This window comes from Berghia stephanieae, chromosome 12 (genome assembly GCF_034508935.2).
Source record: "Berghia stephanieae isolate SIO BIC M18660-M18661 chromosome 12, UCSD_Bste_1.3, whole genome shotgun sequence".
Classification (NCBI taxonomy): Eukaryota; Metazoa; Mollusca; class Gastropoda; order Nudibranchia; family Aeolidiidae; genus Berghia; species Berghia stephanieae.
Genome location: NC_088371.1, coordinates 6,728,966 through 6,801,054, shown reverse-complemented (window position 1 = coordinate 6,801,054; position 72,089 = coordinate 6,728,966). Strand labels below are relative to the sequence as shown.

Genomic DNA, 72,089 nt, shown 5'->3' with positions numbered 1-72,089 from the left:
AGCCTTTGGCTAGAACGCTGCTTGACATTCGAGCACGTAACGGTTTACTCACTAAGGAGGATGTGATAGATAAGATCAGTAATGGTGACATGTTAGAACTTTTTGATTTTTCGGTTCCCGAATCGTGCATTTTTGAGAAACCAGGTGAACATGCCCCTGGTACCTCTCACGACAGTTCCCCAAATAAAATGGATTCGAATGATAATGCGTCTGGTGCTAGAGACAGACGAAGGGAACTGTCTGCGCAGCAGACCCCAACTAAAGCTGCAGGTTCGTATCCTGAACATGACGCTACTAGCAATCCTCAAGAAGGTGCTAGTAGTGTTGCGAACCCGACATTTTGTAACAATGCGAAACGCACCATTCGTAATGCGTGGCACGATCAGCCTACCTAAGACCATTACCCAACATCCTTTTTGGCATCCGACCGGGAGCGGGTTCCTTTCGTTCATGAAGCTAAATTTTGTCAAAATTACATGGACAAGGTGCCTTACTCTGAATGTCCTGAATCTATAACTCACACATTGGACCCACCCTCTCAAGATTTCTCAAACAAGGGTCTCACATCAATGGGCCCGCAAAGAGAGGATTGTGGATATGCAAGAGACAAAGTAAGGCAAACCCGCCGGCTACCACGAAGAAAACCATCTATGAGAAGAACCTTAGAACAGGAGGATGCTCTAATTGAGGCAAGCATGCACAGGGAAAGTCGAGGATGGAGGGATGAGACTAGTTACATGCATTCCTACGAGGCCCCACCTGCGGATCGCAATTCCACAGATCATTATGGAGATATGAGCAGTGGAGGCCCACTTATGCCACCCCCGTCCAAGGTACAGCTGCCTAAATCTATCTCTTTCAATGGGACAAAAAGATGGGATACGTTTGAATATAATTTTCAGAACTTTCTGAATTATCATAATATTCAACATCTCCATGACCAACTATTGTTCCTGGGCCTAGCCCTGGAAGGAAAAGCAGCGGATTATCTCTCACGGATCCATCAGTCGATAGTCTTTACAGACATACGAGATGCATATGACACCCTGAGAAATCGATTTGGTGATCAGCAGCTACAACATGCAACTCTGATACAATTCAACAGCACTACGCAGGCTGAAAAAGAAGATGTCTTAGACTATGTTGACAAGCTATGGGAGTTGGCACTGCAGGCATTTCCTGGACAGTCCCCCCGCAATTTAGAGTCCCAAGTGGTAGCCCATTTTATAACAGGATTATAAGACGATGGCAGCAGTAAGAAGCTTTAACCACTCGAAACCCAACACCTGGGATGAATATGTGCCACTAATTGCTTCTGCTATCCGCAGTTCAGTCAATCGACACACAGGCTACACACCAAACAGATTGATGCTAGGAAGGGAGCTGACAACTCCAAGTGATCTGGTGACACCTGGACCCGCAAGAGAACATGAACTCACTGAGGAGCATGTCATAAAATTACAAGAGAGCCTAGAGCTGGCTCATGAGACTGCTAGAAAAACCCTAAGGACAGAGCTTAAAAGGATGAAACGTGACTATGACCTGAATATCCACGTTCACACCTTCAAAAGAGGTGATGCTGTGTACCTCTTGAATAGGAAAGGTGGAAAAACAGTGTCAAAGAAATTGAAGCCAGTTTGGATTGGCCCCGCTATCATCATGACGGTTTTTTCCCCCTTTGTTTATCGAATTAAGCTAAAAAATAATGAACTGAAAGTAGTCAACCATGACAACCTAAAGCTGTGCACCGACTCCTCATTACCGAAATGGATAAACAAAGAACAGCAGTCCATAATAACGGGTAATGCCCTTACCTATTGCCTTTGCAATCAACCCGATGATGGTGATACCATGATCCAATGTGATAACTGTTTTGAATGGTATCACGGGCGATGTATAAATTTAACGAACCGACAAATGGCTCAAATAGGTCAATATCACTGTCCCCAATGCTCAATGTGAATGAAGTAAAATAACTAATCTTCTTTTTATGCACAGCACCATGAACCGCCAGACTGAGTTCAAAGTCATCCAGCTGATGGCGGAATTTCAGGCCTTTCGGGACGCCCAAGACGCCCAGAAAGGAGGGGACAGACACAATGGCAGGCAAGGCAGAGGAAAGGGTAGAGGCCATACCTCCCCATCGGCCCGGGGTAGAGGCCACGCCTCCCAATCAGTCCGGGGTAGAAGGTATGGATCCCCATCAGAACGGAGGAGAGGAAGGGGTAGAGGGTACACCTCCCCCAGGTACAACTCCCCAACAAAATTCAACTCCCTGCCAGAAGTAGAGTGAGGAAGCCGGTACAGGCCCTACCAAACCCATACCAGACCAGAGGGTTCTAGGGACCACCGGAGAGGCCCAAAGCCTGCCTCACACAACGAGCCTGATCATACCAGGGGTCACCCCTCGGAACCACAGGCTAGACGACAGGCCCCTCGACCTCGAATGCCAGATGATACAAGGGAGAATCCCTGTGAATCAATGGCGAAGAGGGAGAGCCACTCAGACAGCAGTGGAAACGGCAAGACAGCCAGGAGGAATGGGGCCAGGCAAAAGTAATTCCGGCTGCTCAAAGAGGAGAATGCAGCACTCAAGGAGAGCCTAGCCCACATTCGAAATGACCTGAAGGAAACCCAGGCAGAACTGGCCCGCCTGAAGGGAGAGTTTAGGAGCTTTCAGCCTGACAAGTCAGCAGACTTAGATCTGCTCATGGACTTGTCTGAGCAAGAAGGTAAGTGTGTGGGACTTATTGATGCCCATTTCCATTTGGATCGATGGCACAAAGGGAAAAAGGGTCAAATTGACATGTTAGAGCAGTTACTAAAGTTCCATGTCAACCCCGCCCCCTCAGTTGATTTACCTATCCTGGGAGGGATGATAGTCTACTGTGACCCCATAAACTTTCCCCCCGAAAGTGAGCTAAGAGCGCTGAAAGGCAAATTTCCTAACTTTGGCATTGCCATAGGTATCCACCCTTCCCACGCCACTATGAACCGTAAAGCATTGTCTTATGCTATGAAGGAAGTCAGACGGTTGAGTCAAAATGACATTATCCAGGGGTTGGAAGAAATTGGCTTTGATTGGACGAAAAGGGGAACCCAAGAAGATCAGGAACATGTAGTGGGAACACTCATAACAGGTGCAAATCCCCTAAAACCAATAATCTTACATGTCAGAGGGGAAAGTTCTGATAATTTTGGAACCCGAGCATATATGCATTGTCTAGATTTTCTATCTAAGAGGTTAAGTAAAGAACAATTCCTCCAATTGCACTCCTTCTCAGGTAATGGTGTAGTTCTGGACAAGTGGCTCGGTAGGTTTCCAAATACCTTTTTCAGTTATTCAGGCTTAATAAAAGCATTTAAAAGAGAGCAGCTAGAAGCAGTGAGGAAAACCCCAATTAACAGACTCCTGCTTGAAACAGACTCCCCATATTTACCTTTCAATCCCCTGGTAAAGCGAAATCACCCACACTACTTAGGGGAATCTGCTAAGGCCATCGCAGATTTAAAAGGTTTAAGCTTAACTGACATCCTTGAATCCAATTTCAAAAATTTTGAGCATGCATTCAAGATACAAACAGATAAGGGAAGTGCAGCATTCCACTCTGTCATTAAATACTAGCCTAAATATTAAGCTGCACAGAACAGGAATAATCCCTTTACTATTTTGCAGGCTCCTACGGATACCTCTCCCTTCGTGTATATATATTGTACAGCCATACCCAGATGTGGACCCCTCCCCCCTTTGTATATAAGACCGTTCAGGAGGAAGAGTTCGCCCCTGAGGATTTATTTTTTTTTCTTGTGTTTAGTGTAAATATTCCAAACTACAAATTTTTATTGATTTTACTCAACATAATCTTCGGATTCTCATAAGGTAAGAATTTTCCTTTTTCCCCTTATGACTTTAACTATTGAGGTGATGCATGAATTAGAAGGGGGAGGAATGTGGGGAAGATTATTGTGATAGGTTGTTGTTGTTGTTGTTGTTGTTGTTGTGTTTGTCATGTCATGACTGTCAGTGTCTCGATCGAGCTGTTGTGAGTAATCTTCATGTTGTGTTCGTTCACTGTCTCCCGCGTAAACGTGACGTCATTTCTACCCTTTAAATAGGCACTTAAATGAAAATTCAGTTTTCAAATGACAGTATAAAATTTGGTTTACTATGATGCAGTATACCATCCCGATGATAAAACCGTTCGAATTTTGTCTCTAGGTTATATAGAAGCAGAGTTATTCAATTTTTTATGCCTTAAAAACACCCAAAAATTACTATAGGAATCAGCCTGAAATTGGGCACCAGCTGACTGAAAAAAACGAAAGGGGATTCCCCTGAAACACTGTGACGTCACAAGGCTAGGAGCCAATGACCGACGCTGACCACGGCAGTCCAAGCTGAAATGGCGTTACTTTGGTAATTTGAAATGAGTGTGATTTATGGAATGCTCAACTCAAAGGTATCCTGAAGCATTTTGAAAGTTGAATGGTTCATTGGAAAGGAAATGATGAATTTTATGATTATTTATGTTAGGAATTTTTCATGATGATGATAACGGCTTGATTTCTTGCCACTAAAATTAAGCTATCTTTCCATTACATATCTAGGCACTTTGATAAAATTTTCAAACTCAAAATATCTTGATTTGACTCAGTCAGGGGATGGGACTTGAAAAAACATAAAATTTGATACTTTATTTGTTTCTCTACGACCTACGGTTCCAGAGTTATTTATATTTTTCTATGAAATTTTTTGTCAATTTTACAGAGAGAATCTGTGATCTCACTGCTGCCTCAAAACCAGCATCTCGCGGCGATCGGGAAATTTTGAGTTTTACAGTCAACATGGCCCACTTATTGTTTTCAGTAATTTTGTTCAATTAAAAAATAATTGGCAAGTGTTAGGTATCATTTTAATGGATCAGAAAATAAGCTTTATTTTCATATAAATCATTTTATGGATGGAAAGTAGGGAAAAAATTAAGGAAATGAAAAGGGGAAAATATGAGGTTTTTGTCCTAAAAAGTGGGGTTGATGGCGGAAAAAATAAAATAATGAGCGAGTGTATCAATTTTGATGAAATTTGGCAGAGATGTTATTCAATTAATTGTCTATCGATGTATGAAGTATAATTAAAATGTATCCATAATTTAAAAACTTATAATTCAAAAATTTATAAATTTTTATTACATAAGCTTTCTGAGAAATACAATCAGGAATTAAGAATTAAATACACCGTTAGAAAGCTTGTTTTGTGCCCTTTATAATGATACCAAAGTTAGTCACATGGTTCACAAATAACGCCATGGTGACCAAAACAGTAAAGGGTCAAAAATAAAGTTCCAAAAAACGAGTTTCACCTTACAGTAGCTATCGGCGGCATGGATGGAGTTATCAAAGTGCCTACAATATCTTCTAAATGAATTTAAGGAGGGAAACGGTAATTGTACCAAATGATAGGGCGTTCAATGCCCTTTATTTTGGTATTTAATTTATCCAATTCTGTAAATAAATACCAGAGATATCTCAATTTAACCAAGCCATGGTTTTAGCCTGCAGCTCACAAACGATAACTAGCGGTCACACAGGTGAATGGGAGAACTGTGACACAGATTTAGCCCTTCATTTAAGTGCCTACTTTAAAAGCTCGCGACACCTTTCATTCTTCCTCTTGAACACAGCCTTATTCAAAACAGACATACTATTCGCCTTTCGTTGAATCTTCGCCAGATCCGATCCGCCATACTTTTGGTATGTTATAAGAATCAGGCTATACCGGGACGATTCCCGAAGTGCTCTAGAGCATTTTTTAACCGCCCATATATGTCCTCTACATATATGGAGAACGCCCACTTCGGTGGAGACTTTTTCTGAACTTTTTCCTTATTTTTTACATCGTGAACGAGATTGGGAAATCCGTTCACGACACAACAGTACAGTACAGTCAGGAGGCCAACCAATGCCAATTCAATAGTAATAGGCCTCTTACTTCTTGTTGCAATAGAAATGCTCTCTCTCAAACCAACACAAAATATCACAATATTAAATCATACCCATAACTGCATTCGGCTATCTACTTCGGTCCGAGTGAGAGGATATGCACGCAAGTGACAAAATGGCGTGTTGAGTGGAAGATGAGCCGGCATCGGCATTGAACATCATTAGAATTACAGTTACAGGGTAACGAGAGAAAAAACCCATAATTCTGCCCAAATAAAAATCCCAAAAAGGCAGTACCACTTTTGCAAATATTAAAACAAATTACATTTCGACATACCGGCATTCTTATTGTTCAAATTGTAGTTGGTAAAGACAAACGTGCGCTATGGTTGCTCCACGCGAGGAAAGGAAGAGGAAGAGAAAGAACGGAATTGAGCTAAAAATGGGGTCAAAACGCGTCGATTAATGACAGGTTAATGAAAGCTGGGAGATAACCATACAAATAAATATACTTGTAAAGTTAAATATATCATTCAAACGCACGGCCTGCTTGTTGATAAAGGGGAAATCCGGAACGTCCACCCCATTCGTCAGTGTTAATGAACTGGTGCTAAATTTTAAATATCTATTGTTTTTCACTTTTTAAAGCTTTTAGGCAATTTTACTTACATTTCACCCTTCCTTGTGAAAACACATTTAATTTGTAGTCGAATACAGAGTGAAAGAAAAAGAACCCATTCCACGTCACGTGACCAGTGCTGCTCGTTGCAAAAATTACAAAAATAGAATTTCTGGAAGGACTGTAACGAAACTATTAGTAGTAGTAGGCTACCTATTACTATTACTTTGCGCTGGTGTCTCCCTTGAAAAGGCTCCCAACCAGCGTGAACTATAGTCCGTTTCAGGTCCCGTGCGCGCGGAATATCGCAAAGAATTAATATGGTGACGTGATTTTTTACATGCGGGCTTATAATTTAAGTGACGTTACGATTTTTAAATGGTGATATACCAAACAGTTTATCACAATACCGAATTCCTTTGATATATGCAATAAACTATGACTCAAACTTTAAAATGTTTACAGTAATAATGGTGTGTTTATTCTCTTTCTCGTGCAAAAACATAATCATAACGAAGTTGCATTCACTGGCGGAGCTTAGCAATAATTAGCAACTATTTTTTGGTTGTTTCGAGTAATAATAGAAAGCATTTATATTGTACTTCACAGCATTGAAAAGACTCACAGCGCTTTATGGTTTATCTCTTCCCTGGTAGACAACGCACATATATTGGACGACAAAGCAGCCCGTTACGCACTTATACATTTTTCGGACAAAGATAATGATGCCAAATCCAAGGGTATCCTCCGAATGTTTACGCCCGTCTTCGATAGGACGAGGAAAATGCCTTTCACAAAGACATAATCCCCGACTGTTGAGCAAGACGACTCATAAAAGTCGAACAAGCTACGAAAATCCACTGGTCACCTAACGAATACGGTCATTTGCGATTCTTGAATTATGTTCACTTTGGGGAGGGGGGGGGGAAGCTTAGTATGTAATAATGTGAAATATCACTGGATCTAAACTTCTTTAACAGTATGTAGATTCCATGTATGTTTTGTACAGAAGAAGCTTTCAACGGAACCGCAGTTTTTAAATACACCAAATGCATAATTAAAATGACATATTTATTATTAATTTGACCTCTCCACTCTGAGTTCCTGGTTGTGTGTCCTCTATTAATAGTATTGCTATTCGCTGCATGTCATGACAAAGAATTCCACGCATCGCCTCTGGAGAAATTTGTGTAAATTTTCCGTGCTATACTCCTCATTTTGACAATTGTTGTATGTTTAATCCATATTGTTATCAGTTTTCATGGATGTAGAAATCACATCAGGAAACTACGCCTCTAGCTTTTAGCTAGGTATTAATTGTAACAATTGGTTTTGTCAAGTGTGTACAAATATGTACAATTTGCTGTGTCATTTTGAATCCAGGGTGAGTAGTGTACATGAATCTCGTGAAAAGTAAACCCCTGACCAAGACTGAAGATACAGTCAGATTCAGAAAAAAAGCGTTATCAATCACTTTTGCGCTGAGTACATCCATTTAATATTTTGGCTCCGGGCGCAGCAGGCGACTCTGGACGGCTCCAGAGGCCTCCGGATGGCTCCAGAAGGCTTTTGTGTGGCTACATACGGCTTCAATGGCCTCCGAGCGGTACCGGGGGTTTCTGGATGACTCCGGACGGCCCTGGAGGCTTCTTGATAGCTTCCAGGCGGCTTCATAACGGTTCTGAGGGACTCGGGATGGGTTCAGAATGCATTAGATGATTGCCGGACGGGACTAGATGGCTCTGGGTGGCCTCAGGTTGCTGCAATGGCCTCCTCGCAGTTCCTAATGCATCTGAATGGCTCCAGACGGCTTCTGGATGGGTCAGGACTGCTCAAGTCGGCTCTGAGGGTCTCTTCGGGATGCTTTAGATGACGGTCTCCGGATGGCTACAGACTGCTTCTGGGTGGTTACATACGGCTTCAATGGCCTCCAGACGGCCCCAGAGAATTCTAGATGGCCCCGGAGACTCTGGGCGACCTGCGGATGGCTACAGACAGCCATAGAGTTCTGGATGGCTCAGGACGGCTCTATAGTCCTCCGGAAGTTCAAATTGCATCAGATGACCTCCGGACGGTAGGCGGCTCTGGACGGCCTCTGAACGCGATAAAAGACGCCCTCCAGACTCCATATGGCCTTCGAGCGGCCACAGACGGCTTCCGGATGGCTTCAGACAGCTCTGTACGGCTCCGGACGGCAATTAGTAGGACCGGTATAATTAGTTTGTCAACAGACTTTCATCTATGTCGTCTACTAAATATAATTTGACATAGTATTCGATTGGACAAGTTTGTGTAATAGAATGACCATTCTATCTAATGTTATTTGATTTTGTACTCTATTGCTCTTTACTACTTGTCGCTACCATCACTATTTAAATGTATGCAAGACTGTGTGCCTCTGTGGTTGATATCAACATTCCTTTACTCGTGTGTGTTACTATGACCTATGGTACACTGTGTGTTGTGTGTTAAGCCCTTACACAGGTAGTCTCTCGATGTAGTGTGACTTCTGGCCTGATACTATATTTTTGTGTGCTTTCTTTCATCTCTTCACATCGTTATAACTTCATTTTAACAACTATGATCATTTACAAATTTATATCACTTATTCTGGCAAATCATAGCTTTCTAGCCACCTACCTTGAGTCATCTAAATCTACTTTGTTCTTCTGTATACTTAATAATTGCTACTTAAATATTTCATACAGCCTTTGATTACTAATTACGAGCTAACATTTACTCTTATACTCTGCAATTCACTATGATTGATTTTGTAGCATAACTCTTTAGTTTAGACTTATCGTTCCTTCATACATGTCCCATGTTATTTGCATTAATTTGTTTAAATCATGAAGATGCACACAACTCGATCGAGTTTACTCATTCAGTCTACGCATCACTTTACCTGGACCATGACGTAGGTGCTTTCCCTGACGTCCGCGCTAAATCTATTTTAACTGCTATAGCTAATTTATGGTTGATTCTTCTGCCATTCTTTTCATTCATTCATTGCTACTACGCCTATAGATACGATAAAAAGAATGATCTTTCCATTGTTCCTGAATAAAGACTTCATCATTATACATACTGGCCTTTGTTGTTTGATCGCCTCCACTACCCTGGAGTGGATGTGGCTAGGACTCGGTAGACTATGGTGTCTCGACTTGACTGTGTGGTGCTCTTCGCTATGAAATCAACTCCCTACTTCTATTCTGACACATGAAGTCATGCTACTATCACTAACAGTAGTACTAAACTGTCACACTTCATTTTCGATCTATCTCCTCACTTGAGCACCACCGCCGCAGTTACAGTCTGGAACTCTTAAGTCGACCCCGGGACCGAATCCATCCACTCCCACGGCCTCTACACTCGCCGCATACTACCCGTTGTCTCTACTATCGCACTCGCCGCATCAGCTACCCGTTTGTCTGACTCTATTACAAATTTGGCGCTGCGAGCAGGATCTCAATTTCAGAAGCCACAGCCTTTTGGAGACCTGCTTATTTATTCATCAGTCAGACATCCACTTGGAATTGGAACGAATCTACACTCTCGCTGCCGTCCCTGTACACCAACCTCGATGTTTTATTGCGACACGACTAAATCGACGTCAACTTACCACCGGGCCCCTTTACAGCCGATTTTAACAAGACTGCCGCTGACCGGCTACCATACACGTCGAGTATCCTGTCCTAAGCCCGAGATGACCAGTGACTGCCAAACCCGAGAGGACCCATGTTCTGAGCCCGAGATGCCCCGTGTACCTGTGCCCGTGATGACCCGTGTCTCAGTGCCCGAGATGACCCATGTGTCTGTGCCCGAGATGACAGTGTGCCTGTGCCCGTGATGACCCATTGTCTGTGCCAGAGATGACCGTGTGCCTGTGCCCGTGATGATCGTGTGCCTGTGCCCGTGATGACCTGTGTGTCTGTGCCCGAGATGACAATGTGCCTGTGCCCGTGATGACCCGTGTCTCAGTGCCCTAGATGACCTGATGTGTCGTGCCCGTGATGACCGTGTGCCTGTGCCCGTGATGACCTGTGTGTCTTTGCCCGTGATGACCTATGTGTCTTGTGCCCGTGATGACCTATGTGTCTTGCCCGTGATGACCCATGTCTGTGCCCGTGATGACCCGTGTGTCTGTGCCCGTGATGACCCGTGTGCCTGTGTCCTGTGCCCGTGATGACCTGTGTGTCTTTTGCCCGTGATGACCCGTGTGCCTGTGCCGTGATGATCGTGTGCGTCCCGTGATGACCTGTGTGTCTGTGCCCGAGATGACCCTGGGTCTTACCAACGTGAATTAACCAACCAGTGGAGCCTCGTCCCTATACTGCCATGCAACTATCAAAGGCATCGTCGTCAAGTGGTGGCCGGTGTTCTAAAAGTCGTCTTGAAAGTGAAACCACGTCACAGTATCCCCTGCACACATGCCCAGACACGTCACGCCAAATGCAAGGATCTGCCTGAGTTTGACCACTACGTAGTGAGATAATCCATGTTTTGTAGGATTCTCATGTATATTGATCAATATCTCCGTTAGTTCCCATTATTTTGCAATATATGCTCGTGATTCATAATGAACTACAAGTATTATGGAATGTTAAACTATTGCTTATGATATAGTATGTGTTCTTTCTACCTTTACCGCTAACAGGCGATGTCCACTTAATATTTCATGTCTATATTCGACATGAGCTCCTCATATTTGAGACTTGATTCAATTACGTTCTATTCTTTACGCAGCTGAAGGACAATTCTATGCATTTCTTCAGTGAGTTCGACATTGATCCTCTCGCATGACTGTAATTAAATATTGTCTATGGGACATAGAACTCGAGTGGGTATGATAGAAGCATCATCATGTTATTTGATTGATCTATGCCTTTATACTGTCGCACATCCTATTTAAATGTATGCAAGACTGTGTGCCTCTGTGGTTGATATCAACATTCCTTTACTCGTGTGTGTTACTATGACCTATGGTACACTGTGTGTTGTGTGTTAAGCCCTTACACAGGTAGTCTCTCGATGTAGTGTGACTTCTGGCCTGATACTATATTTTTGTGTGCTTTCTTTCATCTCTTCACATCGTTATAACTTCATTTTAACAACTATGATCATTTACAAATTTATATCACTTATTCTGGCAAATCATAGCTTTCTAGCCACCTACCTTGAGTCATCTAAATCTACTTTGTTCTTCTGTATACTTAATAATTGCTACTTAAATATTTCATACAGCCTTTGATTACTAATTACGAGCTAAACATTTACTCTTTAACTCTGCAATTCACTATGATTGATTTTGTAGCATAACTCTTTAGTTTAGACTTATTCGTTCCTTCATACATGTCCCATGTTATTTGCATTAATTTGTTTAAATCATGAAGATGCACACAACTCGATCGAGTTTACTCACTTCAGTCTACGCATCACTTTACCTGGACCAGTGACGTAGGTGCTTTCCCTGACGTCCGCGCTAAATCTATTTTTAACTGCTATAGCTAATATTATGGGTTGATTCTTCTGCCATTCTTTTCATTCATTCATTGCTACACGCCTATAGAATACGATACAAAAGAATGATCTGTTCCATTGTTCCTGAATAAAGACTTCATCATTATACATACTGGCCTTTGTTGTTTGATCGCCTCCACTACCCTGGAGTGGATGGGCTAGGACTCGGGTAGACTATGGTGTCTCCGGACTTGACTGTGGTGTGTGCTCTTCGCTCATGAAATCAACTCCCTACTTCTACTTCTGACACATGAAGTCATGCTACTATCACTAACAGTAGTACTAAACTGTCACTTCATTGTCTCGATCTATCTTCCTCACTTGAGCACCACCGCCGCAGTTACAGTCTGGAACTCTTAAGTCGACCCCGGGACCGAATCCATCCACTCGCATCAACTACCCGGTTGTCTCTACTATCGCACTCGCCGGCATCAGCTACCCGTTTGTCTGACTCTTTTACATTTGTGTAATTGTATTTCATCTACATTCATGCTTTTTCCTCTCGATTCGATAGAATGATATTGTATGAATGTAATACAAGATTACACGACAGTTCTGAGGGCCCATTGACTATCTATCTGTCACTCACTTAACCCGTGATGTTCAGCTCATTTTCGTTTCGGAAATGCATTTTTGCTTTTCACTTTTCCCCACATTTTTAAAGACTCAAGTATTGTCAAAACCAATGGCTTGACCCATAAACTGGCCGGCATGGACAAGCCTGGCTCATTTGCGCGCACCTACACGAATTTATGATCGATTTTGATTGTTGGTGGCTCGCAAGATTGGTCTCGATCTATGTTAATTTCCACAACAAAATAGTATCATAATTAGAGTAGATGGAGTGCCTGTTTGTAATAGCCTTAATTTCCCCGCAAATAATAAATGCAGGTTCTCCACTAGTTGCATAGAATTAAACGAATAAATTCCTTGACTAGTTGTTAATTATTTATTTGTGTAAATGTATTTTTAAAATCCGGCTCAGAAACAGGAAAAAATGGATCTTACTCAGAATCAGAACAATTAATCAGAGGTAGCAAAAAAGGAAAAAAACTAAATAATTAATAAATTAATATAGATAAATAAATAAATAAATAAATACTCACTTAGAAGGAAGTCAAAATTTAAATGAAATATAAAAGTCAATTTAAAATGTGAAATATGCGACAGGAATGAGAATGACAAGGAATGATAAACTGCTCAAACTACCGCACTACACACAAAACATCTCGTCATCCAAAGTGCCTTCATTACAATCACATTTTGGGAGATAATATTTCAGTATCTATCAGGTTTTTTTTTATATCCCTGACGTGATATTCATGAATGTAAACTGTAGTCTGAATCTTTTATTTAAGAGGCCACCATAATGACCACAAAGAAGAAGATGTATTTTATATATACATATATTAGATATTGTTTGTAAAAGAAGAGAGGTGAGCCGGTGTTACCAATACTTAGCTTCTATACCAGGACAAATCATTCGTTTGGACAGAAAAATAAATAAAAAACTTACCGCTAATCGTCAAAAGCAGTTTAGATTTGAAGATGCATTTGTTTTCTATAAAAAAACATTCGGTACTAGACAATCCTTGATGAATTTCAAAAGTTGTGTTTGAAATTATATCCTAAATATTTTCATGATTCATTCCTCGCGAAATCGTGTGGGTTTCCGTCTGTCCAATGGTTGGTGCCTGCCGCTAGCCGCGCAAAACCTACGCAAAACAAAGGTTTTTAAAAAAGTTTATTGAGAAAAAAGATACGGAAAAAAGTGTCCCTAGATAGGTATGCAATTTGGTGCATTAGTGCAGTAAAAATTGGTGCGCAAAATTAGTTCGTAGCGGATGCGAGACTCTGTGTGTGTGTGTGTTGTGTGTGTGTGTGTGTGAGTGTGTGTGTGTGTGTCTTTCTTTTTTTTTTTGGGAGTGCCTCAGGATCTATGTACACGTAAATTGGTTTACCGTTGCAACATTCTGTCAGTGATGGTCCTCGCTGTCGTGACCGCGCGCGCTCGTGTGTGTGTGTGTGTGTGTGTGTGTGTGTGTGTGTGTGTGTGTGTGTGTGTGTGAGTTTTTTTTAAAATCAAAACAATTTTAACCATTAATGGCGAGATTCCATCTTACAGTCCCCAAACTCCAGATCTTAGTCTTAATGTTATCATTAAAAGACAAGCTTTGCGATTTATAGTTTAATTGAAGCCCGAGTCGAAATATACTCTTACTACTGTTCTCTTGGTGGAAACGATTTATTCTGCATAAGCAATCTGGAGAAAAAAAATCAGTGTCACTGTAAAAGGTTAAAATTTCACGAAGTACGCACCGTGAACACCGCTGTAACAATCCTTTGATCTACGTCATCAGGCAACCCATTGTTTCTTTCATCTTTTCCCATTCCCCTTACTATCCCCCCATCCCCCCGCCACCTCTCTCTCTCTCTCTCTCTCTCTCTCTCTCTCTCTCTCTCTCTCTCTCTCTCTCTCTCTCTCTCTCCCCTTCCCATCTCAATGTAAAATGAAAACGTTCTGCTGTTTGCAGATACATGTATGATTGTTTTGTTTTCTCTCTCTCACTAGGCTAGGATTAAAAACCAAGACATCAGGTAATGGGTGTCTAATGCCAAAGTATAGATTCTCTCTTTGGCCAATTTAGTCACGTATGGGAGCGTTCACATATTACGTCATCAGCTAGGGGGGGAGGGGGGGTCTACCAAATGTTGACATGTGTTGACATGGGGGGGGGGGGGTCAGACCCAAGATGATGTCATCAAAACATAGGCAAATTAAGCCTATTTCAAAGTTTGTTCCTTTCAAAACAGCTAAAGATAAATTTCTATGATGAGTATTGCCCATCTCTCAAGAAACAAGATGGGAAAGGGGTATCACTTCTCAAAAGGCGAACTTTCCCTAAATGTTCATTGTATCACTCCTCGATCGCAGCAATGAAAGACCATTCACGAAAATGTGGCATACAAGAAGAACAGCAAATGGGAGAAAGTGATGACTGATGATGACGATGAAGATGAAATTGATGATACTATTTATAGTACATTGCCAGAGGTCCAAGGCAGAAACATTTTTGAATCAATTAATTTTATGTTTGGAAATTGAAACAGAAATTCATTCCACTAAAAGACTAATATGCTATAAAATAATTTGCCTCCTATACTATTTTAAATTACACTTTCTGAAATTTTTTTAATAGCACCTGCACCAAGTAGCCTAATTTAAATAATGTTTGTTAGATTTTATCTTTGCAAATTTAAATTTTATGTCCCCATTGTATCGTAAAACATAAATTATCAACAGTTTCTGAAATTAATAAAATGTCTGAATGTGTTTTATCAAACGTTGATAATCAATGTTTATGGTTTGAAAAATGAATAATAAATATTGTGAAATTAAAGTTATCTTTTAGTTTTTATTAAATTAGATGACGTCATCATTTGTTGGGGGAGGGGGGGGGGGGTCAGGTACAATGATGACAAGTGATGACTTGGGGGGGGGGGGGGGGGTCTAAAAAGGGCAAATTTTTGATGACGTAATATGTGAACGCTCCCTATGTGGCAGCCCAGCTATTTATTATGTTCTGCCTATAACACACAATAAATGGGATTTTGGGGGTGGGTACGAAAGAAATCAAGGCCATAAGTAACCGTGCACAAGAGCTGTATAGGGAATTGGTTTCTGGGGGTCTTGCAAATACCAAATATTTATGGAAAGCTCTTTCGAACTCCAAGACGTCTGGTTTGTTTTGCTATCTTGGAACAAACGAAACAGAGATGTCTTGATGTGTGGCCTAGTTGTCTGGTTTTGTGACCTCGATGTAAGGTTTTGTGACTAGATGTATCCTTTTGTGTGTGCAAGCCATGCGGGTAAGTACAGCGATAGCTTGCCAGTTGAGGAAAAAAAGGAAGAAGCAACGTATCCGCATTCGAAAAACAAAACAAAAAAAACTGAAAAAAACAAAACAACTTAACCTTTTAAAGGCCAATATCAATCTTACTTGGACCAAAAATAAAATCTTACCGTTTTCATCAAAAGACAAAAAACAAATTACAATTTAAAAATTTGAGCTGTTATATAGGGCAATATCCACCCAACGTGCTCAAAGCGCTTTTTATCAATATTCTTACTGCTCTTATGGTGTAAACGTTTTTTTTTTTTTTTCTGCGTTAAAAAATAATATAAATGAAGATTATTATTTGAAAACAAAAAAAATCAGTGTCACTGGCAAAGGGTTAATTTGCAGTACTCCTGCATCCTGTGAGATTCCTACGGCACTTGCTAATCATGAAAAAGGAAATAGCAATCAACAATACTAAGTTGAAAAAAAAAAGAAGAAAAAAGGAGGGGGGGGGGGGGGGGAGCACACCCAGTAGCAATGCAACCTTTAGTGGCGAAATTCGATCTTTGACCTAACACCAAATCTTCTTTCATCAAAAGACAAGTAACGGCAAAACGATTATAGACAATTGAGGTCCGAGTTGCGATAGTCTGACTGCTCTCTTGGTGGAAACGCTGTATTCCTTGTTAACAATGATAAAGATAAAAGCAAACTATTATCTGATAGCAAAAAAATTGCTTCGCTGTTAAGGGGTTAAGAGCACCTGCCAGCATCTCTACGTCACCAAGGTCACCAAGCGACACGTCTCCCTTTCGTCTTCATGCAACCCCCCCCCCCTCACCCCCCCCTCACCCCCCCCCCCTCACCCTCCACTCTCACGGTGGTGGTGGCGGCGGATAAAAAAGGCCTTTTTTTCTTTCATTCAATCAACTTGACTGCTGGTGGACCCTAGGCCTCTCTACAAGTACAAGAAATAATACTCACTTTTTCTCTGCTCGAACGAAAATATCTACCCCTACCGGTCTAATTATTTGTAGTGTAGCAGACAACAAATTTCTCAAAACGGTCACGTGACACTGTAAAAACAACACAGGAAGTCCATGAAAGCTTATTTACGGCATTTCCTTTGAACCGTGTAAACAACAAAATTTCGTTTTCATTCGACTCAACGGGTCAGATTGGCCGGTATTTTTTAACGAACTAAAGTTCTGAAAAATCAAAATGTTTCTTTGAAAGTTGAAAGATGCTAGTTTTTGAAACAGTGGTAGGTTTTAGTTCGTAGCGGATGCGAGACTGTGTGTGTGTGTGTGTGTGTGTGTGTGTGTGCGTGTGTATGTTTGAGTGTGTGTGTGTGTGTGTCTCTTTCTTTTTTTTTTTTGGGAGTGCCTACGTACACGGTAACGGGGCATCTAGCCTCAGGATCTACGTACACATAAACTGGTTTACCGTTGCAACACAAGCAATAGATGGTCCTCGCTGTCATGACCGCGCGCGCCGTGTGTGTGTGTGTGTGTGTGTGTGTGTGTGTGTGTTTTTAAAAATCAAAACAATTTTAACCATTACTGGCGAGATTCATCTTACACTCCCCAAACTCAAGATATTAGTCTTAATGTTATCATTAAAAGACAAGCTTTGCGATTTATAGTTTAATTGAAGCCCTAGTCGGAATATACTCTTACTATTGCTCTCTTGGTGGAAACGATTTATTCTGCATAAGCAATCTGGAGAAAAAAATCAGTGTCACTGGAAAAGGTTAAAATTTCACGAAGTACGCACCGTGAACACCGCTGTAACAATCAGGCAACCCATTGTTTCATTCATCTTATCCCATTCCCCCTTACTATCCCCCCATCCCCTTGCCCATCTCTCTCTCTCTCTCTCTCTCTCTCTCTCTCTCTCTCTCTCTCTCTCTCTCTCTCTCTCTCTCTCTCTTGTCATAGTGTTATCCCTTCCCCTTCCCATCTCAATGTAAAATGAAAACGTTCTGCTGTTTGCAGATACATGTATGATTGTTTTGTTTTTTCTCTCTCACTAGGCAACGATTAAAAACCACGACATCAGGTAATGGGTGTCCATAGCCCTACTATGATACTGGCCGAAGCACGAGGATGATTGATCTTAGGGGTTAAGGCTATCGTATTCGTTACACAAGGCGGGGAAATTGAATGCGTGATAAGGTACCGTGTGTAGGGAGTCAGCAATCAAATTTTTGCCATTCTTTGTTTCGTTGTGTTCGTAACACAGAGAGGGGTTATTGAATACGTAATTAGGTACCGTGCGTAGTCAGTAATAAAATTTTCGCCATTCTTTGTTTCGTTGTGTTCGTTACACATAGCGGGGAAATTGAATACGTAATTAGGTACTGTGTGTAGTACCGTGTGAAGTCAGCAATCAAATTTTCATTCTTTGTTTCGACTTCACTGGTCACAACTGCTTTGTTTTCTCTCGCTTCATTCAATTTGTTGGATTTTTAAAATTTTATGTTTTTAATTAAGTGGAAATGTGATTATCATTGTTGACATTCAGGAGTTTAGTTTACTATTTCTTTATCGGATTATTTATTCATTTTTCTAAATCACTACTTGACTTAAAATTCCATCATCATGGGAAAGAAATGCAGCACGTATGGCTGCAAGTCGGGCTATGCTAGTGCGACAGAAAAAAAATTCCAGTGTACAGTTTTCCTCTTGATCTTAATGAGAAGTTGAAATGGGTTCAAGCCATGCCTGACCAATTATCTGTTGATCAAGTGACCAAATATATGGGATTGTGCGCTAAACATTTTCCGGATTCAAAAATGAAGAAAGCAGGAAAATTTATGGTACCAGCTGACCCTCCCACATATTTCCCTGACGCACCATCATCGTGTGCTGGTGTCCCTCAATCAAAAGGTAGAACAACAACAAAATCAACCGCTGCATCTAGGGTTCCTGATGAGGATCAACAACTGAAAGAATTTCGTATGAAAGACATATTAAAATCCTCTACATTTCCTGACGATTTGCAGAAAAAATTAGAAAATTACTCAGGTACTTTAATTTGGGGAAAAGACGATAACTTTTCTTTCCTTAGTGAATCGAGAGATGGGCCTATTTATGCTTTTTCAATTCATTTTACTTCCTTGGGTGTAGACAAACACGGAAACATAAAGGGAATTATTTATGAAGCATACGCAGGTGTCAAAAAAGTAAAGCACCCTGCTATTTGTAAAGAAATCAAATGCTGGTCACAATTCCAGGAGCTAGTTAATTTCATTTGCTCATCTATTGACACCCAGGATGACAAATTCAAATTTATTGAGAGACAAATATATCGGATGAACCTTCCAAAAAACAAAAGGATATATGCAATGGATAATTTATGCAAAGCATTTTCATGGTATGCAGTTTCAAGACATCTGTATTCTCATTTGAGAGAGGTACTTCAACTTCCATCAATAACAACACTTCAAAGAGTAACGAGATCAGCAAAGAACATTGATGATGTCAAACTTTTTTCATCTTTTTTTAATTCTAAAGAAGAAAGGAGCAGGGCTTGCATTATAATTGCAGATGAAGTTTATGTCAAAGCTTCATTAACGTACAGAGGTAATGTTTATTTATGAGGAATACCAGCTCCATGAGTGATGCACATTTTTGGTGTTGTAAAAAAATGTATTAATTAAATTAATAAATATTTAGTGAATAGTACAAGGGCTTACTTTTCCGAATTGAAACGATTAACAAATAAATAATTAAGTAAATATAACACGATAAATAACCATTTGACCATTTATATGTAATACATTTTCATAGATTCACCCTGGCCATTGTGTCCGTCACAGGGTTACATTTACATTCTATCTAAAAGTGTAAAATAAAATCGTAGAGTATTGAAATGTTGATGACATAATTTAATATTAATATGGCATAATTTAAAAATTCTGTTTAAGACAGTAAGGAAGTATCAGATGAAACTAGAAGGAGCTTTGAATATTAAAGTGACAAATATTTCAGAATCATTGCAATCAGGTTTACAGTAAGTCTTAAAATAAAGGTCATACTTTAAATTTCTTGTAAATCTCATTAAACCATATTTATCTAATATCTTTTCATAATACAGTAATTATGTTACAGTGCCTATTGCTGGGATGCCCAATGCTCATGTATAGAATCGATTTAAGAATAGAATATTGTGGTTACAGGCATATACAAATTGAATCTGGTGTGATCAGACAGGTAATATTTAAAAGTATGACCTTTCATTTTTTGATACAACTTATTATTACAATTTATTTACATTTTAGGAGGGGAGGTATTCGGCAAAGCTCAAGATCAGCATGGAAAGCTTGCAAGAACATTATTTTGTATTATGGTGAAATGTTTATTTACGAGGAAAAAGTTTTTAGTCTCGCTTGTTCCATGCCATTCTCTTAATGCAGAGTTCGCCTATCGGTGCATCTCTAGTGTTATTAAAACTCTTGAAGCGTGTGGTGCATCTGTTATTGCGCTGATCACCGACAATAACAGGGTCAATCAGTCTTGTTTCAGACTATTCAATGCTCCATGTCAGGACACACCATGGATAGTGGATTCACCAGGACAGGGCAGTACTCCTTTGTTCCTCATATACGATCCTGTTCACTTTATCAAGAATATAAGGAATAATTGGATTACGGAAAAAATGAGGACGTTGTCTTACGTGCACGAAGATGAAACTAGGCTTGCTTGCTGGAAAGATTTAGTTGAATTAAATAAAACGAGGACTCGGCAATTATCAAATTGTCCAAGTTAAATCAATCAACAGTGAGACCCTCAAGTATGGAGAAACAAAAAGTTAACTTGGTTCTCAATATCTTTTGTGACCAAACTATAAATGCACTTAGGTCATCTGAACTCTCTTCTATATCATGGAAATGTACAGCTCTTTTCATTGAAAAGGTTGTGCAATTATGGAAGCTCCTTAACTGTAAAACCAAATACCAGTCAATACGGAACAAGGACCCTGACAGATGTGTAATAGACAGTCTCTTCTGTCAAGGTTATGATCAGCTCCTTAAATGGGCAAATTTTGAAATTCTTCCTAAACCACAAGAGACACCACGCGTCAAATCATTGACGAAAGACACAGCGTCAGCTCTGTCATGGACTTTCTATGCTTTAGCAGGTCTGTCAAAGTTTTTATTAGAGACCGATGCCTCTTATAAGCATAGCTATGTTTGCCTGGGATTTTTTAACCAAGATGATTTGGAGTGGCATTTTAGTCATTTTAGAATGTCAGCTGGTGGAAACTATTTCATCACAACACAAGAGATTTTTGCCACACATCACATTGACAAAGCAAAATTGATGCTCCAATCTTGTGAAAATCATGATGATGACATTCCTCAGCATCAATGTGAACTTTGTGATAAGCCCTAAACTGACAATGAATCAACGCTCTTGGATGAAATTTATGATTTAAAATGTTCTGTGAGCCACAACGAGAAACTTACTCTTTTATACATCGCAATGAAACACGAGGAATTGAGAGGGCAGTCATGTGATTATGAGCAAGATGTAAGAGTTTATCTCGAAGGTTTAGACAGGGGTGGTCTTAATTATCCATCTCCGTTTTATGATTTCGTGAATCTTGCTTACATTTTTTTTACAAAAACTACCGAGAACATGTGCAGGAATAGGCTTATCAAAGTTTGGCAAGAATTTCCGGACACGTTCAACCTCAACTTCGTTCCCAAGAAGCAACCCCTAATGAGATTAGCCAATATATTTTTTAAGAGACACTGCCTAGCATTTCCATCAGAGAATAAGAGTAAGCAACAAGAAAAGTAGCCAAATTATCATCAACATCAATGTAACCAACTGAAACATCGCCACTGTTGCTTGTTTAACACCGCATTTAAGGTAAGATGCAATCTTCATCATCATCATTGACACCACATATCATTATCATCATTGTCATCACCATCATCATTTGTCCCTTCCCCAATCTTTTATTATCTCCTAAACATAATATCTTTTTCATTGTATGACCTACCCCCTTCCCTCTCCAACATTTTTTTTCCCGTTATAAATTTTTTTGCTCACTATAAAATTATCACAACTATCTTCATCATTTCCTATTTAACACTACTTCTACTGCTACTACTACTACTACTACTACTACTACTACTACTACTACTACTACTACTACTACTACTACTACTACTACTACTACTACTACTACTACTACTACTACTACTACTACTACTACTACTACTACTACTACTACTACTACTACTACTACTACCATCACCACCATCACATTGAGGTGCTTCTTTTCCACAAAACTATGTTCGTTGTTACTCATCAAAGTTCAGTGTTGACTATCAAACTGCCCACTACTGTTAAAAAGAAACAAAATTCCCCAAAGGTCTTCCCCTCTCTCTCTCTCTCTCTCTCTCTCTTCTCTCTCTCTCTCTTCTCTTCCTCTTCTCTCCTCTCTCTCTCTCTCTCTCTCGTTGTTGTATTTTTAGTCCATCTCAAATAAAGTTTTGTGTACGCTTATTTCTATACAAAGCTTAACTTGCTATCTCGTCATGATTTATAATTTGAATATAATATAGACTATTTATTAGTAAATCATCCCTCCGATACGTTTAATGAGATAAATAATTACAACTCGCCTCTTACATCACTGCCCATTGCATATCGGTCTTTAGTAATTCTCACTAACACTAGACTAACACACTACCTGCACACTACACAGCGCTAGTCAATGGCCTTAACCAACTCGGCTCGATACGCGTGCGCCGAGGCCTTGACTCTTTTAGTACGCCATGTGGGTGTCTAATGCCAAAGTATAGATTCTCTCTTTGGCCAATTTAGTCATGCATGTGGCAGCCCAGCTATTTACTATGTTCTGCCTATAACACACAATAAGTGGGATTTTGGGGGGTGGGTACGAAAGAAATCAAGGTCATAAGTAACCGTGCACAAGAGCTGTATAGATAGTATGCGCTTGGCTAATGTAATAATCTTGTTTTTGTGGTATCTTGTTATTTGGGTTGCAGGGGGGTACATACAATAATGAAGCCTCTTTGTAGTTTTCTTCAAGTTACGTGTAGTTTTTAATGAGGAAGGTGTAATATAGTCGATGGAGTAAATGAGAGGGATTTGATAGGGAGGATGTATGGAGTTGTTCTGAGAGGTTTGGTGGCGAGATATTTCTTGATAATAAGGTGTAGTTTTTGTTGTTGAGAATGAGATGTGTGTAGTTGCCAGTGCCGCTATTTTGGCAGGCAGCGTGGCAGGCTTCTTGAGGCTTGGGACGAATGAAGAGGGAGTGATAGAACAAAACAAGATCTTATTTTGCGCAAGAGATATGCTGAGTTTTTCTCTCGCGCAATGCTCAGGGTCGTGATTGGTTCTAAGGAAGGGGCGACACTGTCAAATAAAGAAACAGAAATAACACACTATTAAATCTTACTATCTAATAGTTTTATTTCAATTAGGATTGTCCCCGACGTGAGTCGGGAGGCGAATGACGTTGAAGCGAGGTGCGCCACTGGTTTTATCCTTTCTCCCACTTAAGTGCGACGGCGCGCAGCATACCGCAAGACGAATAGAAGGAGACCATAACAGAAAGTGCTATTTAAAAAAATACAAGAAGTATGAAACCATCATACTACATACTTCCCCCTCAAGACAAAAAATCGTCCCGATTTTCTTAATAAACTATAAGCAACTAATCCCAGATAAAGAGGAAAATATACATAAAAGATAATAATATAATAGCAATTAATAAAATAGCAATTATCGTAATGCCCATGCAATCATGTATGAGCGCTCAACATGTCCGCTCCACCTTCAGCAGTAATGAGAGGTGGCACTTTGCCTGACACCTGTGCCACCAAGGCCTGAAGCCTAACAGCCCTCGCTGTGACTGCTTCATTCTCTACCTGCGACGCGATGGCAATCTTTTGCAAGAGATCGGAAGAAGGCAAAATATTACCATAAAGTCGATCAAGACTTTGAATGATCGCGTCGCAGGTCACTTCCTCCCCCATCTGAAGAATGAGGTCGGCCGGTAGCCCTTTTAGAGAGCGTCTCATGGCCGCCACAAGGATGCGTTCCGAGAACATATGAGAGCACTGGAGGTCTTTAACCTCCAGTTTCCACTGCAAAAAGGAACAATGAGAAGGGGACCCGTCATCCCCGGAAAAGGTGGAAAGTCGTGGAGCGTCAGCTCTAACGGCTGAGACATTGACAGGTTGCTCCGTTTTCTTTGTTTCCTGCACTGCATTGAGCAATTCCATTCTTTATTGCTCATTCGACAGAGCAGCGATGCCGTCGATCAAATTCTGAATCGACCCAGCCATTTTACGAGAGCGTTGGAGATAGATAGATAGATAGATAGATAGATAGATAGATAGAGAGAGAGAGAGAGAGGAGAGAGAGAGAGAGAGAGAGAGAGAGAGAGAGAGAGGGGGGGGGGGAACAGGTAGTGAGACAGAGAGAGAGAAGGGGGGGGGGGCGGTGGAGTTGTAAGGACTGCAAAAGTGATTAACAATAAGTGATGAGTGAGTGACGGGGGAGAGGGAGTGGAGGGGGGGAGGAGGGGGGTGAGGGGCGCGGAGAATGGTGAATGTCAGTACAAAGTAAAATAAAATTAAGAACTGAACAGCCAAAAGGGGAGAAAATTGGAATGCGGGAATTCCAACTAAGCCCCCAAACAAAGAAATGCATTTTCAAAAGTCACACTTCGTCTCTAACAAAAGAACAACTAAGTCCACTAAGTCCTGTCTGAAATTGATAGCAGGCAGGAGAAAGGGGGAGACAGAAGGGCTTGTTTCCGGATTTACTTGGAATCCAATACTTGAGATATCTGATAAAAGCAAAAAGAGGAGTTGTTGAATGTCTGACACCTAACACAGTCAGCGAGTCTTAGTGTGCGCAATCAACCAGAAAGTATGACCTAACATTAACAACTGTCTTCCAAAAGAAGGAAAGATGGAAACGTATTATTATTTCCATTTACTTGGAGGTTACGTTCTACTGATCATAACATACAAAATGATAAGTGTTCTGAGCACTCATGCTGTGAGTGAAGTGCTTGACACACGCAAACATATGTTATAAATTTCATGATACTGCCCACAGACCAGAAAGGTACAAGTCAAAATAAACATAAACAAAATCACTATAAAATTTGCGTGCATGGACAAAGTGTCAAGAACAAATAAATGGAGCTGTTATAAAATGAGCATAGTGAAAACATGTAACGGAAGAGAGAAAAAATACAAATTAAAAATTCATAATAATAAAAGCAAACAAACGAGGTAAATATTCACGTGGAGAGGGGACGAGGAGGTACTCGAGGTGGTGGGGGGGGGGGGGGGGGATGGAAATATAAGTAAATAATTTACACCAAATATGTCTCACCACTCGGTTGATCAGACCGGGCAGCGAAACAAAAGGCAAAAGAAATGAAATACAATGACACGTTAAAACACACAACAAAAAATGAAAGGAAATATAAAATAAAATTATCAGGCCTGATGTAAAGAATGTTTCTAAACATAATATTTTCACTGTTAAGAGAAAATACGATTAACACCGCACATCAGATCATTCACTTCATTTCTTTGTCTCAGCGTGGGTTGTCATCACTGTTATCTAGGGTTGTCATCGGATGCCCTCTCTTGGTTGCTATGCAGCCAACATCGCTATCATCTATTGCACAGTCAAAGCGGTCCTTATTTTCACAGTGTCGGGCCTTCCCATACGCTGGGCGCCAATGTAATAATCTTGTTTTTGTGGTATCTTGTTATTTGGGTTGCAGGGGGTACATACAATAATGAAGCCTCTTTGTAGTTTTCTTCAAGTTACGTGTAGTTTTTAATGAGGAAGGTGTAATATAGTCGATGGAGTAAATGAGAGGGATTTGATAGGGAGGATGTATGGAGTTGTTCTGAGAGGTTTGGTGGCGAGATATTTCTTGATAATAAGGTGTAGTTTTTGTTGTTGAGAATGAGACGTGTGTAGTTGCCAGTGCCGCTATTTTGGCAGGCAGCGTGGCAGGCTTCTTGAGGCTTGGGACGAATGAAGAGGGAGTGATAGAACAAAACAAGATCTTATTTTGCGCAAGAGTATGCTGAGTTTTTCTCTCGCGCAATGCTCAGGGTCGTGATTGGTTCTAAGGAAGGGCGACACTGTCAAATAAAGAAACAGAAATAACACACTATTAAATCTTACTATCTAATAGTTTTATTTCAATTAGGATTGCCCCGACGTGAGTCGGGAGGCGAATGACGTTGAAGCGAGGTGCGCCACTGGTTTTATCCTTTCTCCCCACTTAAGTGCGACGGCGCGCAGCATACCGCAAGACGAATAGAAGGAGACCATAACAGAAAGTGCTATTTAAAAAAATACAAGAAGTATGAAACCATCATACTACACTAAGAAGCTCATAACATTACCATCCGGAAGTATAACGGACCAACACACAAAGTCTGTGTAACCATGAACTTTTATAGTCTGGTTAATACAGTTTAGTGAGAACAACTCACAAACGCGGATGGCAAAAACAATAACAAAGGCCTGAGTGACGTCATCTTCTAACTATCTATAGGGAATTGGTTTCTGGGGGTCTTGTTAATACCAAATATTTTATGGAAAACTCTTTCGAACTCCAAGACGTCTGGTTTGTTTTGCTATCTTGGAACAAACGAAACAGAGATGTCTTGATGTGTGGCCTAGTTGTCTGATTTTGTGACCTCGATGTAAGGTTTTGTGACCTAGATGCATCCTTTTGTGTGTGCAAGCCATGCAGGTAAGTACAAAGATAGCTTGCCAGTTGAGGGAAAAAAAGGGAGAAGCAGCGTATCCGCATTCGAAAAACAAAACAAAAAAAACCTGAAAAAACAAAACAACTTAACCTTTTAAAGGCGAATATCAATCTTACTTGGACCAAAAATAAAATCTTACCGTTTTCATCAAAAGACAAAAAACAAATTACAATTTAAAAATTTGAGCTGTTATATAGGGCAATATCCACCCAACGTGCTCAAAGCGCTTTTTATCAATATTCTTACTGCTCTTATCGTGGAAACGTTTTTTTTTCTGCATTAAAAAATAATATAAATGAAGACTATTATTTGAGAACAAAAAAATCAGTGTCACTGGGTTAATTGCAGTACTCCTGTATCCTGTGAGACTCCTACGGCACTTGCTAATCATGAAAAAGGAAATAGCAATCAACAATACTAAGGTGAAAAAAAAAGGTGGGGGGGGGGGGGGGGGGGGGGGGGGAGAGCAAACCCAGTAGCAATGCAACCTTTTAGCGGCGAAGTTCGATCTTTGACCTAACACCAAATCTTCTTTCATCAAAAGACAAGTAACAGCAAAACGATTATAGACAATTGAAGTCCGAGTTGCGATAGTCTGACTGCTCTCTTGGTGGAAACGCTGTATTCCCCGTTAACAATAATAAAGATAAAAGCAAACTATTATCTAAAAGCAAAAAATGAGCTTCGCTGTTAAGGGGTTAAGAACACCTGCAACTGCCAGCATCCTTGAGATGCTCTACGTCACCAAGGTCACCAAGCGACACGTCTCCCTTTCGTAGGCATGCACCCCCCCCCCTCCACTCTTTCAAGGTGGTGGTGGCGGCGGATAAAAAAGGCCTTTTTTCTTTCATTCAATCAACTTGACTGCTGGTGGACCCTAGGCCTCTCTACAAGTACAAGAAATAATACTCACTTTTTCTCTGCTCGAACGGAAATATCTACCCCCTACCGGTCTAATTAATTGTAGCAGACAACAAATTTCTCAAAACGGTCACGTGACACTGTAAAAACAACACAGGAAGTCATGAAGCTTATTTACGGCATTTCCTTTGAACCGTGTAAACAACAAAATTTCGTTTTCATTCGACTCAACGGGTCAGATTGGCCGGTATTTTTTTAACGAACTAAAGTTCTGAAAAATCAAAATGTTTCTTTGAAAGTTGAAAGATGCTAGTTTTTGAAACAGAGGTAGGTTTTAAAAAAAAAATCTTTATATTTTACGTGAATGCATGCTCAAGGCGAGTTGGACGTTCAGCGGAGGTTGGTAGGCCAAAGGCCCACCTCTCTACATAAAAACAAATGTTCGTTCAGTCATTCAGTATTCAGTATAATTGAGCAAAGCTCCAATCCAAGTGAGGACACGATTTATTAAATCTCAGACTAGAGATAGTTACAGTTTCTTCTATTATCTACTTTTATCTAAGCCTGTCATCTTACTTTTCCTAGCACTTAAATGACCCAAGTCTGTTGCAAGTGCAGTTAGACCTCTGAAAACAAACAAAACAATCACTTTGGTTCTTTAAAAACTTATGATTTTTGGTATGTTTTTATGAGCTGTTTGGTAAGCCTGAAAAAAAGGTTTAAATTTGGGCCTTCTTCTTGTTATTGCTAGACATAGATTTCACTGAGACTGAGAGTGAGATTTGATTATTCCCTGACATGGCCTTAGAAATGGATGATAGACTCCTCTAGTCTTTTCAAGATGAAAAGACGAAAAGAACAGAGACCAATGAAAGACACATGATGCTTACATGACCTGTTATTACCTAAAGCACCATCAGGCTAGCATAAAAACAAAACAAGCACTTTGACATCTTTTCCATTTTCTCATACATTTCTTGTCATATGTTTTTTTTCTTCTCTCCAGTGATTTTCCTTTATTAATCCTGTAGAGAGAAGTAAAGATGGAAGGGTCTTATAAAATTGAACCCGACAAACGTGAGTGGCTTTCACATGAAGATTTCACTAGGTATCCCAAACTAAAATTTCAACTGCAGAAAACTGCTGTTATTTTGAATTGAACAAATACAGATTGTCAAACCATGAACAACAGTCTTTAAATGATTAAAATCGGACAACAAATAAAAAAGTTACGAATTTTTTATTTATTTAATAACTTGTAATTTTCGTACACCAACAGAACATGCTACCAAACAGCAAGTTTAAGGTGCATCAAAACAAACAAAATAATAACAAAATTGAATAATTTGCAAGCAATCGCAAGCCATGGACATAGAGAATAAGAAAAATACTCAAACAAATATTCACCTAGTATAATTCAGTTACTATACAGCATCAAAATCAAGAAAAAACATGACCCGCGTGAAAATAATTTCACCGAAATCGCCAGATGTACCATCTTCGGCACTTTGCAGACTCGTCAGTAATCTAAATTAAGGCATGAAACTTATCTGAGCCTTAGAACTGGCACCAGACAGTAAGCCCAATTTTTTTCAGAGAGATAGAGGCAATAATTACTGAGATTTTACGTCTCAAAATTCGAAAAAAGGCCGAAATCGCCAAAGGAAGACATTTTGAGAAATAAACAGTGTTTCCGCTACAAAAAATTTAAATGATGAGATATGGCTATGAAACTTCACATACAAATGATTTGAGGGATGGGGAATCCAAACTTTATGTCCTTTTCACAATAAGAATGACAAAAACAGAGTTATGAGAAGAAATCAAGATTTAAGCTCTCGAAAATCAACAGAAATATATGTCAAAAAGGGGGGAAAAGTCAAAAATTCATACCACGACCTAACACAATAATGGAAGTTAATGCTGCACCTACTGGTGGCGCACAGTCGATCAAATAAAATAAATAAATAAAACATTAGACAAAAAAGTCAGTACACAAAAGCATACAATATCCAATGCAACCCACGAACATGAAAATTTATACCTATCCATAAGTACATATTTTGAGACACCTCAACAATCAACCTAAAATTCAACGCCCTGCCCTAACACATTTTAGTTTATATAACTAAGGCAACGGTATAAGGACACGCTTTAATGCATATAAATGCACAGACACCGGGCAAACCTATCTTAGCGCTCTTGTTACTCATCATGTTGAGCGTCAGCAAGATGGCTTTCTATTATTTCAACATTTTTAACATGCCTGAGTGTACTTAAACACTTTAATATGTTTTTTTACCCGGAAGTTCATATTCATACAGGGAGTCCAATATAATATCTAATAACAGATTATACATACGCGGACTCTGGAAGCTGATCATATCCACATAGCCTATAAATGATAAAGATTAATTTAAACACGGACTATAATATTGCTATTATGGTCTAATAGCCTAACATCAGTATGAGTATAAGGGTTATCATTGGCTCTCCACTATACACATTTTAAATGCATCTATAAAATGTTTAAATAGAAATAGACATTATATTGGACTCCCTTATTGTATGAATACGAACTTCCAGGTAAAAAAAACATATTAAAGTGTTTAAGTACACTCAGACGTGTTAAAAATGTTGAAATAATAGAAAGCCATCTTGCTTGACGCTAAACATGATGAGTAAATAAAACATATGTAATAATCAGAAAAGCTACATGATAGGTACATAATTATGAGAAACAACAATTGTTTAAACAAAGCATGTCACTGATCAAATGTAAAGTGATGGAAATAGATACATAATTTCATTAATCAATATAATGTAAATGTTGCTACTCGAAGCGATAAATAATGTGAAATTGAATGTAAGCTTCAATTTAATTATAAAAACAGATAGAAGAATGGATGTTTCGTGTTTCCCTTTACCAACAAACGCATTCAACTTAACGGCACTACCACATCATCTATACTGTTTGGTTCATCCTGTTTGTTGACAAAGGAGAAACCTGAAACGTCCATTCTATCTGGTTTTGTAATTAAACTGAAGCTTGAATTTAATCTCATAGTGTTATTCAATCAACATCAGAATCTGAAACCCTTCTTCGTTTGACAGCAGTTGACAAAAAAGTTGCTTCTGCCTCATCATCAGTAATCATCCTTAACAAATAAATTTCTCAAAAATAACATCAATCTTTTTGACATAAGAGGGGAATGACCATAAGGAATTTTACTTTTCATCAACTCCCAGTATGGCCCAGTGATAGATTAAACAGTGAAATAGCAGCAACTAAAGAAATTACCCTACTATCCCTCAAATCTGCAACAATACTTTGAAGCTTTAAATTGTCACCTGAAAACAAGAACATGTTTATGATGGTACAAAAGAGCATGAGCATTTTCAAATATATTATTGAAACGATTACTTCTAAAACTGCAAAACTGAGACTTAATATTATTAGCTTCAGAATAATTTAGCCATTCTTCCCTTGCCCCATTTTTCTCATCCCCCAAGGTCCCAATACTTCTGCAGTTAGTCTTATAGCACGTAAGGCTGCACTTTCTTTACCAATACTAGACTGAAAATGATTAAACTTTTGCTGACTGTCCCTCCAAAGTGAACCCCCCACTTTAATTACATCCCTCTCAAATTCTAACACAGCACTCTCAACAGCTTTAGATAGACCAAGCAAAAAATGCGCGTTACAATACAAAAAATGTGTACATAGACTGTCTATATTCCTCATCATGCAAAACACTCTTACGCCATTCATGAATTTTTTTATTTAAAAGTTTCATATTTGCCGCTCTATCGGACATAAGTTTTGTTCTTTAATATTAAATTAAAAATTTCTTTCTTTAAAATATTACATTCTGATGAATCGACTTTATAGATGAAAACAATTTTTTGGAAGAGACAGACTTTGATAATCTTCTAACATGGTCAACATTAACAATTGTGGAAGAAAGTGGGATGTGGGACTCTGAAAAAGTTCTGGCAATAAAACAGAAGTGATCAATGCAGGGGTACATTCAGGTTTGGCTGGATTCTGAGTAGAAACAGACGTAGAGGGTAGAGGGGGTAGAACCAAAAGTGAATGACGATGATGGTAGTGGTGCTGAACATGAATCAGGTGTGGACACATTCCGAGAATTAATATTCGTGGAGAGATGAGGGGTAGAACCAGATACAGTAGAAATGCAGGACGATGGTGGTGGTGGTGAGCTGAGAATCTTAGTAGAAGTAGAAGGTTGACTTGATGATGGTAGTACAGATGAAGGAAATAAAACGGTTGGCTGAGGACTCAGTGCTGGCCAGTCAACAGTAGACGACGGTGGTGGTGAGCTGAGAATCTTAGTAGAAGTAGAAGGTTGACTCGATGATGGTAGTACAGATGAAGGAAATAAAACGGTTGGCTGAGGACTCAGTGCTGGCCAGTCAACAGTAGATGACAGTGGGGGTGGTGGTGGTGGCGATGACGAGGGTGGCTTTGTGGCTGTGGCAGGAGGAGAGTTTAGCTGAATTTCCGTCAGATGAAAGGGAAAGAAGGGTTTCCTGAGCCATGCCTGAAGTGCTGCTGGGTCCCTGCTGATATTTTTTATCAGCTTCCCCTTCTTTGTTTCTGCAGCGAGATACATGCCTCGCAACTTCTCTCTCGTGCAAATTACAGAAGACGATATGTCTCCTAGAAATTTATGGAAGTCTCCATAGTATGTCATGTTTCAGGAGAAAATTGCCGAGGTCCACAGCAATTTCCTTTGACACAACAGTCTTTTTAAAATTGTTCTTCTCCAATGTCATGTCTACACCAATGGCATTGAGGGCATCACTGATGTGGTGAAAATCCACAGGTGCATTCAAAAACGTTTTATCTTTCCCTTTTGCCGCCTTCACCACCTTCAAAATTTTTCGCCAGAAACTATTGACAGGATAACTTGAGTCTGGACTTAACATGGAGAACCATTGTTCCACCTAGAAGGGAAAAAATAACCAGAAAATATTGAAGGGCTTATAACTAATGCATTAGTGTATTAGAACAGAAAAAAAAAATAGAATCTTATACAAAAAGATAACCTTGATAATACATCAGAATCCAACAAGTTTAAAAAAAGATAAGGATTAGGTATGAAAAAATTAATATACTTTGCTCGAGAGAGGAACACAGGGATGGTTTAGAATTTAATTGTATTCCATAGCAAACATTAGTCTTGTCTAACCTAGTAAAGACCTTTTCAACTAGTGCTATTATACCAACAGCACATGGCCCATTGCTAATTGCTGACTGTTGCAGGCATGCTTAAATTATATCATAAAAAGAGCCATAAACACGTCTTTTACTTGTCTATGTCACTCAGTCACTTGTAACTACAAACCCAAATAAACTCAACCATACATGTTAACAATAAAATCTACTCGCAACCATCATGAACTTATATGAATCTGAAAGCTCCATAGCGGGACCTTGTGTTTTACAAAAAAAAATCAAATCATAAGCTGGTTTAGCCTCACTGTACTGATAATATTAGCGCAGTAAAAAACATCAAAAACAACCAAAATATTTATCAAAAAAATATAATGGTGGCCTGTGACAACGAAAACAGATGTGTCATATATTCATAGAAACCTTACCTCAGACACTGTCGTTTTGGCTTCAAAGCGCAGATGATAAAGCTGGACAAAACAGGTGTCACTTGCACAGGTGGGAGTGCAGGTCTACGACCTTTCCCCCTTCATCAAAAATGAAGCCCTGAGACGACTCATTTGTTCGTCATCTGAAAATGGAGAATTAAAATGTTCAAACTTATTTGAGATGTGATAATAATAATAAATAGTTTCTATACACCGCCTTACCCCGTATTTCAACAAGCTCAACGCGCTAAATGATTACTCATTACCATCAACACTATCTATCAAAACTCAACTGTCAAATTCAAATAGGCAGGATTCAAGAGTTTAATATAAATCTAAAAACTGATATTATAAACAAGCAACCATCACCAAGTCAATCCAATAGCATCAAATAAAAACAAGCCTTTCTACCAAGTAGTCTATACAGTAAAAGGTTAAACGTTAAATTTAAACTGGAGTTTGAGTCACTATATTATAATAGTAATAGTTCCATCAATCATGGCATGGTTGAAAACTGGATCTTAAAAAAAACGATTGAAAAACAAACAAGTTAGATACCACTCATTGATGACACCTGATGAAGAATGGAGCAATCCTGTTAAGATTATTATTATAAGATCAAACAATGTGCACCAGATTTCGTCCCAATTGTCAATAATTTTCTTAATGAATGAGCTTGATCTAAATTTCAGAAAATTGAGAAAACAACTAGACTTAGACGTCGATAGTGTGATACTTTCCATTTCCTAGTACTAGTAGGACTCACAATCACAAGCACAAGTCTAGCAGTCAGGACGGACACTGACACGACCAGTTTCTATTATTTTATTTTTCATCGAGAAGTATCAGTGATAATGATGACATGACACGTTCATTCTTAGCGATCGGTGGGCTCCGATAATAATAATAATAATAATCATGATAATAATAATAATAATAATAATAATAATAATAATAATAATAATAATAATAATAATAATAATAATAATAATAGCCTTCATGAATGAACACGAATACAAACATTATCCATTAATTCAGAAAAGTGAGTGGAGCAAACAGTATCATGATAAGATTAAGACAAGATAGAGAAAAGCTTCGATCTACTCAAACACCGATCATAATAAAATAAAAAACAATAAGATTTTCTTACCACATAATTCAAGTAAGTCCATGTCCATAATTGAAACACTTTTGACTATTCTATATGGCTGTTTGGAAACGTTACAATCGGTCTCGGTCACCGGCAGTGTATCAACTCACGCGTCGGACGGTAGGAGAGAAAGAAAGAGAAAGCGGAAACAAAGGCTTTGCTTTTAAAGATGGCGCTATGTGTTGAATCAAGCCAGCATGCTGGATTTTTGATATTATAGCCTTCAAATGCTGCAGATTTTTATGGTGTAATTTTTTCGCCGTTTATTAACCGTTAAGAGAGTCAAATTTTCAGTCAAAAATAGGGCAAATTCAGTTAAATTTTAATAATATTTTTGTTGTGTTTATAAACGAAAAAAATTACACCACACGAAAGGGCATTAAAAGGAGATTCTCCCACACTTGATTTCACAGCTGTTGGTCCGTTCAGCTTTAAGCGCGAGCAGATCTTGTGACGAGACCCGAATTTCGGTCGATCGGTACGCAGTTTTCACAGCGAAAATTTGCAATCGGATCTCTTTATGAGAGCGTTTTTGAATAGCTGTTAAAAAGTTCACATAGCTTGAATAGTTTAAATATTTAGCTCATCTTGTAGAGCAGATATTGAAATATAATATTATCCTTTTTTTTATTAAATAAAGTTTAATTCAAGAGAGAGAGAGAGACAGATATTAACACCCCACTTTTTGATCGATCCCGGCAAATTCGCCTGCCACACAGCGGTAGTTTGGGATACCTAATTTCACACATTCCAAGTCTTCACATTCAAATGTTGGATTGAAAGATGTTGTATGTAGCGACAGAGGATTCCATTCCATCATTTACTGACACCCTTGAAGATCTAATGGAGACTAAAATATCACCAGAAACCTTATGCCAGTCTTCTGATGTTGGTGTTAATCTTGAATCGGTAGAAGATGAAAATATACCAGAGTTTCATCCACAGACCACATAAGTTAATGTTAAACTTGAAGATGAATACACTGAAGCAGAGAATTCTTCCCTCGCTTATTCCCAATTCAGAGACGTCAATGTTAAAATTGAATCTGTAGACATTAAGGTAGAAAAGTCTTCCCACAATTATTCACAATTCTCTAATGTAAAGGTTCTACTTCAAGATGACATCAAGGCAGAGAACTCTCCCCACACCTTTTCACAATTTAATGATGTCCATGTTAAACTAGAAGATGAAGGCTCACAGAGCATTGATGTCAGTGATAAAATTAAACTTGAAGACACAATAACACCAGAGCCGTCTTCTGTGACGTCATCACTGGAGATACACTGTCAGGTTAGAGAATATCCTTTTTTAAGAAATTTGGTCTCTGATAATGATGATGGTGATTAAAATGATGATGGCGATGAGAGTGATGATGATGATGACAATGAGGGTGATGATGATGACGATGAGTGTGATGATGATGATGATGATGAGTGTGATGATGATGATGACGATGAGTGTGATGATGATGATGACGATGAGGGTGATGATTGCAAAGTAGACAGTAACAGAGATTGAACTCAGGAGTCTACCAATTTCAATGTTTGTAAAAAACTGAACTCTTCGTCATTCTTTTCTGTACTCGTCAGTCTGTGACCAATTTTATTACATTAGTCATAGCTTTTTTGCATGCCAGATTTATGCTCGCATCTCATTACTGCACGCTATTCCTGGGTGACCAAATTTTTTCTATATTAATATGTCTCCATAGCTGCACGCAAGGTTCGGATAACTGTATGCCCTGGATTGACCATCTCCTACTTTTCTCATCCAATATTTTTACAATCAGTGTAAATCAATGGCAATGGAAATGCATTTTTACACATCATGATTTATCGGGGACATGCGACAGTGCCATAAGGTTGTTACGAAGGCTAATTATGTGTTACTACATGGTGTCATTTGCCAGACCACGCAAGGTGTCATAATCATATCGTTAGTGAGAGTTTACACAGGGCTCACTTTCATCATTCATCAGGTCATGCAAGGTGTCATAGTCCATTATAGTTTACACCACTCAGTCATTGCACCGTGTCTCCTTATGTATTAAATCTTCACAACTGCATGATCTGTGTCAACAATGTTCTTCCTTACCCATCAGTTTTCTCTTTTACGACGATTGTAAATCATTGTGTTGGGTCAAGACTAATCATAAACTTGATACACTCAAGAATATCTGGCAAGGTAAGATGCCAGTCTCTCTTTGTTTACAAAGTTTGTTGTGCACTTTGGCCACAGGTTGACACTAAAAGTAGATGGCCTAAAGAGGTCTAAATAATCTGTAGCTTCATGGTATCTTTTCATTTTATTCTTTTTTCTCTTCCTTTTTCAGGAACCCTGTAATGTCAACAAAGGAGACCAGAGATGTAAAGCAATTTGTGAGGGGCCAGTCTCTTCCAATAGTTGGGGTTCAGAGGTCATATCTATGGTCTTGAAGACTGTACAAGGTATTTTAATGATGAGTTTGATGATGATCACTGAATATTTATTCATCTTTTAAATGTGGGATCTCTGTGATTATTGTCACCTTTTCTTTTGGAAGGGGGGGGGGGGGGGGGGGGGTGCCAAAGTTGTGTCAATGCAATACATTGCTTCTTTCCTTTACTATAATAGCCATATTCTTACACACACAATGTGTTACACTCCAGCACAGTTTCTTAAACTCCTTGGGACATGCAAAAAAGTTTGAGAAACCGTGCCTTGCCCTAACCATTTGATGGAGAGGGGGGTGGGGTGGGGAAGTATTGTGGCTCAGCGTTATGATCTTTGCTTTGTACCAGAAAGATAGCTAGTACAAATATTCACTGTGTTACAAGGCCCTATGCAATCCACCTTTCCCTAGCTCAATTTTCGGCACTGATCTGTGGCTAACACCTGGGTTATCCCGGTCTTCCCTTGTAATAGGCCCTAAGACAATTCTCCGCTTGAGGAAGGATAAAGAGAGCTTTATTTACAGTGAAACCCCTGGATAACGACATCGCCCGGGACAGGAAAATTATGTCTTTATCCAGGGATGTCGTTATTCCGGGGTTTTTAAGATGGCGGCAAAGGGTGGCGTGTTGAGACCCGTGATTACCGTGTCTGAGAGAAATCATGTCTCAAAAACGTTAGAATGTGTATTTCCCCCGTTTACAAAGGGCCAGTTACGCTTTCACTCTCTAATGTGTATTGTCATTGTTTTGATCGTAAACAGTGCCCGAACGCCATTTGAATTTGAGGAAACTAAAAATAGATAATAAAAATCAAGTGCCAACATGATAATACCACACAAGAACACAATTTAATTTTGATTTTGATTCAAGTCAAATCCATGAGATACTGTTGATGAGTTTTGAATACCAAAACTTTTATTTAAGTGCATCAAAATTCACAAGCACTTAAAAATGAATAGATCTACATCTTGCGATATTAAAAACAAAACAAAAAAAATCCAATCTAAAAACCTAGTATTAACCACTATAAGATAAAAGTTGGACAAAACTTTTGAGAGAAACAACTGATTCTTCAAATGAAAATAATTAAGTGAAAGAGGTTGTTATTGTTTTCTCTGCTATCCCAACATACCATAAGACCATAAATATCCATAATTGCCCCAATTGGACACAGTATTGCCTGATATCAGTTCACCTCCACTGACCGCAGACAGGTAGCTAACACAGAAGGTTAATGGGCCCGTGAGAGTTTCATCCACTGATAAACTTCTTTTGCTGTGGTTCCATATGAACTAGCCCTGGTTCCATGCAGTGTAGTAAACACGTGTTCTGATTGGTCGGTAACAAAGCGATCTCATTGGGAGGGGGGGGGGGGGGGGCGTTTTTTAAATAAGTTAAGACGACGAGATGACGATGGTCGGTTACCATGCATCGGTATCAACTGCTTATTATTGTAAAAACAATGTCGCTAAAAATGTACGTCGCTATTTGGGGGTTTTTGTTACTAATAACATACAGCAAAAAAATATAGATAGATACAAACATACGTAACTGTCGATGTTACAATAAATAATTAGTCGTGAAAATCACCTGTCATATTGTAGGCTTATATATTATTAAATCAATGACAGAGTCAACAAACGCGTCTGTTCAGCTTGAACATCTACATCATAACCATTTTTTATTTCCACTTTTTAATCCACCCAATGTACTCGATTACTATAATATGATACTATAACCTAATTATGTGACAACTTGTGGTATAGATAGATACAAACATATGTAACTGTCGATGTCACAATAAATAATTAGTCGTGAAAATCACAGGTCACATTAAAAAACCCCAAAAAACTTATTATTATTATTATTATTATTATTATTATTATTATTATTATTATTATTATTATTATTATTATTATTATTATTATTGTTATTATTATTATTATTATTATATTATTATTATTGTTATTATTATTATTATTATTATTATTATTATTATTATTATTATTATTATTATTATTATTATTATTATTATTATTATTGTTATTATTATTATTATTATTATTATTATTATTATTATAATGTTGAAACAGGTAAGCCGACCATCAGCATTGCATTTTTGAGAATTTGAGAAACTGTTTTGTTCTGATTTTTGTTTCTTACCTTTTTTAAATTAAAATTTTCTTTTTTTCTTTTTTTTTTTTTGGGGGGGGGGGGGGGGGGGGGGGTTGCAAAGGGGTAAGAGTTCTGTCTCAATTTGTTGAAAGCCAAAAATATTGATACCAGGAATTCCCATTACTGGTATCAGTACTGAGATATTATGATGGCACGGCACAGGACTAGGCTTGACCGCTGACATCACGATTCTGACCAATTACCATTCACAGGATGTTATTGGACAATAATCTTGGTTTTTCATTGACTGTTGTGTTTTACGTCACTGCTGGATATCTTGACATTTTTCTTTTTAGACAAATTATTGCCGGTATCAATGGTTTGCATGTTGATGTAACCGTCTTGTGGTAAAGTTTCTATATAGAATATGGCGTCCCTCAAGGCTCAGTTTTAGGCCTTATCCTTTATACCCTATATACTTTACTATTAGGCAGTGTAATACGCTCCCATTCTGTTAGCTACCACATTTATGCTGATGACACGCAGCTATATAAAGCTGCCTCTCCTCATGATCTCTCCTCTCTTGTCTGTGATTTAGAAAATTTTTGTGACTCCATCAAAAGTTGGATGCTAGAAAATAAGCTATTGTTAAATGAAGATAAAACTGATGTTGTTTTGTTTGGAACTCAGCAAAAATTAAAGTCTATCCACTTGTCAACTCCTACACTAACCATAACTGATTGTGATATTTCTATTTCTGAAAAGGCTAACAATTTGAGTGTCATTCTGGACAGTTCTTTATCTATGGATCAGCATATATAATATACAATAATGTGAAAATTATGTAATATGAGCTCCGTAGAATATCACAGATGAGGTCATTTTTACCTTTCAACACAATGAAGATAATTGTGTCTGCTTTGGTCTTGTCATGTCTCGACTACTGCAATTCACTGCTAGCTGGTCTCCCTAATAATAAAATAAATAAACTCCAGAGAGTACAGAATTGTGTGGCTAGAATAGTCCTGGGAAAATCTCATTACATGCTTTGAACCCTCCACTGGCTGCCAGTCTGGGCTAGAGTTGAATACAAAATACAAAATGTCTGGTGTATTTGAGTCTTCTGTCCCCTCTACATTCAACACTTACTCCAACCGTACGTTCCTCTGAGATATCTTAGGTCCCACGATTAAAAATTGTTAGCATCTCCTAAAACGAAACTTAAATACTTTGGCGATAGGTCTCTTATGAAATCGGGACCCACAATTTGGAATGATCTCCCTCAATCTGTGAGATTTTCAAGCTCTATAGATGTTTTCAAAAAAACCCTCTGAAAACATATTATCTTTTCAGAAAATATTTACTTAATTGAATTTTAAATGTATTTGTATGTGACTTATGTATTGATGATGTTTTTGATGCCCGTTTTATGTTCTAAAAGTTTGTTTTAAAAAAACCGCTTTGAGGTTTCGACGAAGGCGCTATAGAAATATGCTTATTATTATTATTATTATTATTATTATTATTATTATTATTATTATTATTATTATTATTGTTATTTTTATTATTATTATTATTATTATTATTATTATTATTATTATTATTATTATTATTATTATTATTATTATTATTATTATTATTATCATTGTTATTAATATTACTATTATTATTATTATTATTATTATTATTATTATTATTATTATTATTATTATTATTATTATTATTATTATTATTATTATTATTATTATTATTATTATTATTATTATTATTATATAGGTGCACAGGCGCTCAATATTTACTAGTGTTATATAGCGAAACTAACCTGGCTTTGATGCCATGTCGATATAAACATGATGTTGATATATCCGCTATGCACTGTATTTTCTTTGGAATTTCATCCATAAGGTGGGAGAATGTTCCAGATTGTCTTAGTTTTGTTGATATTGTTGTCGTTATTCAGACTTGTAAATCAACTGACTAAAATCAGAATTCCAACTCACCAGTTTTGGTCAAGAATCCATCCACCAACTTTCTTTCAATGTTATGAATAGCTTAAAAATCAATTTTCTATGTTAGTTATAGAGTAGATTCAGGTCAAACTGGACACGGGTCAAACCGGACGCTACCCGACTCGATGTCTAATTTCCTTTTGTTTTTTGTTTTTTCCCGGTGTATATTTCTAGTAACTAAGCAGATGTCTCGTGTGACGTTTTTCTCGCCGTTTCAATGAGTGCAATCTAGGAGAAGTCAAAGAATCGTGTTTACATTGAGATATTTCTTACAAAACGTAAGTATCCCGTTCTTTGTTATGGGTTGCAAGGTTTGGAAGGGAGTTGCTATTTAAGCTATTTATACGTCTTTATTAAGGAGTTTCGGCTCAACCACTGCACTACATGCTATTTTAGGATCGTTTGATTGTGGTTAGATCGTCTGACAATGTTCGGTTTTCATTTTAGCTCCAGTGGGGGGGGGGGGGGGGGGGGGGGGGGGGGGGGGGTTGGCCGGTTTGACCAAAGAAATAATTTAAACGATTCAGGTGAAACCGGCCGGGTTGATTAAGTTGTTTATTATTATTCTAGACGTCTATAATATTATTTGTTGCAATGCTTTCCTTGTATTTCTGCTGACCGGTCTATGTTTATCATGTTTATTATTATTATTATTATTATTATTATTATTATTATAAAATTAAGGAGGCCTTCCGAAAGCGTCTACACCTACATCCCCAGTATTATAATGTTTTGGGAGGGGGGATACTTTTTTTATAATGTTCTGGTAGGGGGTTTGGGAGGGGGGAGACTTTAAAAATAAAACTTTTCCCCCTCCCAAACCCCCTACTAGAAAATTATAAAAAAAATACTGGGGATGTAGGAGCTTTCGGAAGACCTCCCTAAAATTATATTATGTTCACCATTGTAAAGGAAAATTTACATTATTAGACTAGCCAGTCTATGAAAATGAAGTTCAAATATCTAAATAAAGTTAATTTTTTCACATTGTTACATGCACCAAGATGCCGCGATCAAAGTATACTGAAAAGAGTGTGGATGCTGCACTTGACGCCATCCGCATCAAAAATCTTTCACTCCGCCAGGCCGCTGTGACCTACTCTGTCCCGAAATCAACCCTGATGGACAAGATGGCCGGAAAATACCCGTCCATAGGGTATCTCATACAGTGTTGGCCGCAGAGGAGGAGAAGAAACTAGTAAAGTGGATGGTGGACTGTGCCAGGGCAGGTGAAGGGAAGGACAGGGAGCAGCTGTGCCTGGAGGTGCAAAGAATAATGAATGCTGAAGGCAGAGAGACCCCCTTCAAAAACAACAAGCCAGGATATTACTAGTACAAAGCATTCATGGAGAGACACAAGGGGGAGGTGCGGGACAGAAAAGCGATGTCCCTTGGGGAACAACGCGCCCAGGTATCAGAAGGAAAGATTCGTGGGTGGTTCCACACCATGCAGACATCGCTAATGTCAAATGGCATTGACATTACCAAGGTCCCCCCCCCAGCAACGTCTTCAATTGCGACGAGACTGGCTTCCCTTTCTACCTGGGAGGTTCAGTCATCATTGCCGACATTTCTTCCAAGCAACCCTATCAAGTCGGCTCCGATAACAAAACATTGTGCAAGTGACATGTTGCGTTATGATTAGGTACCCTATTAATTGTTTTGAATAAATTATTTTTGTCTTTCTTTGTTGAAAATGAACATAAACGGGTTTATTTATCTATCTTGACGTCTAGATCTAGTCTAGCTACAGTGCAGTCCTGATAATTCGAATTGGGTGGGAAAAGCAAATTACTTCTATTTATCAGAATTCGATTTGTCTCCAAACAAGGGAAATAACTAAACCTGACTCCAGGTACCAGGGTTATATTACTCAGTTACCTCCCTGACAAAAGGGGGTTTCCCTCTTACCATTTTCACTTTCAGTCAACTGTAGGCCTAGACTGCTTGAGTAGAAAGCCAAGTTGTACAACAAAGAAAGAAAGACTACACATTGTTGTACCCTTGTTGTACACGTATGCTTTGGCCCTGGCCAAGCCATGCCCTGGCCCTTACACTTACAAGCTACACAATAGCACAGAGTAGTAGTTAACACTGCATGCTGTGTAGGCCCTCTACTTCTAGATCTAGATCCATCGATCAATAAAGAAAGACAACACAGAAGAGAAAGAGAAACGCGTGGAGTGGGGTGTGGCCTATGATTGTTCGTGCCGTGTATTGGTCAGCTTGTGGTTATCACTGTGTGTTAGATCTATTTATAACCAACCCCCTTTGTTAGCCAGTGGCCAGCAGACCACACGTTAGTCTTAGTGATGAGAGCGCGAGAAGGAGAGGGGGATGACTCGAGACAGCTGGTCAATTTGGAGAAAGAAGAGAGAGGGCGGGTGGGACGGAGAGGGAACAACACGCCATTACATGCCTCAGGGGTCTAGTCATTATTATTATTAGTCAGCTCAGTCATTAAAACGCGTTGGAGGGTGGATACGGAGAACAGGCAGTTCGTTATGACCTTCCAGAGTTTTTTTTTTTAGTGATGGGCAAGCACTTGCACTTCAAATAAAGAGAATAACGACTGTTCGAATTCGAATTAACCATGAATATTTTATATAGAAAAAGAAGAAAATAATTCATTACATCGTATTTTCTTCGATTTAAAAGAAATTCGGTTAATCAGATTTCGAATTATCTGGGCTGGACTGTACTTATGAAAATATATGGCAGTCATCTTGGGGGAAGGAAACATTCTGCCAATTTATGGAAAGAGTCCTTCAAAGTCCTTGGAATGCTGGAATCGAACCCTAAATTGACCAATGACCTGGCAGATATTTTACCAACTGAGCCTATAGAAGAGTAAAGGAAGGTGCCCCATATGTAAACAATAACATTTGACGTCAAACGTGACCCAGATTTTTTTTATAAATGACCCGAACTATGCTGCAGTTGACCTTTAGTAATGTCATGCGCATCCAACCAACTTTTTGTTTACATGTTGCTAAGGCAGCAAACTGAAGCTGGTCGTGAATAAATTCCAGCTGTTTACTCCGAGCCTGAGATAGCTAGGGAGGCCACGATCATATTATTTATAGCCCAAATGCTCCTTTTATTTTGTAGGAAAACCATAATCATGGTTCCCCCTCTTCCCGTAAACAAAACCATATCTATGTTCAGGGAAACTAAGATTGTTGCTTGTTTTTGGTTAAGGTGGACCGTACTTTTTTTTTTTTTTTTACAGCGTATCAAATGATCAAAGTCAAAGCATACGGTCAATGCAATGAAGAGAGTAAATTCGAATCTATCTCCTATCTCTTCGCTCAGATGACCATTTTGAACAGAAGACTACTACTACGTACTTCTACTATAACTGCACTACCACTACTGTATTATAACCACTGATACCACAAAACTAGACTGAACTAACGGACCGTATGGCTCAGCGGTACGGTTTTCGTCTTGTCACAAAAGTCGAGCAATGCCAATGCTAAGTGTGATCAGTAATAGGATGGATGACTAATCGTGAAAAATTGTGGTCCCCGCGTTGTTTCCCTGGCTAAGGCACTTTACCGCTTACCCCACTCGATTGAATGAGTATCTGGCTACAGAAATGACGGGTAGTGACAGGTTTAGTACACAAGGGTCGCTTAACAGGCTGTATGACAAAGAAATATGGTTCCATACGGCTTGTTGAAGTGGGGGGGGGGGGGGGGGGGGGGGGGGATAAATATGAAACATTGTGAAGCGCATTGCTCACGGCTATCTGAATCTGTTGAAATGCGCTGTATAAATATTCATATTTATGTACTTGGTCCAACTGTTACTATTTCTACTACTAGACCTCTACTACTAATATCATTATTAATAACAATAATAATAATAATAATAATAATAATAATAATAATAATAATAGTTATTATTATTGTTGTTGTCAATATCATCGTTTAATGGTAAAAGTGTTAAAGATACTTGCAAAATGTTGGTGTTGTGTGTGTTGTAGCAATCGGCCTCCAGCGACGCAACTCTGTCTACAAGAGACGCACAAGACCGTGGCACTAAACATCCCTGGCATGCATTTAGTCATACAACATGAAAGCAACATTCACGGTAGCGTTAACTACATCAAAGTCAAAGACAAATCAATAGTGACATACAACCAGGACATGACAGTAAGTGAGGTGGAAATTCTCAGAATTGAAGGCAGACACTTCAATGTGATATCTGTCAACAAACCTCCACCAACGCCATTCAAGTGGCCAGTTACATCCACCACTAGTGAGAAACCAATGATTGTGATAGGTGACTTTAACAGCCACAGCCACAAATGGGGATACAATGAGAACAACGAAGATGTAGATACTGTTGAGGAATGGGCTGACCAATATAATCTGACACTCTTCTATGACGCATGAATCATCCTTTTCAAGCGCTCGCTGGAGAACAGGTTACAACCCAGACCCTGCATTTGTGTCTTCCAGCCATGTCAAAAACTGTCGGCAACCCCATACCAAAATCACAATCCGGACCAATCGCCATTGAGGTAGGATCAGTCATCTCTACGAGAACAAACAAATTACATGAACTGTGTTCGTGGACCTGGCAGCTGCCTATGACACAGTAAATCACAGGAAACTGCTCCTAAAGGTTGCAAGGGTAACTCGTAACACAAAAATAGTTGCAATAATAAAATCCCTTATGTCAAACCATCACTTTTTTGTGGAAATGGATGGGAAGAAAAGCAGATCACAAAAGAACGGACTCCTCAAGGATCGGTAATTGCACCTATCCTTTTCAACGTTTATACCAATGACCAACCTCAGTTCGAGAACATCCAGGGGTTTCTATATGCTGATGATCTGTGTCTCGCGTCCCAGGCCTCTGATTTCAAGACCATTGAGGAGAGACTAACGGATGTCCTGGAGCCACTCTCTGAGCCCACATTTAAAGAACTCACAAAATGCTAACCCAGGAAAAACTCAAGAGTGTGCTTTCCATATAAAGAGCCGCCAAGTCTAAAGAAAACAGGAAACTGAACATCTCCTGGAATGGGGACATATTGGAGAACAACACATTCCCCGTGTACCTCGGTGTTACCGTAAACCGCACAATGTCCTTTTCTCAGAACGCAAAGAAAACAAAAGCAAAGGTGGCCAAAAGAAACAACTTCCTAAGAAAAGAGAAGAAAAACTTACACGGGGAGCAGATCAGAAAACAGTCAGGACAACCATACTAGCCCTCTGCTATTCAACAGCCGAAAAGGTCTCACCAGTCTGAGTAAGATCCTGCCATGTCAAAATAACACCTGCCGGATCATTAGAGTAACTTGAAACCGACTGCAGTTCCAGTCCTCCATCGGCTGGCTGGCATTGCACCTCCCCACATTCGAAGAGCCACTGCTTCCAAAGCCCAGAAATATAAACAGAAAATGGACCCAAGGCACCCCAACATGACCACAGCCCAATAAAAAGTAGACTGAAGTCGAGAAAGAGCTTCATGACGGAAGAAAGCATCAACCTGACCATGCAGCTGTATACAGGATTTCCACACAGAGTGGGACAATCATGCAAATGAAGCTGTTGGAGATCCGAGAGAAGAACTGTCCTACGGAACCGAGCTCCCCAGGAATGAATTGGTAACACTGAACACAGCACGGGCAAAACTTGTGAGAACAACTGGTGGCATGAAAAAGTGGGGGCTGGCTGAGACTAGCTTGTGTACATGTGAATGCCCAGAGCAGACATCCTTAGAGAATGCCAGGATGGGCTCAGCTGCACTGACCATGACCTAAGAGTCTGCTCCCAATGCTGTGGAGTGAGTTTGGTGTTGGTGCGACAAGCTATGATGATGATGACTTGCAAAATTAATAAGTCTTACACCTGGCAACATATAAAAAAAAAGTAAGATGACAAAGATTAAGATTAGAATGTTAGGATGATGATCTTTTTAATATCAAAATACTTTTGTAACCCGGCATTGCTAACTTTCATGTGTAACCCAGAATGAAAAGTTATTACAAAAGACGAATGCAAGATATTTAGATAAATTGCTAGTCTATCATTGTGGTAGACGTAAATGTATTAAACTTACATATCCAATAACCTGTAGGTTAACAGAGAAGGAAGGGCGCACAAGTTCATTGTAATTTGAAATTGAGGAGTTGGAGTTGGAACAAGTTGATTTGCATTGAGTCAGAATTCAATCAAGTCTTAGATTGAAGAAAAAAGCCCAAAGAATCTTTCTTTAAAACAAGAAACAAAAAAAAAAACCCCAAAAAACCTACAGCGTGCACCAGAATGAATAAAACAGGACAGTCTTTAAACTGCATCAATGGAAATCACATCTTGCATACAAGACCTCTAGTGCTATTGTGAGGACTGGTTCTCAGTCTCACCCGTCCTGCCGTATCTGAGGGCCATAACACAACTTGTGAAATCGAAATAAATTAAAAGCAGATTATAAATTTATATCACTTTTATTGTCATTTCATTCATATTCATGTTATTCAAACTGAAAATCATTTTTAAAAATATAGATAAGATGTTTCTCCATTATAAAGGTATGCTTGTATTCTCATCCTGTGAAAGAGAAAGAAAAAAAATAAAGAAAATTGATAATTATTACTGAAACTGTGTAGTTCCATTTTTTTAAATCTGTGATTTAAGAGCCTTAGCAAAAGCTTTGATTAAGAAAGGTTCTGATATGCAACATCACATGGTCCCATCTATCAAATTCTACTACCATTACAAATCAGCTACATAAATAGATTCATCAGTACTCTTATCTTGTTGATAAATTAAATTATAAATATAGAAAAGGATATAATAAACTTTTAAAAATAATTAGAAAGTTAAATGGTAGACAAGATAAAGAGATATTTGCCTATTTCTTTTTAAATTTCTTATTCATAACCAAGGAAGCAGGTTTCTTTTGCTATATTCTTCTTGACTTCCCTATGTAAATGTTTCTTTCGAGTGTATAACAAGCTCACAAGGCATTTGTATAAAGAAACAGGAGCCAATACCATTAAAATGGAGATACCACTGCCAAAAATTACAACGGGATAGAAATGCATTGGTTTTAACGTGTATTAGACGCTGTCATTAGAAAAAAGTTTTTTAAAATCTTTACAAACTACAGTAAGCTGCTTTTAAAATTAAGAAACGCTCGAAAGCAAAATATGGTCCTGTTCTCTCAATCACCGCTCTCTAGTCTCTAGATTATACTTGGTAGGTCAATAAAGCTGAGAGGTTTTATGAAGAATATAGAATAAAAACATTAATTCCATTAAAAAAACATAGAAGGGTCCATAATGATATATGAGGAACTCTATAAGATACAGTAACAAATGAAAGCCATTTTGATAATCTTGAAGGATATGACTCAATGATGATGATGATGATAATAATAATAATAATGATACTTCTTCCTGAATATAAATTGTTTAATTCCCATGGTATAGGCAGGCCAATGCTTCCAGAACAATTAAAGGAATGCAGAGACTCATTCTTGTTGTAATGTTATTTAGATCTGAAAAAAAAAGATAAGCATGGCATCCTAAACCATTTTCCATGGTCCCATAAAAAGCAATATCATCTCACACAAAATCATAAAGTAAAATTCATATGGACCAACCAATGAATAAAAGTTATAATTATCTTATTTTATCAATTATTATCATTGGATTTATTTAACTTTATATTTATTATTATTAATTAAATGCCAATTTGAAATTAAGATAGCAATGTTTGAATGAATAACTGGATCTAACTCTACAAGTAAAATGTAAATGTGCAACTTATTCAGAGTTCATCAAGCACTTGTTACAGTCTGTTGCTTCATGTTACAGGAAAAACTCCAGTTCCATGAGCCTTATGACTCTAAAGGACCAATTATTTCAAAGTAAGATGAAATACCATTTATTGTTTAAAGAAAGTTATCAAGCACTATTTAAGGTCTGTTGCTTCATGTTACAGAAACAGGAATAACTCCAGTTCCATGAGCCTTATTACTCTAAAGAACCACTTATTTCAATGTAAGAAGAAATACCATTCAATGTTGAATATATAGACATGACCTATTTCTTAATGGTTTGCTTATATTCAATAAAAACATTAGAAAACATAATGGACCTGGAACTCAGATACCACTAGGTTGTTAAAACTAAAACCGTTGTGTCAGGTCTAATTTTATCAGAGATTTATGATCATGAAGGCAAGATTACATAACCAATGTCGATTAGCTTTTAAAAAATGGGCTTTTATTTACCTTCTGGTGAACTCATTTGATCAGTATTTCCTGTATTTAACTTTTTGATCACATAAGAAAAGTCTAATAAACATTGAATATTTTTTAATGCCTCTAGATTTCACTTTAAAGTCAAATAAAATATCTGATCACAAATAAAATTTTTGATAATTCGATCAATAGAGAGAGCTTTTCAAAATTGTTGGCTTATCATTCCTCAGGCAAAATTTAGATAAGACATCATGTCACATATCATGGTGTTTCCTATGAATTACAAAATCCTAAAAAGCTTCTTCTTCATAAAAAAACGTATGAAATAAAATTAGGTAATCTAAAGTAATCAGAGAGGTTTAGTTTTCATTTCAATCCAAGGTAAATCCGTAAAGAGTTGTGGGACCAGGCCCCACTTGATCATTACCCCCAAAATAGATTGAACTAACAGGGATGTGTATAGATAGTATGCAGATGACGTCACTCAGGCCTTTGTTATTGTTTTTGCCATCCGCGTTTGTGAGTTGTTCTCACTAAACTGTATTAACCAGACTATAAAAGTTCATGGTTACACAGAGTTTGTGTGTTGGTCCGTTATACTTCCGGATGGCAATGTTGTGAACTCCTTGGCCAACCGCATTCTATCTATAAGTATAAAACTGTAACAAAACCCCACGACCCCCCACAACACTCATACAAAAACTTAAACACAGTTTTTTTCATTTTCATTCCTCTTGAGCCAAGGGAAACTCGTTGCTCATTTTAGCTGCACAGATTCATTCAATCGCTCTCCCCCCCCCCCCCCCCCCCCTTTTTTTTTTAAAATCTTTTTTTTTTTTTGGAGCGAGTCTATTCTTTTATCCTTTTTTGTTTGGCCTTGTTCCGTTTCTGAGCATGAATTTCTTAAAATTGTTTTTATTTTTTTTTTAAATAAAAAAATATTGTTTTTTTTTTTCCTCTATCGGTCTGGGAATAACCAATTTTCGTTATTGGCAGACCCTGTCTGGGAATAATCATAGCGACGACGAAAATATCAGACCGCACTCCCTGCATTTTACAATTGTATGTTTTCTTTCACAGAGCTACCGACCAAATAAGGCGAAACGGCTTGGAAGATCCAAAACGTCATACATGTAGTTTGACACCTGCCAAATATCAAAGATGCGAGAAGGGGTTGAGTGGGACATTTTCTTTTCCCAGACATTCTCATTTTTTCACCCCTTCCTCCCTCTCTGCCATTCCTTATCCATCGACTCTCAGCAAAAACAATAACAACAAGTCTTATGTGGCAAAAACGGCTACCAACTTAAATCCCTCAAACAACACAAGATATTGAAAATCGGTGGCAGAGACCCTTTGTCTTGTTCCTTTTCCAGTTCCAGTCATGAATAGATAATGAGAGAATGAAGACTGTTTCGAAATCTATTATTATTATCAGGTCAGGAAAGAGCGAGAGTCAATAAAATATGACAAGCGGTGAAAGCTACGCGCCACGAAAGATGAGGATTTAAAAAAACAACTTTTGTTGAGATTTCAACTACTGAGGAGGGGGGTGTCTGCTCTTTTTTTTGTTCCTTTCTGTTTTGTTTTTCGGTCAAGTTATGACTGACGCTGACACTGACACACGTTCTAGACTGTAAACGTTACCCATAAAATGTCATAAATTACGAAAAGTGTGTTCTCTCACAGAGTAGTATTCGAATCACTCACTGAATGAGCATGAAGCAGACATGAGTGAAGGAAACGTAAACTCTGTAAGTGAGAATCGGCGAGTGAAGCTGTACTGTAACTGTAACTGTAATTTGTAATGACTGACAGCAGTCAAATTGCGAAGTGAAATGAAAACAAATAAACAAAGCATTCTAAAATTATGCCGGTGAGACATCCAAAGTTAAATACCCGAACGCTATTATGGATTAACATTGAACTAAATCGTTTCCTTCTCTCAAAACCAATCGATACAAATTACAAACTCAAACACTGAAATTGGCATCTTACCTTTGCATGAGTTGGACTGCCATTCTTTTCTGGTGATTAGGAACTTTAGCAGCCGGACAACGTTGCGCACAAAACAGGTCTCCGTTTTTGTCGTTCAAATTGTAGATAATACTCAGTCAGTTAAAAACAATACGTACAAATAAAATAGTTATTTATTTAAATTCTTTGTATATGGCTAAATTATTCCGAAAACCAGATTTCAAATAGTTCTTGTTTTGTTCACACAAGCGCATTGATTTTGGAGAATGAGATTGACCGTGGTCTAAAAATAGACGACAGTAATTTTTGATAAATTTTACGATTTGTTTAATAAAAAATCAATATTTAGATATTATTTGACGCGTGATCGAGTATTTATGAATATGTGTTTCTTTTGCCACATAACAGCCAAATTTTAAAGGTTATTTTTTTCTATAATTTACATTGGAACGTGAGCTGTCAAGACAGGAACATGTGGTCTGCCACGTGCTTCTAGACCTTGTTTACGTTTGGGGCACCTTCCTTTACTGTTCTATGGATCTGTTGTAACTGTTTATGAACTGAAAACTATTTAAAAAACAAAAGGAAACTGTTTTTCAACATCTGTGAAGGGTGTCCGGTTTGCCCAAGTTGGGTGGCCGGTTGGACCTGAAAGTTCCATAAGTGTCCGGTAGTACCAAAATGTCACGAATAACATTTTGCGCGGAGAACATGGATAAGACTGCTTAGGGTGAAAAATCGGCTGGTTCACCTGAAACCGGCCACTTGAGCATAACATTTTACGACATCACTATACAGCATTGGTTTTATTTCTGGCCAGCAGTCTTCCATTCTCTGAGACGACCACAGATAAGGCTTGTGTGGCCGGTAAGCCTGAATCTACTCTAGTTATAATACACAAAAATGTAATTCTTTAAATGGGGATAATTTATCACTTCAATAGATTTCTAAGTTATTGCTTTGTGGAGGTAAGAATACTCTTATCTATTTTACAGACAACAACGATGTTGACAGCTGTGACCAGTCTTTGAATGATGGACTTCATGAAGACATCCAAGTTGAAATTGACGTGGCTGAAACTACAGACAGTAGTGTGGAATGGCAAGAGCCTGGCACTGATTTCCAGAACAATCATGATACAACTATGGAACGTCTTTCCACAAATCACAATAGTCCAGACCAAAGATTTGACTTCAGTGAAATAGATGAGCCTCAAGTTGATACAAAAGACAGATTGCGCATCGGGGCTCTAACGGGGCCGATTAGAGATAGACGACGATTGGGATTGTTTGGAAGCTTTAACCCTTTGCCCACTAGTCATTATGACATCCGAAATGCTATCGCCTTCTACATCTACGCCAGAACAGAAATAGAGGGTGGAGCCTACCATGATATAACATTTTATGGAGCCCTAATTTCGTCATATCAGTTCTGTCCACTGACAGGTGGGTGGGTATCGCTTTCCAGAACTTGTGTCCTTATATGAAATTCTGAGTTTTTGACCAATCAACGATTGCTCTTTTGATAGCTCGCTTGTCAAATGAGTCAGCTCAACCCTTGATTTATGTACAGGCATCACAGGCAGTATATGTTGTGTAACTTCAAAGACCACGTTTGACCGAAAGCGATGAATGGAAGCCCTACTGTGGCGTGGAGAACGAGGTCTTGTATGTATAGTTACGTCATATCTCAACGCTCGTGAATTCTTAGTACGGCTGGACTCACAATCAAAACACGAAATATGTGTTTTAAACTCTTGAATCAATCGAGTTACATCAGTGCGTTCGTCTCATTGAGAAATGAAAAACGATATATAAATCAAGAACATCGACCGGAAAACAAGGAAATTATCATAAAATTATAAAATTTGAGAAAGCTGTTTTCAAAATCAAATCTATTACAAAAAAGGTTATTTCTAGACCGATTTTTATGAGACAAAGACAATTTTTCTCCACTTTTCAAGCTGATTCCAACAATGAGGTTTTCAAATTTATCGCGATAAGATTATTTGTCATTATTTTTTTTTTTATACCCAATTGACTGCTCAGGAAATGAATACGTAATCCTTGGCGGCTAGCGAGTAGGTGTTAAATTTTGCTTACCCTTTCCCACGTAGACGCACGCACACACACACACACACACACACACACACACACACACACAGACTTATCGTCGTCTAGCATCCTATCGTTCGGCTCGACGATTAAAAGGGGTTCGTATCGTCGCTAAAATAATTACAAAATACATATATTTAAAATATATTTATGGTAATGTGAATTAAATATTTTAATGCTCTAATATATCAAGAATGATCATTATTATGATTTATTACGGTGTGAATTGAATTTGACTGTTAAAACTGAAGTTTAATCTGACACCCTACTCGCTGTTATCATTCGAGTCTAAGTTGTAATAAGGCAACTTTGGCCAGAAGTGAAAGACATACATTGTGTGTTCAGTCTGTGTGTGTGTGTGTGTGTGTGTGTGTGTGTGTGTGTGTGCGTCTGCGTGGGAAAGGGTAAGCAAAATTTAACACCTACTCGCTAGCCGCCAAGGATTACGTATTCATTTCCTGAGCAGTCAATTGGGTATTAAAAAAAATAATGACAAATAATCTTAAATAAATAAATTTGATAAATTTGAAAACCTCATTGTTGGAATCAGCTTGAAAAGTGGAGAAAAATTGTCTTTGTCTCATAAAAATCGGTCGAGAAATAACCTTTTTTGTAATATATTTGATTTTGAAAATAGCTTTCTCAAATTTTATAATTTTATGATAATTTCCTTATTTTCCGGTCGATGTTCTTGATTTATATATCGTTTTTCATTTCTCAATGAGACGAACGCACTGATGTAATTCGATTGATTCAAGAGTTTAAGACACAGATTTCGAGTTTTGATTGTGAGTCCAGCCGTACTAAGAATTCACGAGCGTTGAGATATGACGTAACTATACATACAAGACCTCGTTCTCCACGCCACAGTAGGGCTTCCATTCATCGCTTTCGGTCAACCGTGGTTTTTGAAGTTACACAACATATACCGCATGTGATGCCTTTACATAAATCAAGGGCTGAGCTGACTGATGTTGACAAGCGAGCTATCAAAAGAGCAATCCGTTGATTGGTCAAAAACTCAGAATTTCATATAAGGACATAAGTTCTTGAAAGCGATATCCACCCACCTGTCAGTGGACAGAACTGATATGATGAAATTAGGGATCCATAAAATGTTATATCATGGTAGGCTCCACCCTCTATTTCTATTCTGGCGTAGATGTAGAAGGCGATAGCATTTCGGATGTCATAATGACTAGTGGGCAAAGGGTTAAAGCTTCCAAACAATCCCAATCGTCGTCTATCTCTAACGGGACCCGTTGGCGCAAACTCAGTAAAATCTCAAAACACTACAACTTCCCAGTTGCAAAATCACTCAAGACACCAAACTGGAGAACGACCATATAAATGTGTGACCTGTGCAAAGGCATTTACTCAGAATTCACATTTGCAACAACACATCAGAACACATACAGGAGAAAAACCATATAAATATGTGACTTGTAAAAAGGCATTTACTCAGAGTTCAGATTTACATTGTCACATCAGAACTCATACAGGAGAAAAACCATATAAATGTGCTACTTGTGGAAAGGCATTCACTCAGAATTCAGATTTACGAGTACATATCAGAACTCATACAGGAGAAAAACCATATAAATGTGTGACTTGTGGAAAGGCTTTTACCCAGCATTCAGGTTTTTGAGTACACATCAGATCTCATACAGGACAAAAACCGTATAAATGTGTGACGTGTGGAAAAGCATTTAATAAGAGTTCAGGTTTACAAAATCATAGCAGAACTCATACAGGAGAAAAACCATATAAATGTGTGACTTGTGGAAAGGCATTTACTGAGAATTCTCATTTACAAGTACACATTAGAACTCATACAGATGAAAAACCATATAAATGTGTGACTTGTGGAAAGGCATTTACTCAGAATTCAGTTTTACAGGGTCACATCAGAACTCATACAGGAGAAAAACCTTATAAATGTGTGACTTGTGGAAAAGCATTTACTGAGAATTCACATTTACAAGTACACATTAGAACTCACACAGATGAAAAACCATATAAATGTGTGACTTGTGGAAAGGCATTTACTCAGAATTCAGTTTTACAAGGTCACATCAGAACTCATACAGGAGGAAAACCATATAAATTTATGACTTGTGGAAAAGCATTTTATCAGAATTCAGGTTTACAACGACACATTAGAACTCATACAGATGAAAAACCATATAAATGTGTGACTTGTGGAAAGGCATTTACTGAGAAAACCTCTCACTGTTATTCATCAGGCCCAGATCATGATGACCTATGACCTCCACATAGCCCAAGTTGTCAATGACCACCTATACATTCATATAACCCTTGATGCTGTTACATTAATAAACAACTCAAAAAGAACATTTATATTGTAAATTTCCACGGATTTACCATGCTCAATGCCCATCTCAATCTTTCAATTTCCCCCCCTAGCAGGCCAAATGGAGCTATAGTTCCATTGCATACAGTACTAGTCAACTGTTAGGCAGAATTTTTATACTAACACTCTTACAATATCGTTCACTGTCTATAAAGTGTAACTTCTTCAACACTGGAAGGCTGCTATTCACAGACCTCTCAAAATTATTGCATTTTACAGATATTTTTAGTGTTATTTCGATGTAGAGTGTTGACACACTACTGTAGCATTAAACCCTGCTTGCTCTCGATTTTTCAACCTGTCATGATGTACCCATGATGAAATTTAATCATGATATTTTGTTTGATTGATTTCTTGAATTTGTCACTTTTTGAGGTCGAAATTTTTTTTGCGATTAACTGAACATTGTTGCAATTAACCAGTGACTTTTATATATAATTAATTCTGTTTCTTGGGAAATGTTGCAATTAACCGAAAGTTGCGGCTATCCGAAGTGGACTGCACACCAAATATAGAAATTGTGAACACTTTTAAATCTTTTGAATTAATCAAGGCATACTGAAAAAAAAAAAAAACTAAAAGAGAAAAGAAGGGTGGAAGGAAACAAAAACAGAAAAAAGAGAGACGCCAAAGAAAACATCAAACACAACTCAGTCAAATTAAACTGCAATAATTTAGATTCTACTAATAAAAATGACGGAAGGCAACTGAAAACCACCGTCACTAACAACCATTCCCAGGACATCAGCTGTTCCAAAGACGTTGAACGTTTCAAACTGGTGCAAAAGTAAACAATCACATTGGCCATGTGGTATACGTACTTTAAACAATTTCGGCAAATTTGAAAATGTTAGTGATAAGCACAATGTTCGAATCAGCAGCATAAAATAATAAATCAACCTATTATTAAGAAACATAAAATCCCACAACATCATGTCCTTACTTCCGCAACGTCTATTTTCACTTCCATGCTACTTTATGGACTTGTCTGGTATTTATATTGCTTGGTTTTGCCTCAGCCCTCTCTAGGATCCTTAACTGAAAGGGTGCAGTAAAATGTATTATTCCAATTATGGAGGATGATTTTTTCACTGTAAATCGTCTCTTTGTATGTTAATAGGCGGGTATCGATATATGGCAGTAGAGTGCTTTCCTCTTATACGGGATCATGCACTTGTGCCCAGCAGGTGTGTCTTTTGTGCCCTCAACCCCCTACCATCCCAAAGTCTTTTAGCACCTTAAGGTCTATGACACGTGACTGTATCCTGATTTCTGTGTTACTGAATGAACTGCTACCCATTAGGTAGGATGTTAGTCTGAAATAACGTACTTTCTGACACACGCACCCTAAAGATCTAGCCACCCAATTATTTATGATTAACTACTTGCTTGAGAGGCAAGTATTGTATGAACTGAGGTATCACAAATTCACCAAAACCAAAACTGAAAAAAAAGATCTCTTTATTTGCTTCTTTTCTCTTCTTAAATGTACATCTCTTCCTGATTTAAAACAAATACATACAAAAAAACAAAAAACAAAACACAAACAAATAAATACACGGCGTAAAGAATGATTATTTAAATTCTACAGGTATACTGCTTCATTAGCCACTAGTAACTCTTATTGTTCCTATACATAGTCTATCACTATCATGAAGGCATTAGAAAAAAATTGTTAGATAACGATGTGGCACTTCGAAGTCTTATTTCTCTAATCTTATAACTTTCTATTACAAGTACCCCTTTTCCCAAATAAAATAAACAATAGCAATGCTTTTTCAGTTTTCTAACACATTGGGATGAATCATTGTGTGTCTTTTTTCTATTTATAAACTACAAGTAGTGGGTATTCATATGCAATTGTTTTAAAAACGACATCACACTTTCGACCGTAAAAATTTACAACTGTTTTTAACGAGGTCAAACAATCATTTTGTCATAGCAACAACATATGCTGCCATGAGTGTAGAGTTTGTGTATAAATTCGTCCCTTGTCTTAGGATTATATGTTTCTTAATAACAGGTTGATTTATTATTTTATGCTGCTGGTTCGAACAGTGTGCTTGTTTAGCAATAAATAAACATCGAGAGACCATCAGATATGAAAAAAATTACATGGATAAATTGATAAAAACAACACGTCATTCTATAAAAACCAAGGGTAGAAAGCCAAAAAAAATTACAGGTTAATAAAACCCGAAAAAATTAGGGGTTTATCTTTAGGCTGTTCCATCATTAAAACATACCCACTTACCGACCCAAGTTATCAATTGAAATAACAATATATATCGTATTTATTTTGTTAAAAAATATCTAAAACATAAATTATGAAGGTACTTTAATAAAATATTCATGTGGTTTTCGTGAACTCTATTCTTTTGGTCAATAATTTGAGATCTCATTCTCATGCATTTTGTGTGCTGTTACAAACTACAATGAGAGTAAAAAAAATCACATCACACTCAAAACTGAAAACAAGGATTTGGTGGGCTTTTTAAAAATACGATACTTCGGCCATTAAACAACCCTCATTAAAACAAATTGGTAGAAATAGAGATAAGATGTTTGTCTTTTAGACAGACTCGGTTCAAATTTAATATCAATAATATGTCGGGATTTTTCGCTTCTGTAAAGTTTTAAAACTGCATTTTTCAACCTTGCCCATTTTTTATTGTTGAAGTGGTATAAAGCTGAAAACTTCCTCTTTAAGATGATACCAAATTTATCTCTGTACCCGGTTTAAAATTAGTCCTTTTCTCGGCGTGTGACGCAAAATATATAGGTTTTTTTTTTCTGCCACAAAAATGACATCTATTGCTGTACCTAATTATAGTTTTGGGAGATGATATTTTCTTCCATGTAAATCATCCCTCTGTTATGTATTGTTGTTGGTTTTTTTAAAAAACATTTCGGTGTATTCCTCTCAATGGGATGTTGTGCTGGTGTCTGGGTGAGATTTTTAGTACTTTTAGGTGATCCCAAACTAAGTACACTGAAAGTGTGCTCTTGCAATCTACAGCTATTCCCTATTTGAACCATTCCCCTTACTCTTTCCTCAAGTCCTTTTAATTGTACATCTAGACTGTTTTCACTATCCAATTTTCTTTTTACTGGCGCTGATTTGACCTGAATGTTGCAAGTGCCGTAAAACCCTTAAAAACAAACAAAACAATCACATAAAATTTTTATAAACTACCGTAGCATAGCTGCCAACCGTTCCGTTAAAAACGGATTTGTTCTGTATTTGACTTCCTGAGTCCGTAAGTCCTTATTTTTAGTTAAAAATCCGTATTTAGTAATTTTTGACTAATTTGTGGTAAACAAGGCATGTGAGCCTAATGAATTATTATTATTGATCCATTATTATTACTATTACTACTACTACTATTATTGTTATTATTATTATTATTATTATTATTATTATTATTATTATTATTATTGTCCAGTGAGAGCATAATCTCCATTTGTGTAGCTCTTTAATTTGAATTATGCCTCTATCATAAATGATTTTCAACAATTAAAAAAGTTCCATTCGTTTATATGACGCCTATATTTTACTCAAACCTTTCATAATGTATTGGAGATTTGCATAGAATATGGATGTTAGCCACGATATACTTTGAATATTCTAAGACAGTATTGATAATTTCACTATTTGTTACAAATATTATTTTAATTAAGAATAAAATTAAATCCACATCTTTGGTTGGAAGGTATTCAATCAGAAAATCAATTGCTTATATTGATTAAACATGACAATGATTATTTCCCTTTATTAATTTATGAAATATATAAATTTAATCCCCTTAAAAAACATCTTCATCTGATTTAAATTTTTTTTTTTTAAGCAAGCTTTTGTAACGGTTTAGGTTCAAGAAAAATAAGTATACTCCGTTTTTAGGTGTGTTTATCTTGTCAAAGTAAAGAAGTAGGAATTCTCTAATATTTAGAGGTGCATTTACTATAACTACTATTATTGTGTACTACTTAAAGAGCATTATGTTGCATGAAAGAAAACATATATGCAATCGCTTACTTTTTATCTGAACTCACCTAATTTTTACCCCAAAATGCCCTCTCAAGTGATGTACCAGGTTGATAGTTATGCATTTCTAACCAGCTGAAGTTATTTAATTTATTTTACAATTGTGCTTCTTGTGTATTGGTCCTTATCAAGGTTGAGGCAGTTGAATTCTTTCTTTATATTGTCTGTTCTGAAATTTTGATCTCATTGTGGAAAGTGTCATTTTAATGATTCAAATGTGCTGGTACTAAACCCGATAATTTAGCAACATTTGGACTGGCCTCTGTTATCTCAAACTTGTTAGTGTTAGTAATAGTAATTAAAAAGGCTGACTTTTATAAGTTGCGATTCGATGAAGGGGGGGGGGGGGGGGGGGGGGGGGGGGGGGGGAGACGGCACACGTCGTCCCCTCATCCCGGGCCAAATGAGCGTTCCTATTTTATTTTTGAAAAGTTGGCAGCTATGCCGTAGGTACCGGGTTTTTTATCACTGACTTGAAATTCATGAATGCAAACTGTAGTCTGACTCCTTTATTTAAGAAGCCTCACGACGACCACAAGAAAGAAGAAAAAGATTATGAAGAAGATGTATATTGTTTTTAAAAGTACATAGGTACAAACTTTAATTTTCAACAAAGATCCAAGTGAGGCCACGATTTAAATCTCAGACTAGATACACTAGTACATTTCTTCTATCATCCACTTCTATTCCTTCTTTTATCTAAGCCTGTCATCTTACTTATCCTGGCATTTAAACGACCCCGTCTGTTACAAGTGCCGTTAGACCTCTAAAAACAAACAAAACAATCACTTAGGTTCTTTCAAAACTTGCAAAACTTGGTATGTTTTTATGAGCTGTTTGGCATGTTTTGTAAAATTAATCTGGCTAGCCCGAAAAAAAAAGTTGTGGGGATTTTAAATTTGGATCCTCAATGAGAGATTTGATTATTTCCAGACATGGCCTATAGTAATGGATGATTAGACACCTCTAGCCTTTTCAAGATGAAAAGAACAGAGACCAATGAAAGACACTTGATGCTTACATGATCTATTATAACCTAAAGCACCATCAGACTAGCATAAAAACAAAACAAGCACTCTTTGACATATTTTCCATTTTCTCATACATTTCTTGTCATGTGTTTTTTTTTCTCACCAGTGTCTTTCCTTACATCCTGTAGAGAGAAGTAAAGATGGAAGGGTCTTATAAAATTGAACCAGACAAACGTGAGTGGCTTTCACATGAAGATTTCACACATTCCAAGACATCACATTCAAATGTTGGATTGAAAGATGTTGTATGTAGCGACAGAGGATTCCATTCCATCTTATACTGACACCCTTGAAGATCTAATGGAGACTAAAATATCACCAGAAATCTTATGCCAGTCTTCTGATGTTGGTATTAAACTTGAATCAGAAGAAGATGAAAAAATACCAGAGTCTCATCCACAGACCATGCAAGTCAATGTTAAACTTGAAGATGAAGACATCAAAGCCGAGAGTTCTTTCCTCGTTCATTCACTATTCAGAGATGTCAATGTTAAACTTGAATCTGTAGACATTAAGTTGCGATTCGATGAAGGGGGGGGGGGGGGGGGGGGGGGGGGGAGACGGCACACGTCGTCCCTCATCCCGGGCCTAATGAGCGTTCCTATTTTATTTTTGAAAAGTTGGCAGCTATGCCGTAGGTACCGGGTTTTTTATCACTGACTTGAAATTCATGAATGCAAACTGTAGTCTGACTCCTTTATTTAAGAAGCCTCACGACGACCACAAGAAAGAAGAAAAAGATTATGAAGAAGATGTATATTGTTTTTAAAAGTACATAGGTACAAACTTTAATTTTCAACAAAGATCCAAGTGAGGCCACGATTTAAATCTCAGACTAGATACACTAGTACATTTCTTCTATCATCCACTTCTATTCCTTCTTTTATCTAAGCCTGTCATCTTACTTATCCTGGCATTTAAACGACCCCGTCTGTTACAAGTGCCGTTAGACCTCTAAAAACAAACAAAACAATCACTTAGGTTCTTTCAAAACTTGCAAAACTTGGTATGTTTTTATGAGCTGTTTGGCATGTTTTGTAAAATTAATCTGGCTAGCCCGAAAAAAAAGTTGTGGGGATTTTAAATTTGGATCCTCAATGAGAGATTTGATTATTTCCAGACATGGCCTATAGTAATGGATGATTAGACACCTCTAGCCTTTTCAAGATGAAAAGAACAGAGACCAATGAAAGACACTTGATGCTTACATGATCTATTATAACCTAAAGCACCATCAGACTAGCATAAAAACAAAACAAGCACTCTTTGACATATTTTCCATTTTCTCATACATTTCTTGTCATGTGTTTTTTTTTTCTCACCAGTGTCTTTCCTTACATCCTGTAGAGAGAAGTAAAGATGGAAGGGTCTTATAAAAATTGAACCAGACAAACGTGAGTGGCTTTCACATGAAGATTTCACACATTCCAAGACATCACATTCAAATGTTGGATTGAAAGATGTTGTATGTAGCGACAGAGGATTCCATTCCATCTTATACTGACACCCTTGAAGATCTAATGGAGACTAAAATATCACCAGAAATCTTATGCCAGTCTTCTGATGTTGGTATTAAACTTGAATCAGAAGAAGATGAAAAAATACCAGAGTCTCATCCACAGACCATGCAAGTCAATGTTAAACTTGAAGATGAAGACATCAAAGCCGAGAGTTCTTTCCTCGTTCATTCACAATTCAGAGATGTCAATGTTAAACTTGAATCTGTAGACATTAAGGTAGAAAAGTCTTCCCACAATTATTCACAATTCTCTGATGTAAAGGTTCTACTTCAAGATGACATCAAGGCAGAGAACTCTCCCCACACCTTTTCACAATTTAATGATGTCCATGTTAAACTAGAAGATGAAGGCTCACAGAGCATTAATGTCAGTGATAAAATTAAACTTGAAGACACAATAACACCAGAGCTTACGTCTGTGACATCATCACTGGGGATACACTGTCAGGTTAGAGAATATCCTTTATTTTTTTACATGCGGTCCCTGATAATCATGATGATGATAATGATGATTAAAATGATGATGAGGGTGATGATGATGATGATGATGATGATGATGATGATGATGATGATGATGATGATGAGGGTGATGATGGTAATGATGATGAGGACAATGAGGCTGATGATGATGACAATAATGGTGATGATGACGATGAGAGTGATTATTGCAAAGTAGAAAGTAACATAGATTGAACCCAGGATTCTGCCAATTTCAATGTTTGTTAAAAACTGAACTCTTTGTCATTTCTCTCTGTACTTGTCAGTCTGTGGCCATTTTCATTCCATTAGTCAACGCTCTTCTGCATGGCAGCAGCTTCTAATGGTGCTCACACTATTATGTTCTGACGATCGACCCAATCAGCAAATTCTTCACCTCATTCGTGCAAACCCGCCCAGAAGTTTTGTTACAACACACCGTTCAACTAGGTGCTCTGTGGTTTCGGGTTCTAACCCACATCGGGTACATGTTGGACAGGTGGAAAGTCCCCACTGATGAAGCGACTTTGCCTTGAGGCAGGTCCTCGACCGAAGCCGATTCGCTACCACCCAGTGTATCCTCTTACTGGTGGTGAGGCCTGGCAACTTCTCACCAAGCTTAGAGGAGTGTATGTCCCCGCCCCCTCGAGGGGTTGAATTTGTCCAAACTGACTTCCATTTCGTATATGCATCTCTGTTCGTAGTCAGGGAAGCTGCCTACAAGGGTTGCCGGGACATATTTCAGCTCGAAACGGGGTCGCCGTCCATAATGCGTTTCAGAAGGGTTCCCCCATTCCCTCTCTCTTTGATCTTATTGAGTCAGTTTACCTTAATCGTCTCCCTCCGGACATTTGGGGGCTGGATTGCTGCCATTATCGGGCCCCATTTCTGCTTCAGTTCTGCCTTTGTTGACGCTTCACTTCACAACGTTTCTCCTTCTATCCCACACTGGAGTACTCTGCGTGGAATAGCATAGTGCCAGGGCGGATGTCCTTAGGAGCTCTTGGTTAGGGCTCCTAGTTGATCCTGCCAGTTTCCTCAGAAGACTGTTGTGTTTCTCTATCTTCCGGGTAACTCCTTCGAGATGCATCTGATAGGTAAAGCTGCGGTCCAGCGTCACCCCTAAATATATAAATGTAATAAATCTTCACAGCTGCACGCTCTTTGTTGACAATGTTCTACCTCACCCATCAGATTTCTGTGTTATGACCATTGTAAATCAATATGTTGGGTCAAGACTAATCATATATGGTAAACCTGATACACTCAGAAATATCTGGCAAGGAATGGTGCCAGTCCCTCTTTGTTTACAAAGTTTGTTGTGCACGGTGGCCACAATGTGTTGACACTCAAAGTAGCTGACCTGAAAAAGGTCTAAAAAATCTGTAGTTTCGTGCTATCTTTTAATTTTATTCTGTATTCTCTTCCTTTTTCAGGAACCCTGTAATGTCAACAAAGGAGACCAGAGATGTAGAGCAATTTGTGAGGGGCAAGTCTCTTCCAGTAGTTTGGGGTCAGAGGTCACATTTAAGGTCTTGAAGACTGTACAAGGTATTTTAATCATAAGTTTGATGATGATCACTGAATATTTGTCCATTTTTTAAATGTGGGATCTCTCTAACTGTTTATTGTTACCTTTTCTTTTGGAAGGGAGGGGGGGGGGGGGGGGGGGGTTTGCCAAATTTGCACAGTTTCTTGAACTCCTTCGGACTTACACAGAAGTTTGAGGATACTGTGCCTTGCCCTAACCATTTGATGGAGGGGTGGGGGGGGGGGCGGGGGGGGGGGGGTAGTATTGCGTCTCAACGGTATGATCTTTGCTTTGTACCCGAAAGATAGCTAGTATGAATATTCACTGTTTTATGTGGCCCTAAGCAAGCCACCTTTCCCTAGCTCAATTTTCGGCACTGATCTGTAGCTAACTCCTGGGTTATTCCAGTCTTCTCTTGGAATAGACCGTAAGACAAATCTCCGCTTGAGGACGAATAAAGAGAGCTTTATTTACTTTATTGATATGTTGAGGGAGATTAACATTATACACAACATGTTACAAGGGCTTGATGTGTGTGTGTGTGTGTGTGTGTGTGTGTGTGTGTGTGTTGGGTGGGGGGAGGGCTGCTGTATCATAACATTTATTAACATTCCTAGCCAACCTTTAGCAAATCATGGCAATGAAATTAGAATGAATGGTGAAGTGCTAAGGATAAACAGAGAGGTGTTGGTCATGTGAAACGGCGATAAAGTGTGTGTGTGTGTGTCTGTATATGTATCATAATGTATTCACACACCTGCAGAAAAGATAGATACACACATACGTAACTGTTGATGTCACAATAAATCAATTAGTTCTAGGAAAGAATGGAATGATAACAAAGAATAATAGGGGAAAAATATGAGACATGATTTAAATGAGTTCAAGGAAATTGTGCTGGAGTGCTAGAGAAAATAATGCTCAATGTACATCTTTATATTTTCTATCTATAGTTCCAGTTTTTTTCCTCTCCCAGGCATTCCAATTTATAATTAGACAATGACAATCAGAGCATAATAAGTGATATCATAGTTGTCCATAATTAGTATATTCGGTACAATTTTGGTGATAGTGAAAAAGACATCCAATGCAATGTCAATACAATTGGTCACTTATGACTTTATGTGGTCCTATACATCAGAATTAAAAATAGAAGTGTTGACAATAGACGGTCCAGTCTCACTCCAGTGGTGACATGAAATTCAGGAAATGTTTTCCTTGATGGATGACCTGGCAGGAGAATTCTTTGTACGGCATTCTAAATATGTCACTATTTCTTTGGAATTCTATCCATAAGGCTGCCAAGAACGTTCTAGATTGTCATTAGTATTATTAATATTATTGTTGTTGTTGATATTATTATTCAGACTTGTAAATCCTCCCAGTTTAATCGGAATTCCGACTTACCAGTTTTGGTCAACAATCTATCCACCAACTTTCTTCCAATGTTATGAATATTTAAAAATCAATCTTCTATGTTAGGTATAGTTACAATACACACATATTTAATTCTTTAATTGGGGATATTTTATCACTTCAATATATTTATTGTTTTGTGGAGGTAAGAATACTCTTATCTATTTTACAGATAACAACGATGTTGACAGCTGTGACCAGTCTTTGAATGATGGACTTCATGAAGACATCGAAATTGAAATTGACGTAGATGAAACTACAGACATAGGTGTGGAATGGCAAGAGCCTGGCATTGATTTCAATCATGATACAACTTTGGAACATCTTCCCACTAATCACAATAGACCAGAACAAAGATTTGACTTCGGTGAAATAGATGTGCCTCAAGGTGATACAAAATCTCAAAACACTACAACTTCCCAGTTGCAAAATCACTCAAGACTCCAAACTGGAGAACGATCATATAAATGTGTGACCTATGGAAAGTCATTTCTCTCTAATTCAAATTTACAACAACACATTAAAATTCATACAGGAGAAAAGCCATATAAATGTGAGACTTGTGGAAAGGCATTTATTAAGAATAATCATTTAAAACAGCACATCAGAACACATACAGGAGAAAGGCCATATGCATGTCTGACCTGTGGAAAGGCATTTACTCAGAATTCAGGTTTACAAGGTCACATGAGAACTCATACAGGAGAAAAACCACATAAATGTGTGACTTGTGGAAAGGCATTTACTCAGAATTCAGGTTTACAAGGTCACATGAGAACTCATACAGGAGAAAAACCACATAAATGTGTGACTTGTGGAAAGGCATTTACTCAGAATTCAGGTTTACAAGGACACATTAGAACTCATACAGGAGAAAAACCATATACATGTGTGACTTGTGGAAAAACATTTACTCAGAATCCTCATTTACAAGGTCACTTGAGAACTCATACAGGAGAAAAACCATATAAATGTGTGACTTGTGGAAAAGCATTTACTGAGAATTCACATTTACAAGACCACATCAGAACTCATACAGGAGAAAAACCACATAAATGTGTGACTTGTGGAAAGGCATTTACTAAGAATTCAGTTTTACAACGACACATTAGAACTCATACAGGAGAAAAACCATATACATGTGTGACTTGTGGAAAAACATTTACTCAGAATCCTCATTTACAAGGTCACATGAGAACTCATACAGGAGAAAAACCATATAAATGTGTGACTTGTGGAAAAGCATTTACTGAGAATTCACATTTACAAGACCACATCAGAACTCATACAGGAGAAAAGCCACATAAATGTGTGACTTGTGGAAAGGCATTTCTTAAGAATTCACATTTACAAGACCACATCAGAACTCATACAGGAGAAAAACCATATAAATGTGTGACTTGTGGAAAGGCATATACTCAGAATTCAGTTTTACAAGGTCACATGAGAACTCATACAGGAGCAAAACCATATAAATGTGTGACTTGTGGTAAAGCATTTACTCAGAATTCAGGTTTACAACGACACATCAGAACTCATACAGGAGAAAACCGTATAAATGTGTGACACGTGGAAAGGCATTTACTGAGAAAACCTCTCACCATTATCATTCATCAGGCCCAGACCATCATGACCCATGACCTCCACATAGCCCAAGTTGTCAATGACCACCTTTACATTCATATAACCCTTGATGCTGTTACATTAATAAACAAATCAATATGAACATTTATATTGTGATTTTCCACAGATTTACCATGCTCAATGCCCATCACAATCTTTCAATTTCCCCCCCAAGCAGGCCAAATGGAGCTATATTTTTCATTGCATACAGTACTAGTCAACTGCTAGGCAGAATTTTATATCAACACTCTTAAAATATCGTTCACTGTCTATAAAGTGTAATATGTTCAGTGCTGGAAGGCTGCAATTCACAAAGCTCTCAAATTTTTAGTATTATTTCTATATAGGATGAATTTTATTTCATACTCAGCGGATCTCTTATGACCGTGCTAATTTTGGCAAAATTTCGTGGATTTTAAGCAATTAATTTAGCGATAAATTAAAGTTTTGTAAATTTTTACAAAGATTTTAACAGCTCTATAGGCCAGATTTGTTTACAACTGGTGTTGATTGGAAAACTTTACCATTGTCAATACATGGTTTACAAACCTCGATACAAAGAAGTGGACATGGGTGGCCTTTATAAAAATCAGATAGACTTTATTCTGGTCCAACATCAATTCAGAAATATTATATGCAGGAAATGATGTCAAGCTTGAAGTATCTGAGTTAAAAATTGGCCGTTTTGTGAAAAGAAGACATAGGCCTGGGGTGCAAAGTCACCCCAGGGACTGAAGTAGTGTTTAATACATCATCATCATCGTCACCGAGCTTTGGACCATTCCACGGAACGCCACTATATGTTTTCGATCCAGCCACTGAGGATGAAGTGAAGTCGGTTATTTTAGATAGCCCATCAAAATATTGTGACTTAGTAGACCCCATCCCAACTAGTATTCTTAAGACTTGTGTTGAAGAAATGTTACCAACAATAACTGAACTTATAAATAATTTGTTGGTCTCCGGTAGTGTCCCCGACTCGTTTAAACGTGCCATTGTTAAACCACTATTAAAGAAGTCCGATCTAAATGTAAACGAACTGAAAAATTACAGACCTGTCTCCAACTTTCCATGTCTATCCAAAGTGCTTGAACGCATTGTGTTAAAAAGACTTTTGTATCACATCCATCTAAATAATTTAAGTGAAAATTTCCAATCTGCTTATAAATCACACCATAGCACCGAAACTGCCCTTTTAAAAGTATGCACTGATGTTCTTAATCGTATTGACAAAAATCATGTCTGTTTATTGACTATGTTGGACCTTTCGGCTGCATTTGACACCATTGATCATGAGATACTTATTAAAGATTAGGAATTACTTTTGGAATAAGAGACACTGCGCTTAGTTGGTTTAAATCCTACCTAACATCAAGATGTCAGTCGGTTCTGATGGATGGCGCAGTATCAGAAACATTTCCTCTAAATTACGGCGTTCCGCAGGGGTCTGTCCTTGATCCTGTTATTTTTACTCTTTATACTCAACCTCTTTCAGATATTTTTGTTAAAAATAAATTAATGTATCATTTCTATGCTGATGACACTCAGATCTATGTAAGCGATATCCCTAGTAATATCCCATCATTGATTACCCGTGTTGAAGACTGTATTAGAGATGTTAAATGCTGGATGGAAATTAACAAGTTAAAGCTGAATAATGAAAAGACAGAGGTGATGGTGTGTGGTAGAAAAAGTGTTTTGAAAGATGATTTTCTGAAGTTTACTCTAAATATAAATGGGTGCACAATTAACCTCTCAACGTGTGTGAAAAACCTCTGGGTAATGCTAGATCAACATATGACTATGCAGGAACAGTTTGATTCTCTATGTAGAAGTTTGACAATAGGCTTAAAAAGAATTGCGTCCGTTAGACATTTTCTAACAAGAGAAGTAACATGCAAACTAATAACATCTTTCTTACTATCTAAAATAGATTACTGTAACTCGTTGATCTCGAATGTAAGCAATGATAAAATATCACACCTGCAAAGTATCCAGAATGCGGCTGCTAAATTGATTTTAAGAAAGAAGAGAACATCCTACTCGTTGCCACTTTTGTATGAGCTGCATTGGTTACCAGTTAAAGTGAGAATCGAATTCAAACTAACAGTATTGTGCTATAAGTGCCTTAATGATCAAGCACCATTGTATATGACTGAATTTTTAGTAACTTATAAGCAGACGAGGAGTCTACGCTCTGCACTAGATTCTACAAAATTAATTGTTTCAAATAAATATAAATATACATTTTACGGCAGCAGATCATTCAGTCACGTCAGACCTTCCATCTGGAACTCTCTTCCTAAAAGAATAAGAGAAGCGAAGTCCTTATCAATATTTAAATCAAAGTTAAAACACCATCTCTTTGTTAAAACACATCTTGATTAATGCATCTTTGTAATTTGACCCCAATATGAATGTTAATTTAATGTTATTATATCATTATTTTATATTATTTCCGTATTTGACATAGCATGTGGATGTATTATAACATATCTTGTATTAATGACTTTATGTTTAGTTATTACATTGTTGTATAATGATAATATTATGTTGATGTAGTATGTATAATGTTTCATTTGTATAATAATGTCACTGTATTATTGTTTCGCGCATTGAGCATCACCCATGATGAAAATGCACGTTATAAATGTAATGTATTATTATTATTATTATTATTATTATTATTATTATTATTATTATTATTATTATTATTATTATTATTATTATTATTATTATTATTATTATTATTATTATTATTAAGGGTATATTTCTGATGTTTTCCCTAGATGTAGCATAATTAATCAATGGAGAGTTTTTATGAAAAAGGGGTAGTTTTTGTTACGAAATATGGTTGGTGTGCTTGACAGGTGTGGCAATTTTTTGTTTTCTCATCAATGTCTTTATTGATATTTGTCCAGTAAACAGCCGTTCTAGCTCCTAATTTAGTTTTTTCTGCTCCGAGATGGGGTTCATGAAGAGTTTTGAGAATTTGTGTCTGCATTGATTTTGGAATGATGATGCGCCTACTCTTCATAATTATGCCTTCTTCTAGCCCTATCTCATCTCTGAAATTCCAGTATGGTTTACATAAGATTGGAACATCTTGTAATTTTTCGGGCCAACCTGTAAACACAAGTTCCTTTAATGCATTTAATTCCATGTCATTTGCGGTTTCGCTCTTGATGTTTTGTAGAATATCTGTGCTGAATTGAGACATAACGCTGTGGATCTTAACATTTAATCCGGGTATTTCATCTTTGTTTTCAGGAGTTAGTCTTGATAAGCAGTCAGCAATTTGCATTTGTTTTCCTGGTTTGTACTTTATGGTTAGGTTATATGGCTGTATCCTTAACAGCATTCGTTGGAGTCTTGGTGGTGCAGCTTTTAAGTGTTTGATATGGATTGATTCGAGGGGTTTATGGTCACTTTCCACAGTGAACACTTGTCCATACAAATATGTGTTGAATCGTTCGCACCCGTAGACCACTGCTAGTAACTCCCTTTCTATGTTCGCGTTTCTTGTTTCTTGGTCCGTTAGTGCTTTACTGGCAAATGCCACGGGCTGTCCGTTTTGGAGTATTGTTGCGCCCAATCCCTTCGTTGATGCATCTACTTGAAGAACGATGGTTTTTTTGCTGTCAAAGTATGCCAATGTTACATGCTCTGAGATAGAAGATTTTATGGCTTCAAAAGCAGCAGTGTGACTAGCAGTCCATTCAAACGCATTTTCTTTCTTTAATAGTTCCCTTAGTGGAGAAGTGAGCGAACTGGCATTCTGGATGAAGTTACCCATATATGTTGTGAGGCCCAAAAATGATTGCAGTTCTTGAATGTTATGTGGGGGTTTCATGTTTTGAAGGGCGGACACCTTGGCAGGATCAGGTTAGACTCCATTTTCAGAGCAAATGATTCCGTAAAATTTTATTTCTTTCTCTTTTATTTTACATTTGTCTGGGTTCAGTTTGAGACCTTTCTGTTCGCATCTATCTATCATCATCTTGAGATTGTTGTCATGTTCAACCTCATCCTTTCCGAATATTACAATGTCATTGGCTATGCCTATTGGTCCAGGGCATCCTTCAAAGGTTTGGTCGATCTTTGCTTGGAATATGCCTTGGCTCATGCTAAGTCCAAAGGGCATTCTTGTGAATCTGTATCGGCCGAAAGGAGTGTTGAATGTCGTCAGATAACTGGATTCTTCATCCAGTTCCACATTCCAGTATCCACATTTGGCATCTACAATGGAGAAAAATTTAGCTCCACTTAATTTAGGTAGAATTTCTTCTAGGGTCGGAGTGACATGGTGCTCTCTTTTTATCGCTTTGTTGAGGTCTTTGGGGTCTAAACAGAGCCTCAGTCTTCCATTTGGTTTCTCTCTGTAGACCAAGCTGTTAACCGAAGCTGTTGGTTCCCCCTCTTTAATTTTAGTGATGATGTTTAGGTTTACCATTTCATCCAATTCATTCTTGATCTTGTCTTTTAGACTTACTGGAATTTTCCGAGGTGCATGAATTACTGGAGGGACATCTTTATTTATGTGGATATGATATTTTCCTTCAAATTTCCCACTTCCATTGAAGACATCTAGATATGTCTCAATAGACCTGTAAATTCTGAGTCAATTAACTGAAATCAGTCAATTCGTCAAATTCAAATATTTTTAATAATAATAATAATAATATTTTATTTATTTATTATTATTACAGTATATTATCATCATTATTAGTATTAAAGATTTGATTACTCGATTAATCTCTACTAACTTTTACTGAAAAATTATAGAGAAAAGACGGAGTTAAACCTGGCGTCGGCCGCAGTGCCTAGTTGCAC

General features: G+C 37.9%; 3 protein-coding genes, 2 long non-coding RNA genes and 2 pseudogenes across 6 annotated transcripts in view; 4 read left to right on the top strand and 3 right to left on the bottom strand.

The window, feature by feature from the left end:
* Positions 1 to 6,414, bottom strand: part of LOC144958267 (heterogeneous nuclear ribonucleoprotein A1-like) — a 19,469-nt gene extending 13,055 nt beyond the window's left edge. The window contains exon 1 of the mRNA XM_078890128.1: positions 6,278 to 6,414. Coding sequence (XP_078746254.1) covers positions 6,278 to 6,283 — 6 coding nt within the window. The 5' untranslated portion in view covers positions 6,284 to 6,414. The remainder of the gene's footprint in view (positions 1 to 6,277) is intronic.
* An 11,430-nt stretch (positions 6,415 to 17,844) lies between these two features.
* LOC144957537 (uncharacterized) lies at positions 17,845 to 20,694 on the top strand. The gene is made up of 2 exons (XM_078888884.1): positions 17,845 to 19,508; positions 20,207 to 20,694. Exons 1-2 carry the CDS (start codon positions 18,644 to 18,646, stop codon positions 20,692 to 20,694), a joined length of 1,353 nt encoding a protein of 450 aa, XP_078745010.1. The 5' UTR covers positions 17,845 to 18,643.
* Positions 20,695 to 32,281: 11,587 nt separating this feature from the next.
* On the bottom strand, positions 32,282 to 33,259 carry LOC144957536 (uncharacterized). Its single transcript, XR_013642184.1, has 2 exons — positions 33,218 to 33,259; positions 32,282 to 32,560 (listed from the first exon to the last, which is right to left on the bottom strand). It is a non-coding gene; the product is annotated as an uncharacterized LOC144957536 (long non-coding RNA).
* Positions 33,260 to 35,309: 2,050 nt separating this feature from the next.
* Positions 35,310 to 52,651, top strand: LOC144958276 (uncharacterized). Its single transcript, XM_078890144.1, has 3 exons — positions 35,310 to 35,657; positions 36,700 to 36,814; positions 52,122 to 52,651. Exons 2-3 carry the CDS (start codon positions 36,793 to 36,795, stop codon positions 52,610 to 52,612), a joined length of 513 nt encoding a protein of 170 aa, XP_078746270.1. The 5' UTR covers positions 35,310 to 35,657; positions 36,700 to 36,792; the 3' UTR covers positions 52,613 to 52,651.
* On the bottom strand, positions 47,368 to 51,222 carry LOC144958281 (uncharacterized). Its single transcript, XR_013642392.1, has 2 exons — positions 51,148 to 51,222; positions 47,368 to 48,441 (listed from the first exon to the last, which is right to left on the bottom strand). It is a non-coding gene; the product is annotated as an uncharacterized LOC144958281 (long non-coding RNA).
* Positions 52,652 to 54,438: 1,787 nt separating the features above from the next.
* Positions 54,439 to 55,597, top strand: LOC144957535 (uncharacterized; annotated as a pseudogene).
* A 5,695-nt stretch (positions 55,598 to 61,292) lies between these two features.
* Positions 61,293 to 69,871, top strand: LOC144958259 (uncharacterized; annotated as a pseudogene). Its single transcript, XR_013642388.1, has 3 exons — positions 61,293 to 62,657; positions 64,123 to 64,237; positions 65,806 to 69,871. The product of XR_013642388.1 is annotated as an uncharacterized LOC144958259 (transcript).
* Positions 69,872 to 72,089: the final 2,218 nt, after the last annotated feature.

Excerpts from the sequence above, each read along its gene's own strand:
- LOC144958276 (XM_078890144.1), top strand. The coding sequence starts at position 36,793 with ATGGTCTTGAAGACTGTACAAG. Across the intron at positions 36,815-52,121 it reads GGTCTTGAAGACTGTACAAG|ACAACAACGATGTTGACAGC; the intron begins GTATTTTAATGA and ends TCTATTTTACAG.
- LOC144957537 (XM_078888884.1), top strand. The coding sequence starts at position 18,644 with ATGCCTGACCAATTATCTGTTGATCAAGTGACCAAATATATGGGATTG. Across the intron at positions 19,509-20,206 it reads AGCTTCATTAACGTACAGAG|GAGGGGAGGTATTCGGCAAA; the intron begins GTAATGTTTATT and ends TTTACATTTTAG.